The sequence below is a fragment of the Lactuca sativa genome, chromosome 5 (genome assembly GCF_002870075.4).
Source record: "Lactuca sativa cultivar Salinas chromosome 5, Lsat_Salinas_v11, whole genome shotgun sequence".
Classification (NCBI taxonomy): Eukaryota; Viridiplantae; Streptophyta; class Magnoliopsida; order Asterales; family Asteraceae; genus Lactuca; species Lactuca sativa.
The window spans coordinates 335,435,736-335,507,824 of NC_056627.2; the positions used below are offsets into that span (position 1 = coordinate 335,435,736).

General features: G+C 33.9%; 4 protein-coding genes across 4 annotated transcripts; 2 read left to right on the plus strand and 2 right to left on the minus strand.

Moving 5' to 3' along the window:
* Positions 1–21,014: 21,014 nt before the first annotated feature.
* On the minus strand, positions 21,015–23,438 carry LOC111921022 (F-box/kelch-repeat protein At1g57790). Its single transcript, XM_023916589.3, has 3 exons — positions 23,282–23,438; positions 21,466–22,584; positions 21,015–21,347 (listed from the first exon to the last, which is right to left on the minus strand). Exons 1-2 carry the CDS (start codon positions 23,311–23,313, stop codon positions 21,474–21,476), a joined length of 1,143 nt encoding a protein of 380 aa, XP_023772357.1. The 5' UTR covers positions 23,314–23,438; the 3' UTR covers positions 21,015–21,347; positions 21,466–21,473.
* A 9,674-nt stretch (positions 23,439–33,112) lies between these two features.
* On the plus strand, positions 33,113–33,922 carry LOC111921066 (uncharacterized). The gene has a single exon (XM_023916656.1). It carries the CDS (start codon positions 33,113–33,115, stop codon positions 33,920–33,922), a length of 810 nt encoding a protein of 269 aa, XP_023772424.1.
* A 6,527-nt stretch (positions 33,923–40,449) lies between these two features.
* On the plus strand, positions 40,450–41,476 carry LOC111921067 (uncharacterized). Its single transcript, XM_023916657.1, has 3 exons — positions 40,450–40,596; positions 40,675–40,804; positions 40,878–41,476. Exons 1-3 carry the CDS (start codon positions 40,450–40,452, stop codon positions 41,474–41,476), a joined length of 876 nt encoding a protein of 291 aa, XP_023772425.1.
* Positions 41,477–45,693: 4,217 nt separating this feature from the next.
* LOC111921023 (uncharacterized) lies at positions 45,694–48,849 on the minus strand. Its single transcript, XM_023916591.3, has 12 exons — positions 48,348–48,849; positions 48,172–48,236; positions 47,959–48,031; positions 47,804–47,822; positions 47,561–47,680; positions 47,396–47,465; positions 47,263–47,306; positions 47,100–47,141; positions 46,888–46,947; positions 46,708–46,775; positions 46,017–46,074; positions 45,694–45,909 (listed from the first exon to the last, which is right to left on the minus strand). The coding sequence occupies exons 1-12, from the start codon at positions 48,659–48,661 to the stop codon at positions 45,820–45,822; spliced, it is 1,023 nt and encodes a 340-aa protein (XP_023772359.1). The 5' UTR covers positions 48,662–48,849; the 3' UTR covers positions 45,694–45,819.
* Positions 48,850–72,089: the final 23,240 nt, after the last annotated feature.

Sequence of the window (72,089 nt, forward strand, 5' to 3'; positions counted from 1 at the left end):
CAGAGGTATATCCGGGATTTCTTGCTGTTTTTGCTTATGGATAGTTACCTTATCATGTTAGATCAATATTAATCCGATTATATGATATATTTGACTATAATTTTGATCAAATTGAAGATATTTATCAATTAATAAGATAATTGTTTCCTTATGTGATAATTGATTAATTATTTTGAATAAATTGATAAATTGTTTTGCAAGAAATCATTAAATAAATCAAATATGGATAATTATGTGATTAAATGTTAATTTGAATTATTTGTCATTTGATCCTTGTTGTTATGAAATGTTTCATATTTTTCCCTTTAGGTTTTATAGCTTAAATTTGAACCCAAAAGTTTTGTTGTTTTGAAATTTAAATAGTTGAAACCCTAATGTTTTGAAAAAGGTTTCAAAACTTGCCCTCAAGTTTTGGAATTTAAATTTTGATTAAATGGTTTAATTTTGATGTATATTTAAATTCTAAACCCTAATGTGTTGAAATGTTTCAAAACTTGCCCTCAAGTTTTGGAATTTAAAAGTTGATTAAAAGTTCAATTAGGAATGTTAAATTCTAAAACTCTAGTACTGTTTTGAAAAAGTTCAAATCACACCCTTATGGTTTTATTAATTAATTAAGGTGTATAATTAAAAGAGTTTAATAAATCCATAAAAGTTTAGGTTTACAATTTAATTGAATTAAAAGTATAATTGTTAAATTAGACCACCTAGTATTTTGAAAGTATAAATACACCCTATACTATTTATAACATTAAAAGTCTAACATTATATATATGTATGAGTAAAAGTCAGTCTTACCGTTAGTAGGCCTCATTCACGAAGCTAGTCTATAAGGGGTGTTTAAGGAAATTACCTATAAAATGGCGATTGAATGGGTATCCACTCTTACCCACCGTACTCTTGACTAGTGGAGGGTCGTTAGCCGAACGGGTAGGATAGGACGAAACATTCCATTATAAGTATAATAAAGTATAAAAGTAACTAAATGTTTTCATATATTCCCAATCTTAGTTACTTAGGCAAAAGTGAATTGATGCAATTCCATGAAATTACACTTTGTGCCCTTGCGAAGACGTTAGTGGAGCGTGTGTGGTTTACCGGCACACTAATTGGTTCTAAGCAAAGGTAGCAAAGGGTGACTCAATGTTTGTCATAGTTCGGTGGAGCGTGTGTGGTTTACCGGCACATCGAATAGGTGACTGTAACATGTGAGGGAACCATGTAAGTTTGCATGGTTATTCACACCCGCTTTGTGATCCTAGGCATCCCATTCACAAACAAGAGGGGCATATCGAGATTTAAACATGCCATTGATAGTTCAATGAATCTCAAAGGATCTAGGAGTTTTCATAGATTTAAAACTTAAATTTCTTTTTTTGTTTTTCGTGGTGGAAATTAGTGAATCGTCATTCACTTACCTTCAAATATTCTTCAATTAGGGTTACGGCATCCCTCTCCCGAGTTGTAGAATATTGTGTTGGGTCCTAGCCTTAGTATTTCATTTGGGTGATTTACTAAGGACTCAATCAATCAACTAACTTGAATTTGTTTTTCTCCCATTTTCTAGATGTCAAAGTTCGACAACTATGGTCTTCCCAAATCCCGTGGAACAAGCATTCCACATGAAGATGGTATTCCATGATTCAATCGAGGAACAAGAAATCATACTTCACTTCCTCCTTCTCCTCCTATTGTTCTCCCCAACCCACAAGATCGAAGAATTGAAAGGTTCAATATCACTAAAGCCCTATTGGAAATGAAACATGAAGATGGTAAACTCGTGTGTACCCACGTTCTAGGAATGAAATCACACATTGATAGGTTGATAATGTTGGGTGTGTCATTCCCAGATGAGTTGGCTGTAAATTGGGTTTTGCAGTCACTTCCTGAATCATATAATGAGTTCAAAAGAAAGTATTATATGATGGATCATGACGACAACCTCATTGACCTAACTTACATGCTCATTGCTGCTGAATCAGAAATGATTTGGCGAAGCAATGGAGCGTATTTGTTGGGAAAGTCAACCCACCATGCTTTCGAGGACGTTCTAGGAGAACCGACCTGCGTTTGCTGCCAAAAGAAAGGGCATTGGATACAAGTCTGCCCAAAGAGCCTGAAGAGTCCAGAAGATGGGAGAGTCAAAGAGTATGGCTACGCTTCAGGTAAAATCCACTATCTAACTCCATTAAGTTCCTATTCATTGACTCTTAATACATAATGTGATAAGATTGCATTTGAATGTTTTTGCAAGATCAATGAAAAGAAAGGAAGATTGGTGAAAGAGCAAGATGAATCTAATCACAAGGAATGGATCTTGATCGCATGGACTTGAAGATTAGATTTTGAGCTTAGATAGTTATGATAGAGTTGTTAGAAATTTTTCTTTTGAAATACATAGTTTTCAATGGATTTTGCATTGTAAGGACAAATGTTTTCCGCTGCTTTTATAAATAAAATAAATTTTCATTTGACTTATTTATTTATTTATTTCCTTGCAATGAAATCATTATGAAAAATTGGTGTTTGCATATTTCTACAACAAATGGATATGATTCTTATTTATTGTGTTTATGGAAAAGTCGAGAATTTACCAAATAGGGAGAGTTTCTCATCGCCCAAGTTTCAATTGGACAGAAACTTGGAATCATGCAACGTGAATGCACAATGAATGAGAAATTTCATATTTGGAAATTAGACTAATTCATTGACAAAGTGTCAAGTGAAGGACTAGGAGATCAAGTACACAAAGTTGTGTGTTGATCAAAGTCCACCATAAGAGTAACAAGATATTTGTCATGATTTACTAAAGGTTTAGTAAATATGATTATACTTATAAGATTAAGTGTAATTCTAAATTGATTGAAAAAGTTTAAATCAATAGTAGAACGAATAACAAGAATCAAGTAGGCAGAAAGATAAAAGTTTCTCCATTCTAAGAAGAAGAGAGAGTACCTTTTATGCTTTATGATAGGTCTTAATGATTAAGAACCATATTTCAATTGATCCTCTAAGTACAATTGTATGTTTAAGAAGAGGAATCAAGAATTGAAGAAATGGTTAAATCAAAAGGTCAATCATACTTCATTCCAAAACAAGTCTTAAAGTTAAGATTGTGACATTGAGTGAAAAAGTATTAAGAAGGTTTATAACATTCATTAAATGTGGTAAGTTGTGATAAGACAAAGACCAACTAGGACCAATTTATGAAGTGTTTTGATAAAAGCTACACTAACTCTTGAATATTTGTCAAGAAATGGTTATTGACAAGAGAATCTTATATGTCAAGGAGTCAGTGGGAGTCTTAATGGTCTTGAAAGGTTTCAAGAACAAATCAAATAAACCTTATCGATCATCACTAGCACATGAGTTAAGGTTTACAACCTATCGTGATGACATTATTTTGATTCTGTGCCAATCCAATCGAGTTAATTATGCATGAGAGTTCTATGAGTTCTCATTTTAAACGCATAAAAGGCAAAGCACCTTAATCAATGAAAGGTACATTGATAGGAAAGGGTGAGCTGCTTAACTACTTGGAAGACATGGTGGGCAGCTGTGCTACCATAAGGCAAGAAATCAAGATTAAGAAAGTTCGGTCCATATGAGTTTGAATTTGTCGTAAACTTTGGTTTCAACAAATTCACATGGATAGGAACACATACACCGTTTAAAATCTAAGTGTCATAAGATTTCCTCCTTCATGAAAATGATTGTGAGGAAATGCTTTCACTAAGAAAGATTTTAAGAAGATAGTGATTGTAAAATTGCATTCTCGAATTCAATTATGGTTACGGTATCCCTTTCCATAATTTTAATTGTGAGGCTTGGCAATTAGTCTTAAGTGTTTAGACACACATATGAACTATCGAAGGCAAAGGTGTATAAGTTCAAGAAGCCTTGATAAAAGATTATCAAAGCACTAAGTATTAGAAACATGGACTTAATAAATTCAATAGGTATTGTCTTTCTGGAAGTTAAGATGTTTATGAATACATGTCGAAGCTAGTCGGAGCATAAGTGTTATGTTTTATAATAAACATCATGATAGTGGGAGCATAAATGTTATGATTGTATGATTATTAAGGCACTTATTGCAAAGTTGGCAATATTAATTATAGAAAACAAGAGTTATACCTTGCAAAGTAGTAAGGGTTATAAAGTTGTTTTGCTATAATTAAGGGAGAGAATATTATGCTTCATTTCAAATCTAAAGGCTTAGGTTGAAAAATGTTAATAAATTTAGTCAAAGGTACATAGTGTGTTCTTAAAATTTCGATTATGATTACGGCATTCCTCTTCACAATTCGAATTTTGAGAACATAGCAAATAAAACATTATGCATTGTGTCCCATACGCTTCGGGTATAGGATCGATTGCAAATGCTTTAAATGTTTGACCATTCTAAAATTTCCAAATGTCTAGCGCATTTAAAGGGAAAAAGGACTAGAATCGGTTTTGACTAAAATGATTAAACAACTATCAAAGGACAATTCAAAATTCGACGAGGATTGGTCACTTGTGAGTAGTTGGAAGTATAGTATTGGAAAATATGGAAATGTTTTCATATTGGATGGACCATATCGACATCATTACGAATAGATAAGATTCTATTAAGAATGAGTTGTCATATGGAAAATATGGAAGCGTGTCCATATTGGGAATTGAATATTGAAAAATCTATGACTAGATTAGAAACCTTTATGCAAAAGGATGTTCGAAGGAATGTACTTTGAGTGAGAAACATCATATCTAAGGAATTGTCTTGCAACAATCTCCGATAGAAGACTTTATAATATCATTGGCAATAGTCTTTGTGACTTTGGTGCAGTGACATTATGAAAGGATAAGTTGCATAGAACGTTAGAATCTAGCATATTCTATAAGTAGCAAGAATTTGATATTCTTTCACTTATGTAAAAAGGATTTGGAGTTGTGAAATGAGAATGATTGGAAATGTGTGATCTATTTCACAAAGTAAGAACCATGAGTAAACATTGTGTGCATGCTAGGAGCATGGGACAAGTGTTGTGATTCAAGTAAAAAGTTGATTAACCGAAATGACAAATAATGAGTAATCAATATGGTGATAAATAAAAGGTGATTTATTTATACTCAAAGGTTTGAGGTCATATGGGATTAGTATTATTCTTGTGTTTCACCTTTGCATTTTTTGACTTCCAGAATAATTGAGTTTATTAAGAATAATCGAATTATTCAAATGGGCCACAGTCATTCATATGTTGGAAGTAGATATGAATGAAGACTGTCGTGAATTGGTGTGTGGATTGTCTAAAGAGCATTAGACATAAGCAAATGTTTGCTGCAACGTTCATGAGTGCTTATGGATATGAATTTGAGCATTGGATCAAACCCACGCTCACTTGGATCACTCCATGAATTGTATCACGAGTGATTAGTGAGACGATAACATCTTATATTTTTGAAACCGAGATGTGTGAGTTGTATCTTGTGAATCAGTTGCATATTGATAATATGTAAACGCACTAGTAACTTGGTGTTATAAAACATATTGTTGTGTGTGATTTGGTTAGTGAGTGCAAGCAAGCATTGTATCAAAGTTTATCCGTTCCTTTTATCCAAGGTAGGATAAAAGCGATATCTTTTGGGCCCCTCGATGATTTAGTGATGACAAACGTAAATGCTCGGTCGGGCTAGGGCTAATTTGATTTGTTCAATTAGTCAGTCGTCATAAATCGGAAATCAAGATATAGTACAAAGAGAATGATTTGAAATCATATCTCATACGATATCTAGAATGGAGGAATATATGATCCCTTATCTAAGGACACGCGTATCTTATAGGATCAGAGTTGACAGCGGCTTTGGAAAGCTACGATTGCAGATCAGGATCTGAAGTTATACACATAATAGTTATTAGACTTATCCAAGTGGGAGACTGTTGGATTAGTGTCTAAGTCCATAAGTATTTTGGTATGTACTTGACCCGATGGTGCATGGTCCTTTTGGGTTGCCTTCACCAAAGCAACTTGATTGGAGAAATAAATAAAGAGAGAGAGGTTATTATGATTTATTAATATGTTATAAGAATAATATATTAAAGGAGAAATCATATTTGTTTAATTAATATTGGTCAATAATTAATTAAGAATTAATTTTGTGATCAAATGTAATTAATTAAACTAGAGGGGCTGAATTGTAATTATGTGATAGTTGCAAAATAGGGCAATGGTTATCCTTGTTAAAGGATGGACGAATTCAAGGATAAGGATATCCTTAAAATCGTCCAAGGTCCAAGAGATAGGGTTTTTCAAGGCTTATCTTATGGTTGCTTGATGGGCAAGTAACTAGATAAGGATAAGGACTGAAACCCTAATCCCAACCCTATATAAAGACCCCTAAGGCCTTAGGATTTCGTGCACTTGATCCCTAGAGCATCTAAGGACGAATTCCTACCTCTCTCCTCTCTCTTTATACCTTCTCCACTTGCTTATGGTGTTTGTAAGCCATTGGAGGAGTGACACTTGTGACTCTAAGCCTTCCAAAGCTAATTCAAGGAGGAACTAGGATTGTTATTGCTACATAACAATCAAGGTAATATCTTAAACCTAATTATATGTTTATATCGATTTCCATATGTTAGAATTAGGGTTTATTGTCTTGGATTCAAAGTTGTACAATAGAGAAACCTAGATCCAAGCATTAGGGTTTGTATGAGCACATAGGATGTCTTATAACCAAAACCCATCAGATTTTACCTAGCTTAGGGACGAAGGAGGTTGTTTTAGAACCCTAAAATGAAGTCTATAAGGTTTAAATATGAAGGAAGCCCTAAAAGATCATGGGTTTGGGTTGCAATGCATCTCACGTAGTGAGCTCTTATTTCTCATGTTGTGAGCTCAATTTAAATCAAAAACTTTTATTTGATCACTACTCATGTCGTGACCTCTCCATGGTCATGTCGTGAGCCTCGGTTTTAGCCCAAAACCATACCATTGACTCCTCGAAGCCCTAAGTCGATTCGATCTTGATACCGGTTGTTATAAAAACCTTTAAAATAGTGAAATGGGGTCGTGAAATCACCCTTGACGCGTGCGACCGTTGGTGTAGGATTGAATCGGGCTCGGGTGTAACGTCCAAAAACTATGATCCACAAAATTCATTTTTGATTTAATTAAAATAGTATTCCAAAAACATTATCCATACAAACCAAATGAAGATAAGTGTATCAAACATCAAATCAATAAGAGTAACATCTCAAAAGCGGAATCCTTGTGGTGTGTGCGATGTTGTCATCCCGAGCTCTCCCCATTGGAACCAGAAGTACCTGAAACATAAACTAAAAACTATAAGCACAAAACTTAGTGAATTCCCCAAATTAACCCATACCATACATAATAAATAACATAATGGGCCCCCTCTTTCCATCGGGCCCCGCCCGATATCGAGTCTCACTCAACTTTGGGCCCTCTCCAGACTTTGAGCCCCTCTCGGTATATAGATCTGTTATTCTTAGGCCCCGCCTGACATCGGGCCCCGCCCACTATACACATAATCATACTAACACATGAAATGATCATAAACAATAGCATACGATACAGTAATCGGGCCTTACCCGACATTGAACCCCGCCCAGTATGCATAGCAACACATATCACATGCAAGGGTCACGCAGACTCCTAGCATCCTAACATAAATAACAAGGACCAACATTGGTGCCTTAGACCGGATAAACCCAGTGAGGAAACTCACCTCGACTACTGAATCTCACTGGTTGCTGGTCCGACGAATCCATGAGCTATCCATATACAAAATAACAACCAATTAACATTTGGGTCCCAATTCATGTCCAACAATCCATACTTGGGGTAAAAAGACCATTTTATCCCTCACCTAGTTTGGTCCAAGGCTAAGGCCCAAACTCAAAATCTAAAAGGCCCAAAACCAAATAATCATCCAAGTCCCACTTATGGCCCAATTTTCCAAATTGGGCCCAAACCCCTTCATTAGCATTACCCTAAAGCCCAACAATTTTTACTAGTCCAAAAGACTTGTACTCAGATGGACCAACAAGAACCCAAGCATCCAAGCCAATAAAATGGTGCAAACTTGAAGCCCAAAATGCTAACCCTAACAGCCCACGTACTCAGTTGTACGCTAAGCGTACTTGCTAAATGGCTTGTATGTTGTGTGTACAGAATTGTACGTCCAACGTACTCACCCAATAAGCCAAAATCTACATTAAGCACTTAATGCTTAAGACCAGAAGCCCAAACCACAAATCCAAGTCCTAATAAGCGTCTATAACCATAAACTCACTGACTTGGTTACTTTGCATGCCCCAAAAAGACCCCACTTCAAAATATAGCACCCTACTTTCATTAAATGGACATAAAATTATGCGTGGATGGATCTAAACCCTAAAGGTGCCAACTTTATGGACCTAGAACCTCAAAAACACCAAGTGTGGCAATTCAAAGCTCCTAGAGTGGTATCAAACCACTAGATCTCATTCATGGGGCCAAAAAGGGACCTAAAACTCATATAATTATATAAATATAATAAACAATAATATGATTTTTAGCTTCCAAATTTCATCAAAAAAACATGTTTTTAAGTTGTTAGTATAATATTTTTAAGATGCCATAATTTTTTTTTATTTTTAACATGTAAAATTCTAATATAAATAATTACTTGTTACCTAAAAATAGTTTCTTTTAGCCTAAATAAGAACTTCTTTTAGCCCAAAAAAGGCAGCCCAAAATCAATCGGGACGGGGGAACGGGAGCGGGGGTAATAAAGGGGATTCGGGGGCGGGGGCGGGGGTAGGAAAACATAACATTTTGGGGGCGGGGGCGGAGACAGGGGAACGGGAAAATTTTAGGGGCGGGGGCGGGGAATGCACTCCCCGTCCCGTTTGCCCCCATTGACATCCCTAATTTCTTTTCATCCTCATCCTCCCTTTCACTTTGTGAGTTACTACCCTTACTCCCACTATCATTAACATTATTGTCAAAGGCATGAATTTCAAAATCATCAGAACCAAGATCACGGACTGAAACCTTATCCTCAATAAAACCGGACAAAATAAAGGGCATACTAGTTCTATCTACAATGAGAAACCAATAAACGATTAACATTGCAATAAAAAATGATTAGTAAGGAAATAGATGAATACCTAGTCCTCGAACAAATAAAGAAGGAACCACACCCATGCACAACCAATAAGGGTTTATACCAGCTTGCCCTAACACAACCTCATGAAATTTCTTCGTCATAATGTTCAAATGGGATATCTTATTTATATCCTACCCTAAGTCGGGAGTCCTATCAGGTTTTTAATCGATAAAGTGTCAGGAAGATGAAACGTATTGTGACGGGGAAACTGAGATGCATTTAACCAAATAAACTCATTTTTCTAGTTCTTGATGGATTCTGGAAGACCCTTAATTAAAACTTCATCCCCTAGAGTGAAAATAATACCAATAACCATTGCTACAGATACGAAAGAAACATTGAATTACAGATTGACAATAGGAACAAAAAGGGTAGCATGACAAAGCAACTCGAAACAAATAACTCCCGAGATAGAGTTAGGTTTCAGTTTACATGTATGGATTTTCTACGACTAAAAAATGGAACCAAAGAAAGAGGAAGGGGGAACGTGAAGACCAACCTCAAAATAATAAAGGTAAAAACCAATCTTACTCGGAGGATGATGGTCGATAATCGTTATGGATCCAGGAAGAGCAACACCATCTTCCTCGATAAGATAATGTTTCAAAGAAATCTTATCAAGGCGCTCACGAGTAACGGAAGATCGGACCATAACCAATATCGGACGAGACATGTTTTGAATCTAGACAAAAAGAGAATCAAGATAAGGAAGAAACAAAAAGAACAAGAAAAGAGGGAATAAAAAGAAAATTGGTGAATGTGAAAATCATTTATGGGAGAATAGGCGGGAAAAGAAATCATTGTAGAGAAACGATGAAGTAGTTAAAGGCACGAACGCCTAGGCACGTGTAATATATTACCCAACGCTCGGTTAACCAAGCAAAACGGATAGCATAATTATTAAAAACAGTCTAACACCATTCACAATAATTAGTCTGTGGATCTTAATGTTGGATAAGGTGTCTAAGTCCATAACTATATTTGGTATGTACTTGACCCGACCCGGCATGGTCCATTTGGGTTGCATGGCATCATGCATTTCGATAGACTATAATGAGAGAAATAACACTTAAGGTTTATTAATATATTATAAGTTCTAATATATTAATAGTATTATTTAATTAGTATTAATCAAGAATTAATTAAGTGATCAAAAGATGACTAATTAAATATATGGGTTGATTATGTAAATCATCCATACTTATATAGTGGACTAGATGCTCCATGGATTATCAAGTTGGGCTAAGGTCCATAGGATGCTCCATGGGAGTTACAAACCTATGGGTCATGGAAATGAAGAGTCATGTCACATTAGGGTTTACATGGTGTAACCCTAGATGTGACACACTATATAAAGAACATGTTATCATCTAAAATAGGCTACACTAAGAAAAGAAGAGGGCTAGGCCGATTTTGAAGTGTTATACATTCTCTCAAAAGTTATTCCAAAGCACTTGGTGTTGTGTGAAACATTTAAGGCATCATACTTAGGGTGCTAGGCTCTCAAGGTTTTCAAGGAATCAAATCAACTACAAGGTATGTAATTATAGCAATCTTTTATGTTAAAAGTTCCCCATGTATGCTAGATAGGATTATGAACCTTGGAAATCATACTTTTCATGTATTTTAGACAAACATAGATCCAAGGTTTTCTAGGGTTGCATGTACACTTAGGGGTGTCAGAATGCTCATAACCCATCACTTAATGGGGTATGGGCGTCGTCCCATACAAAGACAAGCTAACCAGGGGAGTCGGTTTGATGAAAGCCCATAACCGTGAATAATAACAGGTCGGTATTTGGCCCGTCAGGATATACCGACCAAGGACAACCTAAAATGCCATATCTTTAGCATACAACCTATGAAACAACATGCCAGGAAACTCGGAAAAGGCAAGCTTATTTTTTTAAAAGGGTTCTACCCTTGCGACCTTAGAACCAAGGCAAGACCTGAAAGAAAAGATCATGAACTGGACAAAACCTCCACTATAAGAGAGAGCCCGATCCTTCTTAAACAAGTAGCAATCCTTTGCAATTCCATTTTTTACATGCGACCCAATATGACATCTAAGTTAGGCATCAGAGAGCAATATCGAGGTCTATCCCTCAGTAGGGATTTCTAACCTAGCGTTATCTATTCTTTGCAACGTGTTATCTAGAGTGCTTAGTGGATGAAGCCTCACAGGAGTGAGCAACCATGCACCTGGATTTCTACGTAGCAATACCTACCTCACCCATGTCTACAACCACTGACATGATCCCTTCCACCACCTCTATGTATCATATGACCACACGTACTAGGAACAATATTCTGAAAACCATTCAAAAATTAAATCCCAATGTTGAGTCTTCCTCCTATCTCACCCATAAATACTTATAGGCTTTTAATGATTTGATCTAATTTAATTCTATGAAGGATTAATTGATGGGTTTTGAGCAATACAACAATTCTATGGTGCACATGCAAAACCCTAAAGCTTTGGATCTAGGTTTCTCTATTGTACATGCAAGTTATCCAAAGCGTATGAGCCCTAATTCTAGCATATCAAAATTGAAATCAATAACTAAATAAGTTCAGATGATTACCTTTACATTATTGCAAGAATCTTCAAGCTTTGAGAGCCTAGTATCAAAAATATAATACCTCTAATCGATCACAAACACCAAGACAATAAGGATGGTCTTGGAAAGAGAGGATGGTGGCTAAAAATTGGCTCTAAGGACTCTAGGGTTCTTCTGGTTGCCGACTTTGGATGTCCTAGGGTTCCTTATATAGCTAAGCTGCTAGGGTTTCAGTCAAAACCCTAATTGGATAGCTTACGCCCTAAGCAGCCCCAAGAACCTTCTGGAATAAGGCCTTGGACGATTTCAAGGTGGGCTTACACCCTAATTTCATCCACCACTATAATCTATAAGATCCACAGCCCAAATTCAATTATCTTATAATTGCAATTCCAGTCCCCTAAGTTCAATTAATATCTTTTGATCACAAAATTAATTTCCTAATTAATTCTTGACCAATATTAATTAACTAATATGATTTCTCTTTTAATATATTATTCTTATAATATATTAATAAACCATAATAACCTCTTTCTCCATAAATCATCCAGTCAAGTTGCTTTGGTGAAGTCAACCCAAAAGGACCATGCTACAACCGGGTCAAGTACATACCAAATATAGTTATGGACTTAGACACTAATCCAACATGAATATCATGCCATTATCTCTCATCAAAGTTAGATTTTGGGGCCACTACCTGAGAACAATAATATTATTAATTGTATATGGTTACTTAAAAAGAAGCAGAATGAAGACGGATCCCTAGCAAGCTATAATGAAATGTTTGTGGCAAAAGGTCGTAGTCAATGACCCGATATTAATTGTGAAAAACTTTTATTCTCGTTGTCAATCCTATCACCATCTATAATTCTTATTCTCATTGTGTCACAAAAATTGCCCGTTAGACAACTCGACGTAAAAAATGCATTACTTCAAGGGCACCATCATGAGACCATCTACATGCAACAACCATTAGAATTTCAAGAAAAACTTTTATGAGACATTTTTTCCTCCTTCACGTTCTCTTTATGGACTCAAACAAGCTCCACGAGTTGGTACCATTTGTTTGCAACTTTTATCTCTCGGCCTTGTTAATAACAGATGTGATACTACTTGTTTATTTATAAACAGAGGTAACACACGACATATCTTATGTTATATGTCGACAACATCATCCTTACTTCTTAATCTACCGTTTTCTTGGATCAGGTCATTACTACTATAGGCATTAAGTTCTCTATGATTGAAGTTTGAGATCTTAATTTTTTTATTATCAACTATGTTACATGAGATGAGCATCATATCTTTCATCGTAGCAAAAAGTATGCCTTGGAAATTTTGGAGAAGGAAAATATTATTTATTGCAAGTTGACACCTCATCCGATACAGTCACTAAACTAGATGCCATTGGACACCCTGTCACGGATCCTACCTTCTATCGCAACCTAGCATTACAATATATTGCATTTAATCGACCATATATCTCTTATGTTGTTCAGTAAATTTGTTTATTTCTGCATTATTGGGAGCCTCATTTCAAGGATCCTTCATTACATTCATGGCACTACTGACAATGGTATGTAACTTTATGTATCCTCGTCTTGAGGGCTTATTGCCTTATATGAGGTTGATTGGGCGGGTTGCCCCAATGCAAGACGTTCCACATCTGATTATGGTGTGTACTTGCGGCACAACCTTCTATCTTAGTCCCTGAAATCACATGCACTATTTCTAGATCAAGTGTCAAGGTCGAATAGTGTGGGATTGCCAATGCGGAAACATGTTGGCTACGAAACCTCCTTCATGAATTACACCAACCCCTTGTCAAAGCTACAGTCACTTGTTGTGATAAAGTTAGTGTTGTATATGTTTTCAACAATAGGGTTTGTCATAAGCAACCCAAGCACATTAAGATTTACATTCACTTTGATTGAGAAAAAGTAGCCATGGGCCACGTACGTGTGTTGAAGGTTCCCTAACCATCTCAATATACAAACATCTTCACCGAAGGACTCCTCTTATCTGTATTTCTTGATATGCAACCCAAGCACATTAAAATTTACATTCACTTTGACCGAGACAAAGTAGCCATGGGCCACGTACGTGTGTTGCAGGTTCCCTAACCATCTCAATATACAAACATCTTCACCAAAGGACTCCTCCTATCTGTATTTCTTGATATTCAATACAGTCTAAATGTCCAAAATAGACCTCCCATCGATACCGTGAGATGTTATTAGTATATTATTTACTAGGTGTAAGACTCATGTATTACTTGGGTTAATTAAAAAAATATATAAAGTTCTAAATATTTAAGAACTTTTGATTTATAAGAAAATAAAAAAAATAATGAATTATTAAAATTGATTTTTTTTATCTTTTAAATTTAAATAAATAAACAAAATAAACTAATGAGCTTTAACTTAAGAATTTTGAAATAAGAAGGTAAATCCAAAATTGATATTCATTTATTACTATATTTATTCTAATTATTACTCCCTCCGTCCCAAAATAATAGTCCACAGACAAAAAAACACACGGTTTAAGAATATATTAATTATCATTAACTTTATTAAATGAAATTACAGTCTTACCCTTATGTTGCATTTAATTCTATGGTAGTTGTATTTATTTTTATGGTAATTTAACTAATAATGAGGGGCATTATGATAAAAGACATACTTATTTTTTGAAGTAGAGAAGGAAACATTGACTATTAATATGAGACGGAGAGAGTATTATACTAGGTTATAACCCGTGTACTACACGGGGTCACAATTTAAAATAAAAAAATAATACATAGTAAATGAATAATTCATAGAAATGACTTGGTATAAAATAACATACAACAAAATTCAATTCTATGTATATAAATAAAAACTAAGAAAAAACAAATAATATTTAAATTGTATCGACATTTTAGTGAGAGATCCAACTATTGACCATGGGACACCGAAAGAAATATAATGCCAATTAGATTATGGGTCTTCACAATTTGATATTGAACAACCAAAAAACATTCAAAATAAATATCATATCACAAAACTTACACAATATATTAAAGAACAAATTACTTAAATAGTCCCTGTGGTTTGGCTAAAGTTGCGCGTTTGGTCCCTATGTTTTTTTTTGCACTCAGACCATCCCCACGTTTTCTTTTTATTACCCGCCTGGTCCCTGGGTCCGTTAGTCGTCAATTCCAAACGTTAATTCCCTCACGTGCTTCGCACATGAGGGGTATTTTCGTCATTTTATACATGGTGCCTAAATGCAATGCCAATCGTTTCTTCATTCCGATTATTTTACGATCACCTCCCTCTCACACACTCTCTCTCTCACTTAATCTGTAACTCATCAAAATCGAGTAGAAACCCTAACTCCTCAAAATTTTGCAAGAATCACCGAAGCAACAATGGTGGGTTGGAGAATTAGAGCAAACATGGAAGAAATAGACGTTGAAAACCATTACGGTAACCCCATAATTTCAAAAGTTAAATTTATCACTTACAAATTTCAAGCTAATAAGTTGAAGCTTTCTCTTTTACAGCTGGTCATCCAACCATCTTCTCCATCAGATTATTCTATGGTGGAGAGTTTACGAAGTTTCCTGGAAGGAGGTACGTCAAGGGCAAAGAAAGATACGTTGATCTATTGGACATTGATGAGTTTTGTGTGCATGATATTGATGAGATGATGGAGACCCTAGGCTGTGTTGAGGAGGGTAAGTTGCTTTATTACCACTTCAAAAGACCCTTTTCAGATTTGGACTTTGGGTTGTTTGCATTGGCTAGTGACAGTGACATTAACCATTTGGGTACATACGTGGGTCAACATAAACTGATTGAAGTTTATGTTGAACATGGTAAAACAAAGTTGCATACATATACAATGTCATTTACCCCTAGTAAAGTTAGGATAGAAGAAATCGTTGATCAACCTTCGTGTAGTAGAAGGCTTTTTTTGGAATGGAAGGAAACTGAAACAGGGGATTGTGTTGGATCAAGTAAACCAAATGTTGTGCCAACAAAAGAAACTAAAAGTGCCCAAATTGATGCCCAATGTGAAACACAAGGTATATGTGATGAATTTGATGAATTTCTAAATGAAGAAACTGGAGGGATTACTCATGAAAGTGACAATAGAGATGATGTTGATGATAGTGGTGATAGTGATGATAGTGAGTTCTTAGTAGAGTTAGATAACCTCCTAGATGAACCTGAGATAGACATGAATGAGTTTTTGTTAAATATTGATGAAGATATAGAGTGGGTGGGTGATCTTGGAGGGTCAAATGTCAAGGAAACAGAAACAAGGGAAATTGATGATATTGAGGTTGTAAACAATGAGGTATTCTTATATGAGTCATCATCTGATGAAGGTGGGAGCAACAAGAGAAGAAAGTCAATTAAGGCAATCCGAAGGGCAATGGAAAACAGTGAAGCAAGAGTTAGTGATCCATTCTATGTGTACCAAAAATTCACCTCATCTGAAGAATTGAAAAATGCAATAAGACAACATGCTATGGAGACAAGGAGGGAACTAGACTTCATAAAAAATGACAAAAACAGAGTAAGAGCTATTTGTAAAGGTACTATCCCAGACCTTGGTCAACTTGACCCATGTGGGCCCAGTCAAAGCAATAAAGAAAGTGAAGAAAACAACTGTCCATGGGTACTTTATGCTAGCAAGTGGGAACAAGATGTTGACTGGGAGATCAAGACCTACGAAAAAGAGCATAGATGTCTAAAAACAAGAAATGTGAAAGCTTGTACCTACAAGTTCTTGGAAAAGAAAATTGTGCAACAGATTGAAAGCAACCCTACAGTCCCTACACGAGCTTTACAAGAACAACTTCAACGTGAATACCAGGTAGATATTTTGAAGATGAAGGTATTTAGGGCTAAAACAGAAGCATTGAATCAAGTAAGGGGCGATTATGCAGGGCAATATACTACACTACGAGACTATGTTCAAGAACTTCGCACTTGAAACCCAGGGACAACAGTTAAAATAGAGGTTGAAAGTGAGCCAAACCCATCTTCTGAGACTAGAACTTTCAAACGGATGTACATCTGTCTAGGGCCATTAAAGAAAGGTTTTTTAGCTGGTAAAAGAGATTACCTTGGTTTGGATGGGACTTTTATGAAAGGGCCTTATCCTGGAATGATACTCGCAGCAGTGGTAAGATGTAAACACATATCTTGTGTCATTTTATTCCATTTTATTTAAATTACTAACTCCTTCACTATGTTTAGGGTCTTGATGGAAATAACTGTACATATCCTTTGGCATATGCTGTCATGGAGGCTGAGAATATAAACTCATGGACTTGGTTCTTAAGGTGCTTGGATGATGACATTGATTTGCAAGCTAATTCCAACTTTACCTTTATATCTGACAGACAGAAGGTAAGTAACTTCAATGGACTTGGTTCTTATTGTACAATGTATACATTACATCTAATGTTGTTTACTTTTTGTACAGGGCTTGTTGCAAGCAATTGGTACATTGTATCCATGTGCAGAACACAAGTTTTGTCTGCGACACATTCATGAAAACATGAAGAAAATGTGGAGGGGAAAGGTGTTCCAAGACATGTTATGGAACTGTGCAAGTACAACAACAATACAAGAATTCAACCATGCTATGGAAGAGTTAAGAAAGCTAAACAATGACTGCTACGAATGGGTCAAAGCTATTCCACCTCAACATTGGTCTAGGGCACACTTCATAGGTTTGTTTTATTTTGTTGGGTTAATTGTTACCAAATGATTCACTTTCTTACATAATTTTTTATTTATATTGTAGAGAGGGCTCATTGTGATGGGCTTCTGAATACTTGTGTGAGACCATAAATAATCAAATTAAGAAAGCACACGACCAACCAATTATCACATGCCTTGAGTACACTAGAGAGTACCTTATGTTAAGGATTGTTAGTGTCCAAAAGGTAATTGATAAGGCTGTTGGACCATTAACTCCAACTGCAACAAGTGTGCTTGAAAAAAACAAATTTGATGCAGCTCAATGTGTGGGTAAGTTCTGTGGGAATGGAAAATATCAGGTGAGTGGTCCATGGATGGACCAATATGTGGTAGACATGGCTCAGCACACATGTTCTTGTAGAAAATGGGAACTCACTGGTATACCCTGTAAACATGCCCTTGTTGCTATATGGGACATGCGAAAAAATAAGCAGAATGTTGGCGTACCTGAAGAATGGGTTCATGCTACTTACTGGTTAAAAACTTGGAAGGAAATGTATTCTTTCAAGATTGAACCAATTAATGGAAGAAGAATGTGGGAAAAGTTTCCATGTCCAACCACTTTGCTTCCTCCTAATCATCATGTCCCCATTGGAAGACCAAGGAAGAAAAGAAGGAAATCAGCTGTTGAATTAGAAGATATGGTGAAGGGTGGTAGGGCATCAAGGAAGGACAAGAGTGTGACATGTTCAAAATGCAAAAAGCTTGGTCATAATAAAAGAAGTTGCAAAGGTCAAAGTGCATGTGATACTAGTTCAAGCAAGAAAGGGAAAGCTGGGAATAAAGCTAAAAGTGTAGGTGATGGTAGTTCAATCAAGAAAGGGAAGGATGGGAAGAAAGGTCAAAGTGCAGGTGATGGTAGTTCAAGCAAGAAAGGGAATGTTGGGAAGAAAGCTCAAAGTGTAGGTGGTGGTAGGCAAAGTGGAACTCAAAGTGCATGTGATGGAATTTCAAGCAGGACAAGGAAGGCTGGGAAGAAAGGGAAGAGTATTGCTTAAGTTATGATTGTGTTTTTATATGTTGTGTCTGTGTTATGAACCAATTATGGTGTTATGATCTTTTGTGTTTGTTATATTTGTCATTATGTTTTGTGTCTGTGTTATGAACAATTATGGTATGACTTTTGGGACTTGTTGTCTATATATGGTATGACTTTTAATGTATCTCTATTTTCAATTATGGTATGGACAATTAGTGCTATAATCTGTTGCTATATTTTTGTTTTAATTCAATTCCATTTAATTCTATTCAATCATTCAATTCAATTCCATTCCAATAGAAAACCAATTAATTGCATTTCAATTCTATCCAATTCTATTCAATTATTCAATTCATTCCATTCTAATTCAATACCATTCAATTCTATTCAATCATTCAATTCAATTCCATTCCAATAGAAAAACCAGTTAATTGCATTCCAATTCTATCCAATACATTCAATTCAATTCCATTCCAAGAGAAAACCAGTTAATTGCATTCCATTACAAACCACTCAATTCCATTCCATTGTAAAACAGTCAATTACATTCTAGTACAAACCACTCAATTCCATTCCATTACAAACCACTAAATCCCATCCCATTAGAAAACTGCCTTGATGAAACAAAAGATAAGTACATTGACAACATAAATTAAAGCTTGTAAATTAAAATTAACACAAAAAAACCCAACTGAACACTAATAACAGCCTCAAGGCCCTATTCTCATGTTGAAGCTCATCCAATGACTTCTGCAAATCAGGGGAGATACTTTTTTCAGTTTTTTCACCATTAAAGTTGTCCTCATTAACCCAATCTATGAAACCACATTTTGCTCCCTGCATTTTGAGTAATTTGGTGTGTGTTAAAGGTATGTGATATGTAGATATACTTAAGAAGAAATTGCCTTACCTTTCCAGTACAACAATAGAAATGTCTTCCAGGTTTTTTCTTGGTAGTCGATCTTCGTATCACACCAACTTCACCACACTTGCAGGTTTTTTCCATTAGGGTTGATCGACACTTCAAAGAAGACGAAATGAAGGAGAAGAAGAAAGGGTGTATTCGAAAATAGACAGAATCGGGGTTTAGGGGTGTTCTAATAGATTTTTTATATAAAATGATGAAAATACCCCTCATGTGCGAAGCACGTGAAGGACTTAACGTTTGGAATTGACGACCAACGGACCCAGGACCAGGCGGGTAATAAAAAGAAAACGTGGGGATGGTCCGAGTGCAAAACAAAACATAGGGACCAAACGCGCAACTTTAGCCAAACCACATGGACTATTTCAGTAATTTGTTCTATATTAAATTAGAGAACAACATCCTTGATGTAGAGAGGGAGAAAGATAAACAACAAAAGATTTCAATTGAAAGTTACTGAGATTAAGGTCAAAAATCTTTAAATCAATTATTTGCGAAGTTTATGAGATTGAATAAATTACATTAAATTATAATTTCCAATTTAAATTTAAAATGGAAATAAGAGAGGTAGGATAAGATTTTAGCAAATAAGCGGGAAAATATGTTTTAGTTTGTTATGAAGACGACACGTGGCAAACTGAAGGTTTAAAAAGATGACACATGTAATTTTATGGTTTCATTTATTAGAAAAGAAGAGAACATTAAAGTATTATGAAGAATTTATTAAAATAGAAAACCCATAAAATGAAATGTGGAAAAGAAATTAATTCAAAATAACCACAAAATAATATTTGGCAAATTGAATGAGAGTGTGACACATGGCAAAAAAAAAAAAACTCTTTATTTATTAGAGTATTATTAGAGTAGATTGCACTATTTGAAACTATTATTTTGGGCCAGTGTAGTGGATCCAACCCATTGGTTTTTAAATTTAATTTGTATATATTGCAAATTTGTTGTTAATGAGGGGATCATGAGAAAATACCCTTGATTACATTTATTTCCTTGATTTTAATACTTAGTTATTTCTTATATATAGTTGTTTCCTTATAATTTTATGAATATTTAATTTCATTATAAATGAGACTTAATCGTCATTGATTTTTTTAAAGTTAAAAGTTCATGGAGTTAAGAAAAATTAAAAGAACCAACATTATTAATTCTTAAAAGAGCAAGAAACTGTATCATAATTGTTCCCTTTGCATTAAGTTTCAATCCTACAAAAAACTTCATTCGTAGTTTGTGCATCACGAACGTTTTTTAGCATTTCAGAAATACCGATTAACGAAGTGGATTCAAAATGAAATTAGATCATCTGTATCGGTCGTACAAATGGCCTTGCATATTGATGTCTAATGACATGTAGGATTTAATATTGTAATTATTGAAAGGCTTACAATGTAGGACCCACCACATCAGATTGCCATGTTGGCACGAAAACCACAAACAGTTGCTACCATAGATAAAAATACTACAACTTCAAAACTTATCAACTACTTTCATTTCTTACTATTACAACAACAATAACAATGTACTTTCAGAATCAATTTTTTTTTTTTTATTTAGTTGTCATAGATTTATTTACTTTTACAATTATGGTATTAATAACATGATTGCAAAGAGAGTAGACACCATCATATTCTACTTCTAATCATTATGTTCTAGTTTAAAGTTTAAACAAGCAATTGCATGAATCATTAGGAAAATATTATTATTATTATTTTATCCTAACTTAATTAATTGCCTATTAGTAAGCCTGCAATATGTGCTTGGCTTTTTAAGTTTTAATTTAATCTCCTAATCATACATAAATTTAATTTCACGTTATTTCCACCATTAATATATTTCATTTTTATTCAGACTTAAATTCAGATACCCAACCCCACCTTCTGCTGCTTTTGCTTTTATGCTTTTTATTCAGAAGCAATCAATCCACTCCCATCATTTCTCTAATCACACTGCACCCAACAACAAACACACTTAAGTGTATTTGAGAAGAAAATGACAAGATTTGGAGAGCATGTTATTTGTTAAGTCGATTAAGTCAAAAAGAATTAAGTCAAAAAGAAACAGTACCTGATTGACTAATCTTCCCAGCTGAATTTTGAGACATCTTCAGGTGGTTCGACCCATATGCTCTCAAACGGATCTTGTTCACCCCAATCATGACACTGCTTACGGGGGTAATATCGACAATGATCCAAAGAATACGATATACACCGTTTCCCATAAAATCTCACTTTAGAAAAATAAACACTATTCCTCATCATCCCAACAAGATCTGTTCTCGCATGTGATGACAAAAAACTCGCAAACAATGTCACACCTTCAAGACTTTTCATTTCAATCCATTCTTTATTACCCTGATCCAACTTATAAATAATCGGGTTTTCACTATAACAAGTGTAGATAACAAAGATGTCACCTTTATGCTCTGCCATAAACTTCCCTTTCCACCAATTTTTCACAAAGAAATTATCCGGACACCGGGGCGGAGGGACAATACGGATAGTCCATGTCAACTCATGCGGGTCATACACCCCCAGCCACCCTGTTAAACTCAAACAATAGAACACCCCATTACAGAACACAAGTTTGTTCCAAATACTGCTGACAAATGGCAACCGGTTGTGGTAGTTGACCGTGGTCCACACGGTGGCGCCAGGGTGGCATGTGCTGATGGCCACCACGGTTGGGCTGACATGTTTGACTGTGAAGACTATGCAGTTTGGAGATTTTGGGGATGTGGAAAAGGCGACAATTTGGTATGTCATTTCGAATCTTGGGAGTTTGATCATTTCGCGTGTGAAGGGGTTGAAAAAGAGGACTCTTTGTGTTCTTGGTTTGTAGAGTAACAACCATCCATCTTTATTGTAGCAGATTCTGCATCCGTGTAATTCGGGTAATTCAAGAGAGTATGTTTTGCGTTGTGATGGATCATAGAATTCAAAACGGTGTCCGAGTTTTGGGAAGTACATCAGCCATGGTGGCTTGTTGACTACTCTCACAGATACAGCAACTGAGAGCCATCTTTTGCAAACTGCTGATGTGCGAATGTTGTCTTTTAGTGTTAATTGGGATATTATGAATTCAAGGAGTTCAACTGGAAGGAAAGACCATGCTTCTTCTTCTTCTTCTTGTTCAATATCTCCCTTTGTTGACACTTTTGTATCATTTTTAAATGTTACTGATAACCTATCAATACAACAAAGTTTCATTTTCATCACATTTACTTTTTGCATAACTTACAAAGACAAGATTGGAATAAGTCAATAAGATCATGATAAACATGTTATTAAAGCAATGAATCAAAGCCTGCAAATCTCAGGAATGAACAGAGTCAAAGTTTGAAGGTGCGATCCTGTTTATAGTTCATTTATCTCGTCACACACAAAAGATAACCTATGTAAGCCTAAAAATCCTTGAAATGTATTACTAAGCGAACCAACATCATATGAGAACAAGATCAAGTGTATCTAACTTCGAGTAACAGCCCAAAAAGCTAGACATTCTCGTACAAACCCTAAACCCTAAAACCCAAATTTGTATAAATTTCAATAACGAAGGAAAACAAATTATCTAACAAATGCATGTACAGCTAAATCCAATAAATAGTAGAGCGAAAGGCATCCAGCATGCAACAAATCAATTGGATTACGAAAAACCATCAGCTACCTACACACGGACGAAATTTTCAAATTCCGGTTAGTTTGGTCCAAATTCGTTTCAAAAACAGAGAAATCGTAGCTGAATTTGCAACGATAGACATCGATCTCATCTCTAAAACCCCAAAAACCCAAATTTGCGGAAGACCTAAAGTACAATTGGAAAGGAAAGCCAAATACACGATGAATCGGATTATGATTCAGTAGGATTCGTTCAGGAAACTTACAATTTGAGTCTCCTTCTCTTCCTTCCTGCCATAACCACAAGATGAAAGCTTTCTTTCACCACTGTGTGTGCTAGTGTGTGTGAGAGGGAGAGAGACGGGATGTGTTGAAATGATGATTGAGAAAGACGGTTGTCACAACGTGAATGCACCTTGGTGTGCCACCGTTACACGTGTAAATTACAGAGTGATCTGATGCGACGCAGAACACCAGTAGTCTGTGAGGTAGCCAATGAGATGCTAGTAGTAGGGTCAGATGTTGACGTGGCGAGTTTTGATTTGGTGGAAATTGTGGTAGTTGGAAGACATGCGAAGTAGCTTTTATGTGTGTCCGAAACTAGATCTGCGTGGGAATCATAGCGTTTTCGGTGGTTATATCGTGTGTTTAGTTTGCTTTTATTTTTGTTTCCTTTTTTTACTTTTTGATATCTGATTCTAAAGGGCTCGGAAATTTGTAATATTACTTAAATTAGCAATTGATTTATTTGGGGTTTTATTAAAAGATGAGCTGGTATATTAAATACTCGGATAGTAAATATTATAATTTAAAGGGACATGTTGCTATTTTTATGAATCATCCAATTCCAAATGATTATTGATTTTACAATCGGTTAATTTGTGAGTTGTAAAATACAGAAAATGTAGTCACCAATATTAGTTCCAACTTTCTTTGAATTTCATAATCTCTTAATTTGTCATTAACTTGTAAGACATGTAATTTGTTTTACTTGATGTACAAAAACACAAAAATACAACAAGATCGAATATCACAACATCAACAGATCTATTCATGAAAAATAAGATTCAGTTAGTTTTCAGATACTTACAACTGAAACCTCACATACAAATTCACTCATGTTCATAAACATAAACAAAAGATGAACTCAAAGTTCTATTACAAACTCAAAACTATCTATTTAAGATCGAAACAGATGAAACCCCCCTAATAGGCATACATAAATCAGGAAGACAAGTAAAACAAGAGAGAATAAACAAATAACATCAAGAGAGGAGTGAGTTATGTGTTGAATAAGCCTTCAACGAAACAATATATACATCGGGTTAATTCCCCGGTGCAAGTCTGGTGTAACCCAGACCAAACTCGTGACCATGCCTGATATGCAACCCGTGTTTCCATGTGAAAATACATAAAACGAGCTGCAGTCCCTAAAGAAGTAAACAGTAACAAAACAAACTGTGCACTAAAATTTACTCACAAATAAACTTTGACAAATTACCATTCTTACCCTGATAATGAGAAAGTATTTCAATGTTGATCTTGAATAAATAAATAATATTGTTTTTATATTATTTTTAACATTTGATATTCGTAATTTTAATATTATTCGTGATTTAAGTGTCATCGTACATTTACTTGTAATTAGAAGTAATATTAGTGTTAAAGCAATTACTAATTGTAGTTTTAGAAACCATTAAATATTGCATTAAATCCATTTATTAGCTACAAATAATTTAAGTGTAATCCTCATTTTCTCAAGATCTATATTGCCTTTCTAAAGGCAAGGAATATATGATTTTTGGAACAGTTTTAGTTGTCTTTGTCTCTGAACATTCCTCAATATATGTAATAATTTGGTTTTCTTTTATGTGTCTAGATTGAAAGGTGTCATTCTGGAGTATCCTATATTTAATTTCATGATACCTAGGGCATCAAGTCAATATATCAATTTGGAAAGTGGCCTTGCAGGATGCACCAGCAATCCACATTTTCATATTGACATTACGTATTTGTATGTGTATACCGGCTCTAACAGATATTTTCCATAACTGAATATTTCAAATGTTGGTTTTGAAATGAGTTATGAAGCTCTATTCTAATATGTTTTTTCTTAGATAGGTGTATAGATAGTACGTAATAATTACTATAATAACATACTAAATTCAATATACATTAGACTAGAATAGTGTATATAGTTTAAAATTTGAGTTTTAAAATTCGAATAATAAGTTCACAACTTGATAAAACTTTTCAAGGATTATTTTTCATTGATATTTTATTGTTTTTTAAATTGGTTTTTTTATATATTTTTTTTGTTTTTGAAGATTCCAGGTGTTATAAGTAAGCATGAGGTGATCATTTATAACATAATTTTTTCAGTCACAATAATACTCTCCCCCACCAACACTGTCGAAAACATCTTATGTAGCATGCATGAAGCGCATTTAACGAAAATTTGTTGACATTAAAGACCCTAATATTGATTTCATCCGTGGAGGACCACCAATTGTTAGTCGTTAATGTGTGTCTTGATCGTTGGAAAATGGGTTTACTTAATTAGGAAAAATGAATTTTGCCTGTCCAGCAACACAAATTTATTGTTTTTGTAACGACCATAAAATTTGAGCCAAATTAAAACATTTTATCTCATTTAAAAACCATTAAGTTCATACATCTTGTTTTCAAAATAGTTTAAACATCAGAGTATCTCCCAGAACCATATCACATAAATCATAAAACATGAGGAGCGGTACGATGACGCCTTCGCCTTGCCACGATCTCCTGAAGTACCTGAAACAATACACTGAACTGTAAGCCCGAAAGCTTAGTGAGTTACCCCCAAAATACCAACCAGACATAATATACTCATAACATATCAAAAATAGAACAGCCATGCACATCGAGTCTACTGTGTGACTGGTCCGCCCGCACCGGGCCTTCAGTCTACCTGGTCCACCCTCCGAGCCTAGCCATGTACATCGAGTCTACAGTGTGATTGGTCCGCCTGCACCGGGCCTTCAATCCACCTGGTCCACTCTCTAAGTCTACAATATGACTGGTCCGCCCACACCGGGCCTTCAGTCGGTTTGGTCCACTCTCCGAGCCTAGGCACGTCTGGTCCGCCCTCTTGGGGCCTTCAGCCTATCCGGACAGCTCGCTGGGCCTTCGGAATATTCGGTCCGCCCTAGGTATGTTGGTCTACAGCACAAAGCACGACCTGCCTCAACCCAACCCCCGTCAAACAACCATGTGCACATAAAACAATTAATCACATAACAAATCCTTAACCAGACAAATAGTCTAGCATATCACATAGCATATCAATCATCCTAACCAGGATTCCGACCTAACCGATCACTAGCATAACATTTCCCTATATATCGGGTACCGACCTTAACCAGGTCACTAACATAACACCATCCTAAATAATAGGATGCAGATCTAGCAAAGCAATAACATAACAAACAATACCCGGATTTCCATCCGATAAAGGGCCAACCTTGGTGCCGTAGACCCTGTCGATATAGTGAGGATAACTCACCTGCAATTGACGACTGAAGAGATAAGACCAAGCTGCTCCGACCACCGACACGAACTTCACCACAGAACACTACCAAAGAACCAATTCCATAAATACCAGAATTACCAAAATACGCTTGGAAGTCAAACTGGTCAACTCTTGGTCAAAGTCAAAGTCCTCAGTCAACGTCAACCTTCCTGGTTGATTCTACTCGCCGAGTCAACCAGTCGACTCACCGAGTTCCCATTCCTAGAAAACTCTCATAACACAACTTAACTCACCGAGTCCAACGATCTCTGAGTCCCATCCTGTCCAACTCACTGAGTCGCCGACCGAATCACTTAATCCAAGGCTTTAACCAAAAGAGGTTGGGGTTCTGCGACCTGACTCGCCGAGTCAAGGCAATCTTCAACAGACTCGCAGAGTTGTTCTTCCAACTCGCCGAGTCCTTGCACATGTTCATACAACTCGTCGAGTACACCCATGTGACTCGCGGAGTCTCTCTAGTTCTCAATCCATTCAGAGGCTTTTCGAGCCATGCAGGGGCTCCAATCCATAGATCCACCCTTCTACAATCTAACCCTCACATAAAGTTGCAAACTTTACGTGAAACCAAGGAGATATAGGCCCAAAACACACTAGGGCTTGGGTTTTAGACAAAGGGGCTTCACCAACAACTCAATGACTGAAACTTTATGACATTCTAGGTCATCATAAGTCTAGATCTGGAGTAGCAACCTCAGATCTAAACTCAAACTCAAAATAGATCTCAAACAAGCTAAGGAACTCCACATCAACCACCAAGGATGAACCAAAAAGGAAATTAGCTTAAGATTATGGCTTCTTACCTCTGAAATGTGCCCAAACAGATATAGATCCCAGATCCACACAAGTCCCTGGATGCTAGCCTCTAATTCGTCAAGCTCTTTCCAGAAAAATTCCTCTTCCAAGCTCCAATCTCCTCAACAATGAAGTGCCACGCAAAAATTAGGGTTTCTGGAACTCTCAGGGGGATTAGGAGGCTGGGAGAAGGACATAAAGTCCTTTAAATAGGGCACAACCCTCGGGATTAGGGTTTTCTCTCTTTAGCACCAACTCATCGAGTCCAAGCCGCTGACTCGGCGAGTTGGCCACTTAAACCGCGACAAAATCCCGCTCCGACTCGGCGAGTAAGCATACCTACTCGCCGAGTCCCTTTCCTAAATTTACACTTTTTGCCCTTCGCTGAACTTCTGATATTTGGGGCGTTACAGTTTTATCCAAAATCAAAACGGGAAGATGATTAAACACGGTCCTTTTCTCATGTTTGCACACAATGGGATCATTGGATTAAGATTAGAACCATGGAAACTATCCAATGGAGGTTAGAAAACCAATCTCTAGTCATCAATTGGAGTCAAAATCGACCTTGGGGTTTTACCCATTTCGTAAAAATGATTTCTAGGTTGAAATTATACCCTGTAAGCTTTTGTTCCTTCCTTTCTTTACTTGGTTACTTAATTCTCCACCTGAATCAACCCTAGATGGAAGAATGATAAAGAATTTCCATTAGAGGGTTTTCTTGCTTGCAAAACACGACCTGGAGAGAATGGAGAGGAGAGTGTGCATCTTATTTCCTAACTTTTTCACCTTTGATCCTGCTGAAAGATCTTTTATGCCCAAGAGTCATTATATTACTAATGACATATGATCCTATAGGGTCACATCATATAACAAGTAAGCACTAATTGATTATTTATTAAGTAATATGATTATTAATAAATTAAATCATTATTTGAAATAAATTTGGAGATTATTATTTCATGGAAATAATAATTATAAAGACTTTAACTAGCTACATTTTAATCATATGGCAAGGTTTAAATGTTACACATATTTTTGGACTTGTTACATACCATTTTGGACATGTTGTGTACAAGATTAATTAGTGATGAGGTGCAGTTCCACTCACCATCTCTCCTTTCTTTATAAACCGTCCACCACATGGAGTCAGATAGTTTGCTTTCTTTGACTTCCTTACACTTACATGCACTTACTTGCATGAGTTATCTTCATTAAATGGAAGTATGGTCATCCTTATGTATGTAAGAATATATAACAAGAGAGAGTGTGTAAACTAGCTAGCCTTTTCGTTCCCCTTTTTTTACGTAAAGTCGAGAGCTCCCTAGGGGATTCCCTCTCCACTCTTGCTTATTTTTTGTTTGCATTTTGTGCTTGGATTTGGTTCTCGTTTGAAATTTTATTTTATATATGACTTAAAGGCTTAAGAACATGTCCATACAAGTGAAGGACTAGCATCCATTGGTGGTTTGGTGATTTGTTTTGGTGGATACATTATAGAGAGCTCCTAGTTTGGATCTTGCCTTTCTTTATAAACTTCCAAGCCTCTCACTGAGGAATCAAAGGACCACAAAGGTTTTTCATCTTTGAACTCTATTTTGGTTGTTGTTTTCTTCCAACTCATGCAATATGATCCTTGGTGGGAATAAACTAGTCATGATGTTCAAATTTTAAGTCTTTCGATGCCAAATTTCTTGAATTTTTAAATCTATTTTTGAATAAAACCCAACAACATCAACCAAGCATATAAGACTTGGTTATTGTGAAAAATATCAATATAACCTTACTTCCTTGACTTATGATAATTTCCCAGCAAAATGTACGATTTTTCCTTATCTTTCCACCATCGTACCTTGGTCGTTCGAACTTCTATTTGGATAAAACTTATATCGTTGAAAAGTTTGTTAGGAGTACTACAAGTTCCAAATTATTTGTTTCATCAGAATGTATCCAAAACTACAGTTATTCAGTCGTGAACATGGCAAGTTAGAATATTACAATATTTCAAGTGCTTAATAAACAATTTTCAAACGGTCGTATCTCATTCATTAAACTTCCATTTTGTTTGATTCTTTTTCTTGTGTATTCTTTGTTTTATGGACTACAACTTTCCACAATAATGTTATTTCTAATTAGATATGGATATCGACTTATTAAGCTTCAAAGTTGGCACCTTGCAGCTGTCAAGTTTCCAAATCAGCTTTCTTTAACTTTTTGTCCAACTTTGCAACCTTGTAGATTCCTCGTATGAACTCCTTTTAAGTTGATTGTTGTTGCTATTGCTTCATTTTCAATTCCACTGCAAGTTATCTTTGTATCCTTTTCCTTACCTTTCCTCTAAGGTTAGCTTTTATGGTTTCAAAGTTGACATTTTATCAGTGAACTTCATACATTACATCATAAGCATATAAAACTCATATAACTTGTAAAATAACGATATATTTACTGTTATATACCTTGTTGGTTATGTAAAATAATCAGTTTACACTTTTTGACCATTTTGTCATTTATTACCATTTTTATCATTTTCCAACTTAATTCCATTTCTTTCTCATATTTCTAAACATCCAAATTTTGGATGTTACATTTTATCCTTCATTGCTTCAAGCTATTCCTTTTTCCTCACTTAGTTGGATTGAAATAAAGTTTTGTTATGTTAGACATATTGAAAGAGGGACAACAAGAAAAAAGAGTGAAAAACCAATTTAAACTATAGATGGCTCTTAAAACAACTCAAATATGAGGCGTTAAGTAATGTTTCACATAAATAATAGTTAATGTTTCTAATAATCGCATTCAATCAACTTGTTTACACTTTCAAAGCATGCAAATATCAAACGACTCATCCAAACCTAAAAATTCTAACTAACAATATTTATTAATAGTATATTAAATTTGTTCGGTTTCAGTTTTTTGGGTCAGTTTATAATAAATTTTATATATTTGATCGGTTTCGGTTTTGTGAGTCGGTTACAAAAGTCCAAACCGAATTTTACTGTTGTAAAAAATCCACACTCAAAGGTGACGGTTTGAATTTGGTTTGGATTTGGTCGATTTTTTGTTTTTTAATTCCGGTGTTTCTCACTTCTAAAAAAGACCATGTCATATTGCCATGTCCGTTCCTTCTAGTCTTACAATGAGTCTATGTTAACAGTTAAACACCTGAAATAAAAAAAAGTTATAAGAATCGTTATCCCAAATTTCCAATTTTGTCCTCATCCAGTTTATAATACATAAATTATTCTTAGCTGCGGTGCTAAATTGAAAAAGGTTCCCATTGGTTGGGGGTCGGTGACGTGAAAATTATTCTTTTAGCATTAAAAATACATCATAATGTTTTAGAAATCAGATCCATATCAACTTATAGAAAAAAGATTAAAACCGACGTCTATGGTTAATATTGATATCTTGCATGGATTAAATAATAAATATTAAATAGAAGAATTTCGAATATATTGGATTACGTATAATATTTATTATATAAAATATGAAAAGTAATTTTTTTATTATAGACTTATAGTACCCTAAAAAGTGTATTGTTGTTGTAAATAAAGCTTATTTTGATCGAATTTCGAATATATTGGATCAGTTCTACTTTTCAATAAAATTTTCTTTTGAACAAATGACAATAAAGATATAATGTGTTTTTAACTTTGTATGATTGTATCTACGCTTTTCAATATCTTTTTTAAGATATGTAATTTTATCAATACAACCGTGCCACTAATACTTAATTGTTTACATATATCTTTAAAGAAAAAAAATGTTCTTCAATCTCCTAAAACAAAATACCAAGAACTTATTTGATAAAATTATAAATATATTGTTGAGAATAGTGGTATTAGTTCAAACTTATTATTGGGTAATTGGTTACATATGCTTTCTAGTATCCTTTATCTGTTATTTTTTATATATTCACGGTTACATGTTGTATATATTAGAAATGTGTTTGGTAAATAATATTTGAATAATAAGGACTATTGTTGTTGCTTTGGAATACTTCTAGCCTGCGGCTCACTAAAGAAGATAGTTGTATTGTGACATGTGGGTTTTACCCGTTTATTTTTTGGGTGGTGTTTACCCATGTTTGAACCGGATTACTTACCTGAAGTATATATTTGTTGGTGTGTGTATTGTCATTTAAACACGATCATTTTACACACATACACACACTAAGAATTCTCTCTTAGCCGTCTTCTAGGGTTTTCTACCATTTTGGGTTTGTTCATCCGTATCATTTTGGGTTTGTTCATCCGTATAGTCTTTAGGTGTGAGTATACTTCCATTTTCAAAATTTTAGGCCTATTTGATAACATCTTAATAAAACCATTTAGATGTCAGAATCAATCAACATTTAACGAGTTTGATACATTTTTCTGAACAATCTCCGAACGAATTAAAAGCCTATAAATGGTTAAAAAAACTCTTCTTTTTCTAAACCATTAAGAGATGGAAACATTCTAAATGGTTCACCTTTATGGAACGATTTTTAGTTGTCATAAAAAGTTGGATAAAGCTATCAAAATTTTTAGTGATAAAAAGAAACATCAAATACGAAACACAAACATATATAATATAAAAGACCATTCATTTAACAACTTTACAACGATATTCTAAACTTTTAAGCATAGGCTTCAAATTAGTCTTGTTTAGAATTGATGTAGTTTATAGTGACCTGTGAAATAACTTTTTCTCTTCATTCAAAAAATATCATTAGTATCAAACAAAATTAATTTTAACTAATGTGGATATGGTGTGGTAGGGCGTAGGCTATTTTTATTTTTCTTTTCATAATATATTAATAAATTATTTATTTCAATATATTAATTAAATATATAAATCATTTTTTCTCTTTAAAAATATCATGTCCATTGTTAGGATTATACACAACTCAAAAGAACTATACTACTATCATTTCAAGTTTATACTAATTATAATTATAATTATAAGTTTAGACATTTAATCCAATAATATTTTCCATTAGTATCAAACAAAATTAATTTTACGTAAAAATCTTCAAATCTTTCCTTTTCCATATAAGTGGGACAAGTCTTAGATCAATAGGAATCTTTTCTAATTTTAAATTGAAATTTAGCATTAACTTTTTACATAAAACATTTCATTTTTTATCAACTGGTATAATATCAACAATATTTTATTATGACCAATGAAGAAACAAATAAACAATAATAAAACTAAATTTTGATAAGAAGTATGCTTTGTTTATTTGATACAGTTGTAATATTGTATTTAAGATTAAGAATGTATCAAGTATTAATTATAACCCAACAGAATCTCAGTGAAATGGATTTTTAGATTAAAAAAAAAAATAAACGTATTCAAATATAATCCAAATAAATTGTTGCAACATTATTAGAACTAAAAAAATAGTTACGAATAACGTTAGAAAATTTTATATTTATTTAAAAGAATCAATTTTGTTGTATGAATAATATATAACAAAAATTATATTAAAAATCAGATTTTTTTACTATTAATTCGAAAGTCCAAAGTTGAATAAAAAGTTGTTTACTAATAATATTTCTAAATTTGATCACTGCTGCTTTAACACTTGTTTGTTATGCATTAATACTTGTACGTAAGGAAGAGGGAGCGGAGACTCCTAAGTCCTAAAAGGCTGAAAGTCTGAAACCCTTCTTTATATTTTCTTCCTTTGGGATCTTCGTCCCTTGCACATATATTTTGCGAAACTCCCAAAATATCTTAACCCAAAATGCCTGATTCAGAAACAGTAGTTCCGGTAGACGGCGGTGGCGACGGAGATCTGGCGGAGGGAGGAGATCCTGATATTACTTACTGTGCTGAATTCGTCCCACCGGAATCATTCTGGCTATCAAAAGACTCCGAATTCGATTGGTTCGATCGTAATGCTTTCTTAGAGAGAAAGGAATCAAAGAAAGGAAACTCCAATTCGAAGAATCTGAATCCGAGTGTTAATCCAACCTATACGAATTCGAACTCAGCGCGCTTTTCTGTCAACATGAAATCAAAAGCTGCGATTCTCGGTTTGCCGAAGACGCAGAAGAACACACATATTGATTCAAAACGCAGACAGTGCAACCCGGCGAACGTACGGTTGTTCCCTAAACGGTCGAGTTCCGGCGGTAGGGCGCCAGGAGTGGTGCCAGTGACGGAGCCGTCTTCGCCGAAGGTCTCGTGTATTGGCAGAGTCAGATCGCATAGGCGTCGCAGCCGCAGGAGGACGTCTGCGATTGCATCAGCTACTCAACCACCGCCGAAACCAGTAAATCAACAAGAGAAAACTAGTAAAGTACAGAAAACCAGCATCGTCTCTCGTATAACGTCGTTATTCCGCTCTGAAGGTCACCGCCGGAGAAAAAACAACAAATCATCGATGAAAGGTACCGAACAATCAGAAAATTCGACCTCCAGAAAAAGCAGCGTAACAGTAAAACCGATCAACAGTGAACCATCGACGCTGTCTGATCCGCCAGCTTTAGGAGGCATGAATCGATTCGCTTCCGGCCGCCGATCTGGAAACTGGACCGATATATCAGCGTAGCACAGGTTGCCGGAGCCGCTTGATCGGCTGAAAGCTTTGTTGACGACGGGGAACAGGCTGTGACCCACCGTTGACCAAATCAAAAGTTGTTGAGCCTACGTGGCACATGCGTAAATGATTTTTTTTTTTTTTTTTTTGCAAACCGGTAAAAGCAACTGTTTTTACGGTTTGTTTTTCTCTTTTCTGTTAGGTTTGATTTTTGGGCTAATCCGTTTCCGGAGTTAATTTTCAAAATATGATTTCTTAGCAAAGGGTGAAGTAGATTAAAAAAAAGTTGTACTTTTTACTTGATGTTCATACAAAATAACATAATTTGTCATATCTAGATTGTGTGTTTTTTTTTTTTTTTTTTTTCTTTTTGTGAGATTGTATTATTATAAACAATTATTGTATCTTTAGGTTCGTGCCAAATTTATCTTTATTTTTCTCTCTCTCTCTCTATTATCGTTTGTACTCCAATTGTTGCTGTTGTTACCGAAAATAATTGAGTTTTTGTGCACTGCTGTGAACTTTTTATCGCATTAATTAAAATTTTTTAGATGTGTTTAGTTTGAGTTATGTAAATGCTTAAAATTTATTTGAGAATAAATAAATAACAATATTCTGAATGGAGCTGGAAATATCAAGATGGAGGGGCATTTAGCTTACTTGTAGGTTAAGGTAAAGAATTTGATTTTTTGTTTGTGTTTGTTTAATAGGCTAACAATGAATAAAATATTAAGCTTTATATTTTATAATAAAAAGTCCTGAACTAATTTTGAAGCCATCCACCCACTTAGAATTTTCATGTTAATCACGTCTAGACAGCTAATATATTAATTAAAAAACAAAATGGAAAATTGCATTTCAATAATACTTTTTTATCGAAGACTCTCTTTATTTGAAAAGCCAAAAAAAAAAACTATTAAAATGTGATGTTATATAGGTTTTGTTTTTGTGATTGAGTGCTTTGATTAATTATTTTAGAGGAATAAACTTCACTTCTAGCAGGTTTTCGTAGCATGAAGATTAGTGTCGTGTGTGTGAGCTCGGTAAGGGTGAGAGGAACAAGTTAATACTAAGCATTTCATGGAACTAATGCTTATAAGAACCAGTTTAGTACATTTACTATAGGATTAATGGGTGTCTTTAAAAATATACAAAGGGAAAATGACTTAAAAAGGGTAACGAAATTTTAAAAATATACAAAAAAGTTTTTTTTTTTTTTTATTTTTTTTTATTTTTTACACAAAATACCATTTACGGCTATTGTAGGTTACCCGGTTTCCAAATGTTCAAAAAATATCATTGTTGTTTTTTTAGTACAAAAAATATCATTGATGTTACTATTTGTACACAGAATACCAATGAAATATACATGTGTTCAACAAAAACATTGTGGTAACCAAGTACTTCAGGTAAATGGGAAAATAACTTAAAATGTAACGAAGTTTCCAAAATATTTAAAAAATACCACACTTTTTGTTAATTGTGTTGTTGTCGGATTATGTAGAACACAATCACCGGAAATCATGAACCGTTATATCAGTTCACAACAATTGTGCAAATCTCTTTCATTCTTTCACTTGATTGTTCTTATAGTAACAAGAGAAGTAAGTGGGTAATAACATTAGTTAAACATTCTTTCTTCCCGATCACATTATATGCCTCAAACCTAAAACATATATACGTTATATAGATGCACATATTATACATCAAGGTTAGCCGTTCATTAGTGTTGCGACACAAGAGAGACACAAAGGAGAAATTAGTGTAATGTTATGTCATGAGAATCCCTAAATATGGATTTAGATACAAACTGATCGAGTGATAGAATGAAAGATAATACACAACTGGTGTGAACTGGTACGACGGTGACTAATCTCCGATGACTGTGTTCTATATAATCCGGAAACAACGAAGTTAACAAAAGGTGCTCTGAAAAAATAACAACGGTTTTTTTTTTTTAACATTTTGGAAATTTCAATGGTATTTTTTATATTAAAAAAATAATGATATTTTTTGAACATTTTTGAAACTTTGTTACCTTTTTATGACATTTTCCCGTTACCTGCAGTAACAGGTTACACACAAGGTTTTATTTGAACACATGTGTACTTTATTTGTATTTTGTGTATAAAAAATATACTTTAATGGTATTTTGAGTACTAAAAATAAAACAATGATATTTTTTGTACATTTTTTAAACTTCATTACCTTTTTAAGTCATTTTCCCATATACAAAAGTCTATTGGATCCTTATAAGGAAGCAAATTCGTATCATCCACCAAGAGAAGTATTTCTGTTGTAATATGTAGCATCATCTTTACTAATATTTGTAGCATCATCTTTACCAACATAAATACCATCGTTGTCACATGTGTATGAATAACATTACCACATTTACAACATTATCATCACCAACGTACTTATAAGCATTTGGATCGGCATAATAATTTTGTGGTTATACTAGTATTCAATATACAACATATGTAGGGTCACTAGGATATTAAGGAACACTCTAAGAGACAAAAATATATGTATGATTGTTTCTTTTTCTCCTATTAGATAAGTTCTTATCGAAGCATTTTCCTCTTCCACTAGATTGAGTTTGATCGACTTTTTCTACTAGATCAGTTCCCACCAACTTTTGATTGAATCAGTGCATAGTCGGAGCCTCTTCCACCGGAGCACCACGATTATCTACCATATACAGTTATATACATGTGCGATAGTTAAGACTTTCTTAATAACATTTTCAAGTGTTTCATGTCATTCTTACTGATAATCTCTATAACATGTTGCAATATATGATGTTGGAAAAACAAACTAATATTAAGTAAGGTGTTGTTTGTTTTTTTTTTCTAAAAAAACACTTCTGACTACTTATTGTCGTGTCACGCAGCACATGCGCAACACTTGGTCATTTGCAGCTGTTTATTTTTTAGAAGACTTCTAACTTAAAAACTGTTGCGCGTGTGTTGCGTGGCGCATCACTAGACCATCTGTTTCAAACATCTTCACACCTTAATTTAATTTATTGTAGTAGTCTGCAGACATTAAAAAACAAACACACTTTTCATTACATGTTGCAGTCGTTTGGTCCATCTTTTCTGCTACAGAGGGGTCCAAAGGTGGTCCGTAGACATCAAACATTTTTGCTTCGAAAAAATAAGCAACACCTAAGTCTTTCATCCTGTCTTCAATTTTATTAACTTAGAAACATGTATATCTAACCGAAAATCTACACTATAGTTCTTAACAAATGCTTGAATGAGTTTCATGATTGGTTGACTACTATGAACCACTGGTTCAAGCAACAACAAAATTCTTATTCAGGTTTGAAGTCATTTTTTTTTTAGATGAACGATATCAGACAAATTTTTATTGAATTTTTAATGCTTCAAAAGTAGAACTTATATAAAAAAAATCATTGACTTATTTTTCTTAAATTCATTGCACGGATGTCAGATTCCGCAGTACTGATGACAACATTTATAGTATGGATGTCAAATCTCGCAATATAGATGACAAGATTTTATTAGAAAAACTGTAATTTTGTAATTACATCTGCAAAATCGCAAGTGTCATCTATGAATTTTCTTGTTTCATATAACATTTACGATCTGACGGATGTCATTTGAAAAATGAGATGCCACAAATGTTTTTAGGTACACCACACTACCTTTAAACAAACTACTTGACGGATGTTATTTGAAAAAAGAGATGCCACAAATGTTTTTTAGGTACACCACATTCCCTTTAAACAAACTACTTGGTTGCGCAAATAGCAAACATAATTTCAGAGACGATATCGAAATTAGTCACTATCATTGATAAACTCTCTAATTTTTTATTAACTCATAAAGAATTGATAAATAAAATTGATGATTTAGCTTTTTCTCTTTGTTAAATCTCTCGTTTTATAACGTGGTATACTTTGATTATCCCATGTTAATATCTATGTAGTCCTTCTTGTGTACCTAGTTTAGTCAAAAAGTTGCATTTTATTCCACAATATTGACCGTCTTTTTTGTCTTTGAATTGAAGGCCCGGGACTTTTGGATTTATATGGAAAGCACGATGACTCCTTTCTTTCTTTTCTTCTCCTTTATTTGGGTTTGGTTGGTTTTCGAGGTTTCCTCCAATTTGACCCACTTAAAGTTCATTATTTTTAATATTATTCCCATTACTTTTTTATTACGAAGTTTTAATATCGGATTAATTTTAATTTATTTATGTATTATGGAATTATTATTTTTTTCTATCACAATATTTATTTTGATTCTTTTTAAGATATTATATTTTAAACATTTAGTTAATTAGTAAAAAAAAAACTTTTTTAGGAGGATATTATTTTTAATTAACATTATTGAATTATTTTCTACCCAAGTTTGATTTATGATCGAAGATGAAAACAAATTATTGATTCTTCCATAATATAACCAGGCAAAAAGGGATCATACATTTCAACTAGGTAACTTTTTCTTTTTCCAGTCTTAACATTACACAATCTAGTCTTTGTTTCAAATATATTTATAGAAATAAATATTATCTCTAAAGCTTAAATTATGTTTATAAATTAATTATTTAAGTTGCTATTTTTTTTCTTTGTTGGTATAAAGACAAAGATGTATAGTTTATTAACGATAGGGGTGAGCAAAATCGAAACCGAACCAATTTATAAACTACAACTTATATATATATATATATATATATATATATATATATATATATATATATATATATATATATATATATATATATATATATATATATATATATATATATATATATATAGGTGAGATCCGTTGAGAACTCATAGTTTCCCGAAAACCAAAGAACTAAAGGTGGAACGTTTGATTTAAATTAATTCATTAAGGGCGTGATCGTCATCTTAACAATCTCATTTAATTTTTAATTTTTTGTGTTATTGAAAATATTAATAAAAATGTCTAAAAATTAACATAATAAATCAAAATTTCAGATTTTTTTATAAAAATAAAAAATTTCTAACTTTTTAAAAAATACAGATTTTTAGTTTTTTTTTTTTTTGGAAAACATGATTTTTTTTTATAAAAAACGTAAAATTAAAAAAAAATTAAAAAAAAATCTACAATTTTTTTAAAAACAGAAAATTTTTAAAAATCTGAATTTTTTTTTTAAAACTGAAATATTTAAAAAAAATACTATAATTTTTTAACCAAAAAATATAAATATTTCAAGTGCATATACGCATAAAAAACACATTTTTATTTACTAATCTATAAACACAAATAGTACAAGTATTTTATTCGATATAAAATACAATATAACAAATAAAAATGCTAAAAATTTTCAGTGCTTTCTTTTCTTCATGTTAAGATTGTCATATTTTATTCAATTTATCATTTTCACCTCTTCAATATTTTCCAGCCATTCTTCCAATTTTACAAGAAAATTCAAAAAAAAAAAAATTTGATTAATGCAAAAACACTCACAAAAATGCATATGAATAAATAATGTAAGATTCACATATAAATATATCATGTAAAATTCACATGTGATTATATAGTGTCATATTCACATGTGATTATATCATTTAAAATTCAAATGTGAAATTCACAAGAAAATTAAAAAAAATAACAAAAACACTCATACAAAATGCATGCACATATAAATTTAATTCATATGTGATTAACTTGTAATTTACATGTGAATTACATGTAATTCACACATGATTCACGTGTGATTTACATCTGAATTACATGTGATTTACATGGAATTCATATGTGATTAATTTGTGATTTACATGTGAATCACATGTAATTCATATGTGATTTACATGTGATTCATATGTGAATTACATGTGAATCACATGTAATTCATATGTGATTTTCACTTGTTGTTTACATCTGAATCACTACACATAATTCCAAGAAAAAAAGTTTTCAAAACATCAAGTCAAACTCTTAAATTTAATCATTAAAAACTCAATCCTGATAATAACATAGATTAGTGACAGAATTGGAGCAAAATAGAAGCAAAAAATTGTTTAAATCCATCTAATTTTACAAGGTTTTGATACTTGGAATAAAAAAAATCATTAAAAGATCATATGGGTGGTATTGATAGTTTTCATCACAAAGCAAGCAAAAATTATGAATTTTTATTGAAAGAAAAACAATCTATTAGTGCAACCTTCAAGAAGCAAACCAAAATTGAGGAGAGTAATTATAAACTTCATTTAGGTGCTTCAATTTAGTGTTGTAAAATTTTATTGAAAAATGGTTTACCATTTCGGGGTCATGATAAGTCAAGTGACTACCTTAATAAAGGGCTTTTCTTTGAGTTATTATCTTTCATGAGAGATCATAATGAAGGCATTCGTAATGTTATCTTAGAAAATGCTCCTTAACATAATCAAGTGACGTATCCGAGGACTCAAAAGCAAATTGTTAAAATGGTTTTCAAAAGAGATAATTTTAAGTGTGTACAAAGAAATTGGTAAAAATGTGTTTGTTTTATTGGTTGATGAATCTAATGATGTATATACAAAAAAAGAACAAATGGCTATAGTTTTGAGATATGTCGACAACCGTGGGGTGGTGAAGGAAAGATTCATTGGAGTTATGCACGTGAAGGATACATCCTTTTTGACTCTTAAAGTGGCCATAGATGAAGTTTTTACTCGTAACAAGTTGAGTATGTCCCAGGTAATTAAAACTTTTTTTCCTTATTATGAACTTTAATAGAATATTATTTGCATTAATCTTTAATATATTTTTTATCAGGTAAGAGGACAATGTTACGATGGGCAAAGTAATATGCGAGGTGCATTCAACGGTCTAAAAGCTTTGATTTTACAAGATAATGATTCAGCATTATGTGTATTGCTTTGCACACCAACTTCAGTTAGTTATTGTGGGTGTAGTAAAGAAGCATGATGGCGTTGAAGACTTCTTTGAACAACTTTCTTTGGTGGATAATGTGGTAGGTGGTTCATGTAAAAGACAAGACATGCTACGGGAAAGTCAAAGAGAAAAGGTGCAAAAGTCAATTGGAAATAGTGAACTTGAAACCGGAAGAGGTTTAAATCAAGAGAGCTCTCTTGTTCGAGTGGGAGATACAAGATGGGGTTCACATTTCAAAACAATCACAAGTTTGATGAACTTATTTCCAGAGGTTGTTAATGTTTTTGCTTATGTCGAAGAGGAAGGATCCACTTTAAGTAACCGAAATCAAGCATTTGGTATCTTAAGATATTTCAAGACACTTGATTTCGTGTTTTACTTAGATTTGATGTATGAAATTTTACACCTCACAAACGTATTGTCAAAGCATCTTAAAAAAAATGATCAAGACATTTTAGAAGCGGCTTCTTTGGTTGGAGGGACAATAGAGGCATTGAAGTCTTTAAGAGACATGGGGTTTGCTAAACTTTTATCGAATATATTTTCTTTTTGTCAAAAACATAATCTTAATATTGTGGAGATGATGGACGATTATGTCACATCGAGAGGCCGTAAGACTAAACTTACTAACCAATTTCATTTTGAAGTTCACGGTTATGGATATGCAAATCATAGAATTTGAGAACCGATTTAGTGAACTTAGCACCCAATTAATAGAATGCATGGGGGCTTTGAGTCATTGTGATTCATTTGCTAAGCTTGATAATACAAAGTTGTTAAAGTTGGGTAAGTTGTACAAAAAGATTTTGATGATGCGGAAATAATGCAACTTGATGGTGAACTTGAGATATATTATCACGCTTTGCATAAAGATGAGCGGTTCACTAGTTTACAAGGAATTTCTAACATTTCTCTTTTGATGATGGAAATGGAGAAACATCGGTCTTATCGTATTGTTTATAGGTTGTTGAAGTTGGTTTTGGTTTTACCCGTCACGACCGCAACAGTTGGAAGATGTTTTTTTTGCAATGAAGTATTTGAAGACAGACTTCTGTAAAAAAATAGATGATGATTTTTTGAATGATGCAATGATTTCTTATATTGAAAAAGACGTCCTTATAAAAGTGAAGATCGAAGATGTAATGGATCGGTTTCAAAAAATATATACTCGTAGATGTCAAATTTAAATATTAAGATGTAATGGATCTGTTTAATGTATTAATACTTTTAAATTTTTTTTTATGTTATTATATATAGGCAGAAAAAAAATTGTGTCACTGCTATCATAATTTCTACATCCGCGAGTGTGCATATGTTGATTTGTTATATCGTGTTAGTTACTGAAAACATGACATGACAAATTATACTGTGTTTGACGACTACTTGTATCAAAAAGTTGGAGCAAGGGTAACCTTTTAATTGGATCATCTTCAGGAATGAGATATCACGTATCTTTCATATCTATACTGTGATTCATATTGTAAATAATTGGTCATATACAGTTGTATTAACCTGTATCCTTTCCTAGTTTAGTACCTACAGTTGTGATTATATTATGGATATAAGAGGCTCTCATTTGTAATGTTACACACGCAATTGGTATACATAGATTCATTTTTCCATACCCTTCACATCCGATCACCACATCCGAATACGGTGGCCTAGATGAAATTGTTCTTGGGGATGGTACAGGACTACCCATCTCTAACCTTGGTAACACATATATCAACACTGTTCACAAACAACTGTTACTATCTAATGTTTTACATGTCCCACGATTACATCAAAATCTTGTTTCAGTTGGCCACTTATGTGATACTAACCATGTTTCGATGGAATTCTTTCCATCTCACTTTTTTGTGAAGGATCTATGCACGGGGCGCGTCTAATGTGAAGAGATAGAACTGAAGGGGTATACCACACTCGTCTGTCGCCTAGACTTCAAGTTCATGCCACCTTCAAGCACACTCATCTTAGTCTCCACCACAAACTTGGTCATCCAGCTGCTAAAGTTTTCAAGTCTGTTGTTTCAAAGTTAGGCTTAGGTTCAAAAATTGCACCAAATGTTCATTGTCTGTCTTGTTCTATTAATAAAAGCCATAAATTACCCTTTGGTCCATACTCCTTTAGTGCCACTCATCCGCTTCAACTTCTTTACTCTGATGTTTGGGACCAGTTCAAAAATCAATTGATGGTTTCACTTATTATGTTATTTTTGTCGACTATTTCATGAAATATGTTTGGATATACCCCATGAAACGCAAAAGTGATGTAGTCCAATTATTCCCTCAACTCAAACTTCTTGTCGAAAAATACTTCCAACAACCTATAGGTTCTCTGTTTAGTGACAATGGCGGTGAATATCTAGGTCTTCTCCCCATTCTTCAAGCTCATGGAATATCACACTACACCACCCCACCACATACCCCAGAACAAAATGGTATAGCTAAACGCAGACACAAACATATTATTTAGACTGGCCTAGCTCTCCTTCATTATGCCAATCTACCTCTCACCTACTGGTCTCATGCATTTCAAACTGCAGCTTACCTTATCAATCGCCTTCCTACTCCCATACTCAATGACAAATCCCCCTATGAATGCCTATTCCATCAGCCACCAAACTACACCAAGTTAAAACCTTTTGGATGTCTCTGCTATCCATGGTTAAAGCCCTACACCACATCCAAACTCCAACCCAAGTCTACACCATGCCTCTTTCTTGGTTACTCGTCTTCAAAGTCGGCATTCAAATGCTATGTCCTCGAAACAAAGCGCCTGTATCACTCTCTTCATGTGGAGTTTATTCCTGACCAATTTCCCTCTCATCAACTACAATCCGAAAATCCCCTACCAACACTAGACATATTCCTTACCCCATCACCACTAACTCCGGTTGTCACAAACACTCCACCTCCATCAATCACCTTCAACACATCAGCTATGCCACCTCCACCAATTATCCCGCAACTACAACCCGCCGAACCATTGTCCACATCATCCCATGACACCCAACACTCATCACCCTCCACACAATCTACCATCTCTTCAACTACACCATCGCCTTCCACCCCCCCCCCCCCCCACACACACAATCTCCACAATTACCGCAAGTTACACCCTCACCCTCACCGCCTCCACTCCCTCCAACTCGCCCACGCAAACAAAACCCCAAATACTACAACTCCTCATTTGTAAACACAACCACACTACATCCATTACCTCCCCCCATTGAACCAACAACTCACCATCAGGCTCTCAAAGACCGTCATTGGCATCAAGCAATGGACCAAGAATTCAATGCCTTACTCACTAATGGCACTTGGGAACTCATACCTAAGGCTACTCACTCACCCATTGGATGCAAATGGATCTTTCGCATCAAACGAAACCCTGATGGTACCATTGCCAAATATAAAGCTTGCCTGGTCGCAAAAGGCTTTCACCAACAATATGGAAAAGATTGCTTCGATACCTTCAGCCCTGTCACCAAGCCAGTCACCATTCGTATGGTATTAAGCATTGCTCTCTCTCAAAATTGGCCACTCCGTCAACTGGACGTCAACAATGCATTTCTCCATGGCACTCTTCATGAAGAAGTCTTTATGTCACAACCCCCGGGCTTTATCCATCCGCAATTCCCCAATCACATCTACAAACTCAAAAAATCATTGTATGGCCTCAAACAAGTGCCAAGAGCCTGATACAATGAACTCGCCACCTTTCTACTCTCTGTTGGCTATCGCAAATCTCAAGTAGACCCGTCCCTTTTTATCTACAATCACAATAAGATCCTCGGCTACCTTTTTGTGTATGTTGATGACTTTGTTCTTACGGGCAATAACTCCTCCTTTCTAGATACCTTTGTTACCAACCTAGCCAACCGGTTCTCTTTCAAAGACCTTGGTCCCCTCCACCATTTTCTTGGAGTCGAAGTCATACCAGGACCTCTTAACTCTATTTCACATGGATGGAGCAAAAGAAGTAGCCACCCCTCTCAACCCTTCAGTCTCTCTCAAGCTGCAAGACGGCTCTGCTGGTGTTGATCCCACACCATATCGAAGGTTAGTTGGCTCTCTGCAATACTTAGCGTTTACACGACCGGATATTTCCTTTGTGGTCAACAAATTGTCTCAATTCATGCATTCACCTTCTGAGATTCATTGGCAATCCCTAAAACGTGTTCTAAGGTACTTGAAAGGTACGATACACCATGGTTTGTTTCTCAAACGCAGGTCATCTATCTATCTCACTACATTCTCTTACTCTGGGGAGGTATTGAATTTGGAGGTCGATCAAAGACTGCCTATCTTCTCTACCTCGGTTCCAACATTATTTTATGGAGATCCGCTCGTCAAAAATCTGTCTCTCGTTCCTCCACCGAAGCAGAATACAAAGCTCTTGCTAATGCAGCCTCTGAGATTGCCTAGGTTCAAAATCTGCTATCCGAATTGGGTCTTCAGTCCAAGTGTTCGCCCACTCTATACTATGATAATACGGGCGCTACCTATACCTGTGCCAACCCGATTTATCACTCCCGTATGAAGCACGTAGCACTTGACTATCATTTTGTTCGAGAAAGAGTCACAGATGGATCCCTGCTTGTTCGCCACATCAACACCTTTGACCAACTGGCTGATGCTCTAACGAAACCACTCACTCATGTTCTTTTTCTAAGACTTCGTTCCAAGATTGGAGTCTCCGATTGATCCTCCATCTTGCGGGGGCGTATTAAGGAATGAGATATCACATATCTTTCATATATGTACTGTGATTCATATTGTAAATAATTGGTCATATATAGTTGTATTTTACCTCTATCCTTTCCTAGTTTAGTACCTACAGCTGTGATTATATTCTGGATATAAAAGGCTCTCATTTGTAATGTTACACACGCAATTGGTATACAGAGATTCCTTTTCCATACCTTTATAGATCATATATCTGTTGTAATACTTCCTTCTACAAGAAGGCGTTGTTTTACTTTTTTAAGGCGTAAGAACTATAATATACATAAAAAGGGGATCAAAGAGCGTAAGTTGCTCTTAAATATTCCACAATTTCAGCACTCTCAAACATTTTCACCCCCGTGTTTGGATCTTCCAAATAAGGTGCCTGTCAGTGAAAGCTAATTAATTCATCTTTTAAAAAAAAAATCATAAATTCATACAGTTTTTCAATGACACTGGAAATCCTTAAAACAAAAAACAAAAAGAAAATACCTGGAAGTGTCCAACCCGCTCAAATAATTCTTGTCGTTTTGGGCTTCCACGAGCACAACTGAAAGCAAAGGTTTATTATTTAATTGCATTTTTTGGGTGTAAATGTTACAACTTAATGGGAAAAGCCTCTTTTCCCTAACTTTCTCTATTAAGTCGTTTCCTCTGTATTAAGTAAATAAGAAAGAAACATGCTTACCATATTAAGTCCTTTAGAGTAGGGGTGTCAATTTATGACACGACACGACAAAAATACACGACACGAAACGAAATTGGGACGAAATCAAAATTCGAATTCGTTTTCGTGTCGTGTTCGTGTCAAATATAAAAAACACGATGTCGTATCGTGTCGTGTTCGTGTTTACAAATCCACACGAAATTGACACGATTGAGCATGTGTTTGTCGTGTTTGTCGTTTTTATCGTGTTATATATGATTAAATATGAATTAAATAAAATAATAGTTATGTAATATTATCTTTGTCGTGTCGTGTCGTGTTGTCGTTTTTTAATTGGTTCGTTTTCGTGTTAGTGAAAAAAAACACGACATCGTGTCGTGTCGTGTTCGTGTTACAAAAAACATTGTCGTGTCGTGTCGTGTCAGACAGAAACACGACACGATGACACGATTTGACAGGCCTACTTTAGAGTAGAAATAAACAGAAGCTTAACTCTCAAGTATAATATGAGTTTACCTGTGAAGAATATGAGGAAGCTCCAACTCTACAAGTACTTCACGCACAAGTTTGCTAAAAGGGGATGCCTAAAACAAATGGCTAATGATTATAATTTCACATCTTAAGAAACAAAGAATAATATCTCTAAAAACAAACCTTTCACCTTTCAGCATTGAATATTGATAGTATCTTTCTTACCTCATACGCCCATACTTCAAGAGGTTGTGCTGGCATCTTTGCCTTGGTATAGATGCTCCCCTACAGACAAGTATTAAAAAATTACTATGATGTCATCATTACTTTTTTTTGGGAGTTAAAGATTTTTGTCTCATTGACATCAGTTTTAATTTCAATCATAGTCCAATGCAAACCAAATACAGTACAAGACTGTCATATTGTAGAAATTGTACCTTCCCCATACGACCAATCATGGCAAAACCTGCGGTCAAAGTCTGTAATGGAATTAGTCAACAAGAATGATTTCGAAAACATATGATTTATTTATGCATTGATTGGTCTTTACATAAACATAATCTTGAAGATTTAAAATTGAATTTTTTTTTTATTACTTACTGTCAACAGACCAAGTGACAAAGATAATGGCACACTTCCATCTCCTGGATAAAGGAATCAACACCACATTTCAGAGATTATGTGTAACACAATAACAATTAAAAAAAAAAAGAAAAAAAGAAAGAGGGCTAACCATATTTCTGGACAAGATACTTTATAATATCATCTGATTCATACATTGCCACTCCTGTATTTGGATCTACCTGCACAAAAGGAAACAAAGATAATATAAAAAAATAAAAACTGAAATTTGTGTTTAATAATTGAGTTTTATATTTTTAAAGGAGTATTGGCATACCATATAAGGAAACATCTGTTTGCCACCCATCTGGCCAACTTTAGGGCGAAAAGTCGGGCCATTTCTTGGACAAGGGTAAAATAGTACATCAAGATCCAACACAGCAACGATTTCTCTCACCTGTTATAATTCCACAAACAGAAAATTTTAATTTTGATGCGTTAAAATATAGAATCAAACTTAATTATTATTACTTTTTTCCAAGGATAAAAAACTATGATTTCTAAATGTGGATGATCTTACCTTACGACAGAAAGGGCAGCTGAAAATCCACAATGAGGAGAAAGTTTGATACATGGATTCAGCCTCAATTCATTAGAGTATCAGAATCAAAACTTCAAAAAATGAACAACATAATAGATAAAAACTGAAATATCAAAAATCATCTCTTTTAGTACCCTTCAAATTCGTATATCTCAATAGGCTTTTCGGGTCTGGGGCCTAATTTTGAGCTCTCTTTTACTATGTATCCTGCAAGCATAGCATACCTTATATATTAGTTGTTAATAGTTATCATTTGAAGATACTAAGGTAGTGTTTCATGTTTGGGATTTTGCTTATTTAAAACAAGTTAATATAAAGCCATTAATGAGATGAGCAGATATTGTTACCAGAAACTTCAAGACCATACTGGCCAGATGGAAACTCGTTCTTGGGGACAAAAGAAACTGAATACCTGATAGATCACACATATGAACTTGAAGTACTTAAAATCAACTAACAGCATCATTGATTATTAATTATGAATACTAATAGTTTTCAATTGAAGAACGATGTAGAAACCTACCCAGAAACAAAAACACCAGTCCCAAATCGAAACAAGAGATTCAGACTAGCAGTAATGACGTCGGCAACCTTGTCCGGTCTAACGGCAAACCGCTTCGGCTCCGGAGGCTTGAAGTTAGGCGGAGGAGTGATTGAAGAAACCCCTGATTTTGGTTCCGCTTTAATTGAAGTAGAAGAAGTGGAAGTGGTATCGGAAATTTCTGTTGATGATCTTATCACAGAGACCCTATTGCTACTCGATGTTTTTGTTTTGAGATGACGCCTAATGGGCATAGAAATCGGTGGTGTTGACTTGAAGTTCAGAACGCCGGCCATGGTGTTCCGGCGAGTGACTGGTGTTGTGGGGTTGAAGGGTGGTCGACGTGAATGCGCTTAAGGAAACGGGTGGGAGTTTGTACTTTGTAGAATTGTGGAAAGCATGATGCTGAGGTTAATTAGCTAAACCATCTACAAGTTCTGTTATCATTCTACACCACAAAATAAGTGCATCCATGGACCATGTGTTTGTGTTTGTGTTTGTATTTGTATTTTTTATTTTCTACAAACTCAAATATGCATTCATTATATTATAGAGAAAAGGCCAAATTTGAGTAATTTCATAAACCGCTAGGGGAATGTCGGTATGAGCTCCTTAAACAGTAAAATTATGGTTAAAATATTAATAAATACATTATTAAAAGTACCTTATTTTTTTTTATTATTTCGTTATTATAATTATTTTTATATTGCGGATCTGTATACTACACAGGTGTTTATTAAAAATAAAAGTTTAATATCAATATTTAAATATTAAATATTTTATAAAAGAACACTTATGTATAACATAATGTAATCTTTTGGAACATTTATAAAAGAAATCAAATATTCTTTACAGCATTTATAAAACTTTATTATCGAATTAATAGAATGATTTTCCTTTCTTATAAAATTCGTTAGAATTTTGTGGAATTTTATTTTAAAAAATGGAAGTTCCTAAAAAAATAACAAGTGAAAAATAATAATTCTAAAACTCCCATAAAATTACGTGTGACAAAACTTTTAAGAATTTAATAAGTGGCAAAAAAAAGAAACATTTATTTATTATATAGGATTTGATATAAATTAATGATATAGTTTTAGTCCCTACGATAAAAAAAGACATTTGTTATTATTAGAACTTTGAAAGTTACAAATTTTAAAGCATTTTTATTAACGGAATAATCTTTATCCATGATTGAACGTGAATGATTTAGAAAACTACCATTTTAATCATTTTCAGTTATGATCAATAATTTTTCACTCCTCTGAAGGGTTGAGGTTCAAGTCTTGTAGTGGACAAAAAGAGTAATTTATGAGTAAATTTTAGTATGGTACGTGTTAGTCATTTTAAAAAAAAACTTAATTAGAACCGGTGATGATTTGAAGTATGAAAAAGATAATCTTGCATTGGAGCAGTACTATAATGCTCGAAACTGCATGTATTTAAAATCTTAACCCGCATCATCAACCCTACAACATCATTGAACAATTAGAACATCGCCAACTAATTAACATAGAAATTTCTTCATAATCAATATAATAATTTCTCCATAATCAATAAAACATCCTCAGAAAATGAAATTATTTTTTTTGACACAAAAGCCCGAATTACCGGCATTTATTGATCCAATTGACCTTTTCTGCCGGTGCATCCGGTTTACTTGGTGAAGTGGCACCAAATGCTTACATGGACCACTGATTTATTAAATGAGAGGCTTATGTGGAGTTGCCGACCTTACTTAAGCACCATACCGTCAATCCCCATGAACCCTGGCTTCGTATTTTTCAAAGGAAAAGACGAGAATGTCGTCTTCTTCATCTATTGGAAGCAAGGTTATGCGAAGGTTCAATCCCCCTCAAAGGACACATTGCGACTGCGGTGACTTAGTTGGAAGGTGGACTTCATGGAAGACAAGAAATCCTGGAAGAAGATTCATTGGATGCCCAAATTATAGGGTTAGTTGTTAATGTTGAAATTCTTCATCTTTTAGTTTTATTTTTCTTTCTTTAATCTTGGATTATCCAGGATTCGAGTAAAGATTGCAAATTCTTTGATTGGGTGGATCCTCCACTCCCTAATCAGTGGTACAAGGACTTGCTCTTACAATTGCACAATGGGTGGAATGGAGATGTTGTAGAACAAATGGAAGAAGCAGTAGTAGAAGTTGTTCCAACTCAAGTGCAAGGTGCAGGTGGTGTTGTTCCAAGGTGGTCAATGTTCTGGTTTATTTTGGGTTTATGTTTTGGTTTATATTTTAAGATAATGTATTGGGATATGTAGTCACTATGTACGATGTTGTTTCTTTTGCAATGTAATGAACATTTTACTTATGTTGTATTGAATTATGGTGAAATCAAAGTACCACAACTATGAACCACATATGAATAATAAAACTGTCAATAACCAAGGCTAACCTGCACAACCAAACTTGAAATAAAATATGACATTGATCAATTGTGACCATTGCTTAATGCCCTTGCTTAATTACCAGTAATTGTTTACAAAATATGAACCACAAAGTGGTATGCAAAATATGAACCAAAAGATGGTATGCATCAGTTTACATAGTACCACCTTTTACAAAATATGAACCAAAAGATGATAACCCTTATCACTAATCTATAACTAATGCCTTATCTTCACACATTCCTATACCAAGAGGGTCAACCACCTTCTTTTTCAGCTTCTGAAGAATGATCCTCTCTGAGGGTCTCCTTGTTCTTTGTTTCATATTATTCCCAAAATGCCCTTGTTGTACTGGATCATTCACTGGAACACCTTCTTCATCTTCTTCTTGTCCATCTCCTTCATCTCCTTCTCCATCTTCTTTTTCTCCATCTCTTTCTCCACCTCCTTCCACTCCATCTCCTTGTCCATGTCCTCCTTCTTCTTCATTACCCTGTCCATCTCCTTCTAGTCCACCTTCAACATTGGCAGCCTAAAACAGAAAAAAAATAGTAAAAAACACTTAATCATATACATAAACACTAAATGAAACCTTACCACATATCCAAACTCTTCTAAATGAGCTTTTGTAATTCCAAGGCATCTCATAATGTCTACATCAGTGTAACCTGATTTCCTCAACTCTGTAATTTGTTGTGTAATGTAGTCCATATCTGCCATATCCAGCCCATCTCCATCACTCATCACATCTACATCCACCATCTCTTCAGAATTATATTCTTCATTGACCCTTTTTTGGGGTGGTACTGTATTTGAGGTCCCATAAGTTTTCCATTGTTAAAATTCTTGACACATGTATGATGTGGATACATTTTCTTTATTTGGAATGACTTTTCAGTGCTCATCCAAGAGGCTTTAACATAATAAGGGCAACCGAATTTCTCATGATCACTAGCACACACACAGTGTAGTCTAACACTATCACATTTATTAAACCTAATTTGATAACCTTTAGATATGGCATGATTTGTTAAACAGAGTTTAAGTTGCTGTGGAGATTCATACCTTTCTCCCTCTTGAGGTTTCATTCTATTCCATTTCACATTTGGATCATGTGTGGAATATTTAAACTGAGCTTCACTATCATTTTCCTCTTCATCCACAACTTCATCTACATTTTCTTCCTCCTCCTGTTCGTCATCCAAAGGTTCTTCTTCCACGGGTGCTTCATCATCTTCAACATTCTCAAATAATGGGATAATGAAGTCTTCATCTTCATCGTCAAGAGACAGTGAGTTCAAGAACTCATCTCTACATCTCCTACTCTGTTTCTTTAAAAGGTCTTCATCTAGTTCCATGTCGATCGTGTCAAAGTCCAACACACCTTCCATCTTCAAGGCTCCAACTCGTATCTCCCTTGGACTCGAATTCGTATCTCCTTCACAGTAAAAACCCTAGAATTGTCGCAGTAGAAAGAGAGGTTTTTCCAGCTCGATTAACCCTTCTTCATTTAATGATGTCCTCGTCATCTTCCAAGTAAGCGTTAGTAGCCACATCATCTCGATTACCGGCTATTAAATGAGTTACCGGCAAAAAATGTCAATCGGGTCAATAAATGCCGGTAATTCGGGCTTTTGTGTCAAAAAAAATTAGTTTGGGACTTTCATGTCAATTGGATGAAAATATTGGGGCTTTACTGTATATATCTCCATAAAGCTGATATTTTAACCTATTTTTTGGCTCCTTAAATCTTAGTCCATAGATAACTTTTGTCTAGTAAAATGGCATATATCTTTTGTTGACTTCACAAATCTAACTTCACTAAGTAACAAAACATTAATTCTAAAAAAAATACCAAAAAAAAAACGTTAATTCAAACCGTTCAAAAACCAAAACACCAAATATGTATCAGCATTCTAAAACAAGATAAAAACAAATGTATGAAAGTAACAAAGTATCAAATGTAGCAACTTAATCCTTTCGTAGATATTTTCCGGGTTGTTCGTTTATTGCCACTTCATTCTCTATGGATAAAACAATAAACAAAGTTAAGATTAACATATTATATGCTACAAATAAACATGAAACTTATAGACTTATTAACTATGACAATGTCGTCCTCCTTTAGTTTATTATAATCGTCATCTACAATTGGCTTCCTCGATTTCCCCACCTAATCTTGTGTGCGAACTAAATCCTTAGCTATGAAAGTTAAAAATTTTATTCTATATGGGCAATGGGTCTCCTACACGACCGTCTGTACTAAACGACGATTCAAACCCCACGGTAGAAATTTGTATTGCCAAAATATTTAACAAAAATACAAAGTTCATAAACAACAATTATGTGATAGATAATCTTAAAAAACTATAAACTTAAAATAATTTACTTTTGGTCATTTGAGATACATATTTGAGGAATGAATAACATCTTGTTACCACCATATAAGCATGTCAAACCTGATAGTAAAAACAATTTTGGGTTCATATAGGTACATGTGTTTAGTTATTTTCTTCCACATGTAAGCTCTTAGAATGATGGACCCAAGTAGGTTTTACAAGCCTAACCTATATCTTTTTTCATGTATTTAAGGGTCCACATGTAAGCTGTTAAAACGGCCGACCTAATATTATTCACTAGGTTTCACAAGCCTAACATACATCTTTTGACATGTATTTAAGGGTGGAGGAAGAAGACTATAGAGGAGGGATTTGATATTTAGAATATCACAATTTATGTTGTGGTTATTTTTAGAACTGATGTTATGATATTATATTGACCACCTTCATACTCCATGCTTTTACAAAGTATATTAAAATTAAGTCTTTGAAACCATATTTCCGCAAGAGATGATCTTAAGATAGTTTAATGATTTTATAACATTTTAAACAATTAAACTAAATGTGGAGTGTTTCAGATTATTATTAAATCTACATAGATAATAAAAATAGCATATAGAGAATATTGACGTGGGGGGATGTTGGGGCACAGAACAATTTGGTTCGAGCAGAGTAGGTCGGGTGGTCTTCTTAATGTGTGGGATGACAGCTTGTTTCAATCCATTGAGGTGATCACGTCTAGACATTTCCTAATAAAAATAGGCAACTGGAGTGGCGTAAGTGAGCTGTTGATCTTTGCCAATGTCTATGAACCTTAGTCCAATACCGAAAAATCCAACCTTTGGGAGGAATTATTGAAAATAAAAAACTCAATAGAAGGTATGTGGATAATAATGGGGGATTTCAATGTTGTGAGAAGGAAAGAGGAAAGATTTAACTCAATTTTTTGTGCAAAAACTACAAGTGACTTCAACAACTTCATTCACGAGACTGTCCTTATTGATATGAAAATGGGTGGACATCAGTTCACTTGTTTACGTAACTCGGATCACAAATTAAGTAAATTTGATCGATTCATGGTTTTCCTTTCTTTTCTTAGCATCTTTCCTCATGCTTCTGTGACTGCTCTCCCTAAAGAAGTATCAGACTATTGCCCTATCCTCTTGTCCACATCACGAAAAGACTTCGGACCATCCCCATTCAGGTTCTTTAACTCCTGGATGCTTAGGGATGGGTTCGAAAAGGCTTTCATCTCCAGCTAGAATAACTTCGTGGGGTTTGGTACACCTAACTTGTACCTAGAGGCCAAATTCAAACACATAAAGAATGGCTTAAAAAATGGCACACAGCGGAATACCCTAGGGAGGAGGCTGAACCGTTAAGGCTTAAAAATTTGGTGTATCACTTGGACACTAAAGCCGAGTCAAGGCAATTGACTGAGCAAGAACTTGTTGACAGGAACCTGGGATACAAGTCGATTATTGAGATGGAAAAAACCAGGAGTCTGGATCTTAGACAGAAAACTAGGATCAAATGGGCTGTAGACAGGGACGAAAATACACGCTTTTTCCATGGATACATTTATAAAATTAACAGGAAAAATCTGATAGATGGTCTAAAGATAAGTGGAGAATGGTGCACTGATCTGACTAGCATAAAACAGGGGATATATTCATTCTTTGCTGATAAGTTCAATGAAAAATGGCCTATTAGGCCAAAACTTGTAAGCCGACATTTCAAGAAAATCTATCTTGCTGACTCGAAAGCCTTAGAAGTACCTATTTCATTACAGAAGATAAAGAACGCGGTGTGGGCATGCGGTAATGAGAAGGCCCCCGAGCCGGATGGATTTACTTTCAAATTCATTAAGAAGTATTGGGATGTCCTCCTTGGTGACATATCTGCTGTTGTCAAATATTTTGAGCTCCATGGCAAACTTGATTCATCGTGTAACTCCTCCTTCATCTCTCTAGTACCCAAAGTCAAGGACCCTCTTTTGATTAGCAACTATAAACCCATTAGTTTCATTGGATGCATCTATAAAATCATCTCAAAGATCCTCTTGATCATGATAAAAAAAAGTGATGGGGCAGTGTATTGATGAGGTGCAATTAGCATACGTCAAGGGGAGAAACATACTTGACGGGCCCCTTGTTGTGACAACCCGAAATTTCCATTTGTACGAACATTATCTATCCAATAGAAGCTAGTCCAGTTTCAAGTGATTTTCATACTTTTCCGAACAAGTTTGTATACATTAGGGTTTCTGTTTATGGAGTTATCAGGAGAGTGGATGCTCCTGGTTTTGTGAAATTTGAGCATTTCAAGTTTCATAATGTTACAGTCCTATATCAGGAATAAAAATATTTTCTGCCAAAATATTCCAGGACTATAAATAGTTTTCTGAATTAAATTAATTCATTATTCACAATTCCAAATAGAGAAAAGCCATATTCTCTCTGACGGATCTTCGGGTTTTCATCCCAGATTGTGAGTCTACTTTACTAAATGTGTTTCAATACTTGTTAGATGCTTTATAACATCAAATACATGTTTAGATTACAAGATCCGGGAGTTTACCGCCCAAGAACGTTCTTGGGGAGTAAACTCCAAAATGGAGCCTTAAGGCTTCCTAGACCCATTCCCATGTTAGGCATCTTATTAAGGACCTTGTGTATGATCTTTATAGACTAGAAATCATCCAAAATCATCAAGTAATAGGAGTTTACGGCCAAGAACTTCTCTTGGGCCGTAAACCCCTTTTCAAGGGCATTTAGTGCCCTAAACCACCCCTAATGCTTAAGGACTTTAACCCTCAATTGCTTGTGCCTATTTTGGACATCAAAACACTTCAAAATCATAAGTTTATAGGAGTTTACGGCCAAGAACCTCTCTTGGGCCGTAAACCCCTTTTCCAAAGGCTAAATGCACCACAAACACACCTTAGGCCTTAAGACAATTACCATTGAACACCTAGGACTTTAATGGGGAGGAAATGACATCAAGAACATCCCTTAAAGGGAGTTTACGGCCAAGGAACACCTCTTGGGCCGTAAACTCCAAGTGAAGGCACAAAAGTGTGCCTCTTGTCCCCATTAGCCTTGAATAAAATCATGGAAGCCATCCTTGATGTGCAAGTGCCTCAAAACAATTAAAAGCCATCACCCCATAGGAGTTTACGACCGTAAACTCTAGGGTAAATGGACTTTAGGCCGTAAACTCCCCTATGGAGCATTCTAGGGCCTTAAACTACTTCATGTGTTATTCCAACAAAGCTAGGAGTGTTCTAGGATCAAGATAACATTTTAAAACACCCAAAACCACCATGTGAGGAGTTCACGGCCATAAACCCATGAGTTTACGGCCGTAAACTCCAAAGGGTGGGGTTTTTTGGGTGGTGAACTCTTATGCAAGGCCATTTGATGTTTCAAACCCTTTTGCCTTGTCCCGTAGCAACTTAGATGCAACCATTAGGACCTTTAACACTTATGAAAAGTGTTTTACATGTTCCTAAGTGTTTTAACTTATTTATTAAGTTCTTATTTTTCTAATTAGTTATATATATGCTTATTATATGATAACTAGGCTCGTGCGTGTAAACAAGTCTCCGTTTGCCACCTAGCACGGTACCCGATACAACAATTCATACAACTCACCACAAGTGAGTTCATACCCCTTAAATCAACCTTTGAAATGACTTTAAATGTTTTAAATACTTTATGGGGGGGAATACAAGTCAAATACTTATAGTTATTGCTTCAATCACATGTGATTGCATTTAATCATGTGTGATTAATAACTAGGAAAACAACGATTTTTACCACTGTTCAAACTGTTTATCAAACTACTTTACTTTGAAATGTTTTACAAACTCTTTTACTATCCAAACTTAATTATAGACTGTGATTCAAACAAATGCTTCTTATACTTAAATTGTTTTATCAACTTATGCCTTCAAATTGTTTTATAGATCGACATCAAGTCGATCTTCTCTTGAAATTATATTTATGCTTCAAATGTCTTATGAAAACTTATTTATGCTTTTATATATTCAATTGCATGCCCATATATGTATAGATATATAAATAATGTTTAAAGGGCTTAGGAAGGCCATCCGCCCTATTTCCTTTTTCTCGATTTGGATGTGGTCTGGTGGGATTTCGGGTGACCATCCGAAGGTCGTTTCCATATTACTTATATATCATATATACATGTATAGACATAAAAGTACTTCCATATTCATACTTATCAGTACATCAATAGTTAGTTACCATCGGGGTAACACAGGAACATATACAGCTATACTAGAAACAAGTACATATACAGCTATACTAGAAACAAGTACATATACAACTATACTAGAAACAAGTACATATACAGCTATACTAGAAACAAGTACATATACAGCTATACTAGAAACGAGTACATATACAGCTATACCAGAACCATGTACATATATAGTTATACTAGAAACATGAACATACACAACTATACTAGAAACATGTACATATACATCTATACTAGAAACAGGACATATACAACTATACTAGAACAAGAAACATTACATATACATGAATACGTTAACAATTGTGATCCACTGTGTCGGAGCATGCCTTAAATGTCATGGCCCGAGTTGTAGCCAGAATTCTCTTGGAGGGAGAGCGTGAGTTTGCGTATAGATCTATACTGGATTGACTATCCTACACCTTGCTGCTAGCTACAGCCGGACCTGCAGGTCTGCGGGTGCCAAATGTCATTTCTTTTTTTTATTACGACCATTCATTATGTCGTTGTTACCAGTCGATAGCATGGTGAAATTTATCACATAATACCTTAATATAAATCCGGTTTAAGGTAGTAGTAATTAGTACAGCAGTAGTTCTTATTATACAAAGCTACAGTAATACAATGATTTACCCATTACATATTTTAGTGATAATCAAACTTAAGCATTAATGTACAAACTATATTTTATCAAATGATAGTTATACCTGGGGTAATTACACACTTTTACAACAGACGAGTTTACAAAACAGTTACGCCTTGGTAGAAGGTTACTTTAATAGAAAATATAGGATTTTCTGAGGGATTCAAACTTTTACAAACACTTTCAAACACTTACTTACATTTTTACAAACTTATACATAGAGACAGGTTCAAACGTTTTGACGACAAACATTGACACTAAAATATTTACGAACTCACCAGCTTAATGCTGATAAACTCTTTCAAAATAACTTGTATTCTCAGGTCATCAGTAGACAGGTACCAAGGCCAGCTTTTGAGAAGATGGAGTGCATTCAAGACTCATCTCATATTATTTTGTGTTACATTATTTTTGGTGTCTATAACTGTACAGAACACACTTGTATTAAAGTTATATATTTAATGCAATGGATGATGTTGTTTGCTTATTTACATTATAGTGTTGTGATAATATCCCTGACGTCCTCCGCCCCAGAACGTTTCCGCCGTTCTTGGTTTTGGGGTGTGACACTTGTGGTTAATGAGATCTTTTCATGGGCAAAAAAAATCAAACAAGAAAATTCTCCTATTCAAGGTAGACTTTGAGAAGGCATTTGATTCAATAAATTGGGACTTCCTTGATACGAACCTGATGCACATGGGTTTTGGGTATAAAATGAGAATGTGGCTTAGAGGATGCATTGGATCTGCAAGATCCTCTATTCTAGTCAATGGAAGCTCGACTGAGGAGTTCCCACTATCTAAAGGTGTCTGGTAGGGTGATCTGCTCTCCCCATTCCTCTTTATTGTAGCTATAGAGGGCCTCAGTGTTGCGATGCGTTCAGCTTGTGAACTAGGTATCTATCAGGGTGTTAAAATTCCAAATGGAGGCCCGGTGATCTCTCATTTGTTATACGCAGATGATGCATTATTTCTAGGCGAGTGGTCGAGGAAAAACATAAATAACCTAGCTCGTATCCTTCATTGCTTTCATGTCGCATCAGGGCTAAAATTAAACTTTAACAAATCAAAAGTCTTTGGTGTTGGATCATAAATGCAAAAAGTCTCAAATTGTGCCAATGCCCTTGGATGCGAACCATCCTCATTACCTTTCACATACCTAGGAGTTCCCGTTGGAGCCAACATGAACTTAAAGAAGAGCTGGGAGTCGATCATAGAGAGATTTCAAGCCAAACTTTCAAAATGGAAATCAAAAACACTCTCGTTTGGAGGTAGATTGACCCTTATCCAATCAGTCCTTGGTAACCTTCCAACTTATTTCTTGTCATGGTTTGTAGCACCTGATGGGGTAATCCAAACTCTCGAAAAACCGACGAGCAGATTCCTATGGGGTGCTACGGATGATAAGAAGAAAATACATTGGATCTCGTGGGACAAAGTGGTTGCACCCAAGGAATCAGGAGGTTTAGGTGTTGGTACAATAAAAAGCCTTAACATGTCTCTATTAATGAAATGGTGGTGGAAGTTGAGAACAAGACTGTATCATCTTTGGGTGGAAGTCATATCCAGCCTACACAACCTTAAGTCGAAATCTGATGACATCTACTCAAAGAGAACATTAACTGGGGTGTGGAATAACATTGTTGGGATAAGAAAGGCTCTTGTAAAAAAATACCTACCTGTCAGTTATGTGTTATCTAAACAACCCACAGACAATGGAGTAACATGAAGATGTGGACTTACCTCGATGGGAACATATATAGTGCGTGCTCTTAGACAGAGATGGGATTACATGCCCATCGTTACTGATGGACTTTCTATCGGCTCAAAGAAGTTCCATTGAAAGTTAATTGTTTTATATGGCGGGCGAAAATAGGGAGGATCCTAGTCGCTTTGGAGCTATCAAAGAGAGGGGTATTTCTTGAAGTTTTGAAGAAAGTGTTGACCATGTTCTGGTGTACTGCACTTATGCCAGGAATGTCTTTGAAGGGGTATCAAGATGGTGTAACACAAATATGGAATCGCTCCACATGTTAAAGGATGTAGTGAATTCTGTTTCTCGTTGGGGGACGTGTAAAAACAGGAGAAATATTATCTTGGCAATCTATTATGGAACAATATGGAGTATTTGGAAAGCACGAAATGAAAAGGTATTCAAGAAAAAACGGCTACCACCATATAAGGTCATTGATATAATCAAATTAGTGGCTTGTCTCTGGGTGAAAAACAGGGGGAAAATTGATAGGCTGAACTGGGCATGATGGTCTCAATGCCCTTTGTCTTACTAAACATTCCAAGTTACATCTTAGTTTTTTTTTTTTTTTTTTGGACTTTTTTATGCCACTGACTGTGGCAGGTTTTCTATTCTCCTTTTATATATATATATATATATATATATATATATATATATATATATATATATATATATATATATATATATATATATATATATATATATATATGGAAAACAAAAAACCCTAAAAATCATAAAAATGCATAAAAAATACCTAAACATCACAAAGCTTTTTTTTTTTTACTTTACACATAAAAAATCGTAGCTTTTTATAAATTTTCGCTGAAGAAAAAAATAAAAAATCAAAACTTTTTTTTAATAATTTTCTTTTCAAAAAAAAATTTCAGCGATTTTGTGTTAAAATATGCGATTTTTTCAAAAAAAAATTAAAAAAAAAAAAAAGTTTTGTAATCTCCAAGTATTTTTTTATGCATTTTTATGATTTTTAGGGTTTTTTGTTTTCCGAACCTCTATATATATATATTATGAAGGTTTTTTGTCACATGTCACGTTATCGTTCAATTTGCCAAATATCATTTTTTGGTTATTTTTAATTATTTTTTTTTTCATATGCCATTTTATGAGTTTTTTCTTTTATTAAATTTCATATAATATTTTAATGTAATAATTACAATAAATAAATCCTCCTTAATAAATGAAGATAATTTTGCCACATGTCATTCCCCCATTAAATTGGACACATGTCATTTTTTGGTATTTTTGAATAAATGTTTTTTTTTCATTTGTCATTTTCTCATTTTTTTTAATCTTTTCTTAATTAACACATCTTATTTCCACCTCAATTAATAATTGCTTTAATTAAAAGCAACCAATAAATTACTCATACTATATTTAATATGTTTCCTTTTAAATCCAAATTTCAAATTTAAATAATTTTTTGTTTAACCCAACATATTTAATTTTATTGTTTATCCAACCCGTATAACATACGGGTCTCACAACTAGTGTAGTAATAAATAAATATAAATTTTATTAATGGAGTTACCTTCTAATTTCAAAATTCTCAAATTAAAACTTATTAATTAATTTTGTTTATTTATTTAAATTATTTGTTTAAATTTAAAATATAAAAGAACAACATTTCAAAGAGTATATTAAAATATAAAAAAATTTGTAAAAAATTGAAAACAAGTTTTAAAAAAAGCTATAAAAGAAGTTTTAAAAAGGTATAAAAAATTGGAAAATAAGTTTAATGATGTATTTTTGAATAGAAATGTTATTTTAATGGCAGTTTTGAATATAAAAAGTCCGAAATATATACAATGACAATAATATGTTACCATATATAGTCATTAACTCATATACAGTCATTGACTCACCAGCAAAATCATCAGAAAACAGCTATACTGCACTAGCTATTGTAAATTAAAATGATATATTTTGAAGGCTAGAAACTAGTATAATAATTAACCATGTATAAAAAATACAATGATACTCACATCATAGTTTGTTACCGAATTAAGTCATTATCATTTAAAAAACTTAGAACATTATCCATTGTTTTTTTCTCTTCCGATGCTCTTTGGAAAAACAATATTTACTAAAAATGACAAAGTCCTTCAAGAAATAAATATAAAAACTTAACTTTTCTTATATTTCCATTAATTTATTCGTTAAATGTTAATTAAAAAATAGTTATTCGTAACTTATCGATTAAGTCATATATACTTATTAAGTCCATAAAATTAAAAAAAATGATATATATATATATATATATATATATATATATATATATATATATATATATATATATATATATATATATATATATATATATATATATATATATATATATATGCAATGGCTAATTTACATATATACTAATTCTAAACTACACCATGAACAGGAGTTGTTTCTGATTGGACCACTTTGATTTTTATTTTAATTTGTTTTTTTAAAACGTCCGTGTAGGCCAATAAGAATAAGATCGGTGTCCATACATGTGGTAAGCAGCGCTTTTTTCATCGATTTTTGAGTCGGCTTTTTATCCCCATTCAATTTAGATCAGTGTCCTCTCCACCGCTTCATTTTCTTCCGGATCCTCTACCGCCTCATCTCCGCTTCTGACTTCTTATCGGCCTTTGCTGGCGATTTCCCCTAAACCAAGAAAACCGACAAGCCAAGAGTGTCGATTCATGCTCTGCGTCTAACCGAAGATCCAATCCCAGGTATTTGTCCTTCGCTACCATCAACAAAAGGGGAAGGACGGTCACAAGCCGACTGCTGACTTCAGCCGACACCCAGTTCATCGCTTACCGCTCCATCATCCGCCCACAATCGCCGCCCAACTACTTCTTCCATATTCACATCGTCTTCTCCTCCAATGGCATCCATATAATTTTGTCAGATGAATCTTCTTTGCAAGGTCAGTTATGCTTGGGTACTAAATTTGAAAACTTTGTTTATGTTTTCTTTGTATCCTTCAATGAAGAGATTTCTAGCAATGGTTGCAGTATTTGTTTATTTTTGGTTTTATTTGATGTAATTTACCGATCAAGTTTTTCCAAATTGGTTGTTGTCAAATTCATTTTTTTTTTTTTTGTAATTTACTGATAAAATTTATGTAGTTTCCTGTTTTCTGAGTTCATATAATTGTTTTTAATTATTTTTTTTAAAATTTGGTTCAACCCCTCAATTCGTCGTTATTTGGTTCAAAACAAAATATCTGGTGATTCTATCATATTCATGATTTTCCTTGATTTTTCTTACTCAGCTAACGGAAATGTAATTGCTATCGTATGCTAATCATTTCAGGTTATCTAAAGTCAACAAACTCATATTTTTGTCAACGTAAATCATGGAAATTTCCGAAATTGAAGAGAATATGTTTGCGCTGGGTGAACCGAAGGTAAATCTATCGTTATTCTTTTTAATTTAATTACAATTATTATTCATGAACTTATTCATTAGTTGTTTATGTTCCTCCAATTCTGGGCAATCTGCTGAAATTTTCTCAAATATACTTTAGATATAATTTATTGGTTAATATGTTTGTTTTATTATGGCTACATGGAGGAATGTTTAAGACGCTCTCTTTGATCTACATCAAGGTGTTGACCGTTTTCCCCGACTTAGAACCAGATCAAAACGAGAAGGCAGAAGAATTCCAATAACTAGATCAAAGATAGAAACTATACCGGCCGATGATTACTCTTTTTCGCTTTCCCTCTAATTTTCCACTTGAAATTGACTCTCTCTCTCTCTCACACACACACACACATACATACATAAACGTACAGGCATGTAGTAATTTTAATAGTTGCATATGGGTTGTTTTGCAGGTTTACAAAGGATGGAGTGTTAGCTTCCATTTCATCACCAAGTAAGAAAAACATAATCATCTCTTCCATGTTTGGCAAAAAAACTCTTTTTTTTTTATTTCTTTGACTATATTTTGTTGATATTTTGCAATGAACTTACCTAAGTGACAGTAAACCTGACAACAAACATTGGTTAGCAGCTCAATAATTTCCATCACTTCAAGCAATTTAAGTTTGTTAATTACACAATCGAAATGTTGCGCATATTATTGTATAAATATATTCAACTATAGTGAGTTTCTGGTGTGGGATTGGTACCTTTTCACTCAATTAATTTCTGATTTTGTTGCAGGTTTACAATTTTGATGAAACAACACAAAAGGTACATTTTTTTTTGTTTACTTATATCTGATTCATCCATCATCTATAATCATCATATTAGTTTTTTAAATCAACTTATGTTACTAGACCTTGGGTAACCATATTAAAAATCATTTTAGGTTATTAGACATCAGCAATTTAATGATTTCTTATTACTTGATCAGATTTCATTGATTGTTTGTAGTTTTGGTGAATTATAGTGTTGTTGGTTGATTCCATACGAGTAAGTGACTGTTTCTTTTTTATTTTATTGGCTAAGCACTTGATATTGACCCCATTAAAGGTTTTTTTCATGAAAAACACCCTCACTTTTACACCAGTCATGATAGGCATCAACTATCAAAGAAGCATCGAACTCTTAATGTTTTCTTGGTAGTTGGTGATTGTATCTTAGTTGGATTACAGGTGATTCTTCCTTCTTCATTTCTTCTCTTCCAATCATACCATGTATATTCGTTCCATTGAAGCTGTTCAAGTTGCTCATTAGCTTACATACCTTTTTTTTCCCACAGCCAATTTTGGTGTACATATGTAAGATGGATGGGAAGTTGAGCTTTAATGCTATTAGTGTGAATTTTTTGACAGAAGTTGCAAAGGTTATCTTTGCACTTATTATGCTTCTAATACAAGTACACAAGTTATTGTGCTTTAGGTTTAGTTTTTCCCTATTACAATTTACACATGATTGTGCAAATTGAAGAATTTTTGGTTTTACAGGTTACAAATTAGAAGGCTGGAGGCAAGCCACTTCTTTCAGTCCCCGATTTTATACAGGTAATCAAATCTAGCTTTTCCAGACATTTTCTCATGAGGGTAGTTCAGTCATTTGACATTTTTACCTACATTCCTTGTACAAGCATCTCGCAACAATTTGGTTTCTTGAATGACAGAAATATAAAGTGTTCAGATTTATAAACCGTTTGCTGACCATGTTCTTAGGTTGAATCCTCCGAGGTGTAATGCCAACCCATCAAAACCAATTATAAATGTATTTAAGGTGATTAGGGGTGATTATTGTTGCTTTCTTCCATGTTTCTCATTTTTGATTGTTTGAACCTACTTTTGAATCAAATGGCCTGTTTCTTGCATGTTTGAAGATTTTTGGATATTTATACTGATATTTTTGTTTGTGTATTCTTGAGTCATTCAAATGTTTTCTACTTTTATAACTTGAATCTTTATTTTACTTATTTTTCCATTCAAAATAAAGGTTCAACTTTTCATTGTGTTGGTTCTTGACAATGCTCATTGGAGTATGCTGGTTAAAATTTTCAGTTGTTATTTTCCTATTTCTTTTGGCTCTTTTGTAAATGATGAAACATCAAAAAAAAAAACATCAAGCTTCTATAATAATCGACGGCCTCCGATCCTCGCAGCGTGGGGTTTCATCACTAGTTCCAAACTAAAACACTGATATAAACGTTGTTTTTGACAAAATTAACTAGTAGTGGATAGGATAGGAGATAGTTTCTAGCTGGAAGCTGTAACTTTTATTTGTTATACGAGTGTTTGATAAAAATAATTGATAACTTTTGAAATATATAAAATTACATAAAAAATAACTGTTTAAAAAAGATAAATATATAAATATATTTTTAAAGGCAATTATAGAAATGAATTACAAAAAACCTCAATATCTTTTTCTTAAACGTTATGTAACTTCATGAATTTAAAGTTTTTTTTGGTTAAACTAAAAGATCAAACTAGTTTCAAAACATTTTTTATTTACGTCCCACTTTTTGTTAAAAATTAGAAGCTTCGAAACATCCGGCGCCAAACATACCCAAAGTATAAACAGTTAGTACTAAATATTTTTTATAAACAATAAAAATCAAACATATTGATAGATAAATATATAAACAACATGTTTATTTTCTTCAGGAAGTCTTAATTATTGAAAGCTTCTAAAAATAATAAATAAATAACCGTCAGAAAAAGACCCCGCAACCGAAATATTGAAGAGGAAAACCTATAGAGGAATTACAACATCTTAAGTACAAAAAACCCCTTACAGAGATCTTGATGATTCTTGGATTAAATTCATGGCAGTGCATCTCCTACGAATGATGGCGTTATTTGGGTCTCCGGGGGCGGAGTTACAGGGATCGCTCTGAGCCTCCGGCAGGTGTTTGGGTCTGTTGAGAGCGGGACGTTTGAATTTTGAAACACGAATATATTATGCGCAAACACCGACCCAACCTTTTCGTTTGTGTTTAAGTAGTTGCACCAGTTCCATTGTCACTTAAAAAAGAAGGAAACTACATGTTTTTTCTGTAGTTTTTTCATCTTTTCGTTGGAGGTTTTCTTCTTTATCTGTTCATTAGGGTTTTGTTGTAAAACCGAAGATGGAGTATCCGGTGTGTTTAGATGGTTTTTTTGATCGTTTGACAATGTCTTGTGTGTTTGGATGGTTTTGAGAATGCATTTCAGTAGTCTTATGAATAACTAATTTTATCATATGGAGATTTTCTTTTTGTGGGTATGTGACTAATAAAATAATTTTGATCAAAGTCTTGGATCTAGACATCTAGTCATGGTGGGAATATATGTTCCGTTTACCATATATATTGTAGTTTATTGGTTTGTTTATGAGGTTAAAACAAGTATTGATTGTTTGTTAACGTATTTTTAATTATTTCAATCTTATTGCAAATTAATAATAGCTAACAACATCATTGCATTGTTGGTTATTGTTATGCTCATATAATTTGCTACATTTATGTATTTCTACCTTTTTTCAGATATTATCAATTTAACATCTCACAAATCCTCTTTTTGTGGCTATTTGATAGAAATCTAGGGCACTTGAGAGCACCTAGAAATCTAAAGAAAAGCCAATGGTGCTTTTGGTTGTGAAAAATTATTTTCGTTTTTTAAGAAAATGTTTTCAGAAAATAGAGTTGAGTTTTCATTTTCAATTTTCAATGACAATTTTAGAAAATGCGTTTGGTTGAAACTGGGAAAGTTTCATTTTCCATCTTAGAAATTTGGAAAACTTTGAAAAGCTGTAAAAATCACTTTTCTAATTTATATACAATTTGGAAAACTGAAAACTTTCATTTTCTTGGAAAATTTTGGAAGACTGAACGAACCAAACGCGTTTCAAAATTTTCCGTTTTTCTTGGAAAATTTTCCTAGAAAACTGAAAAATTTTCGGGAGCGTTTGGTTGTGGAAAATTGTTTTCATTTTCTAAGAAAATGTTTTTAGAAAATTGAGTTGAGTTTCCATTTTCAATTTTTAATGACAATTTTAGAAAACGCGTTTGGTTGAAACCGGAGGAGTTTTCATTTTCCATCTTAGTAATTTGGAAAACTGTAAAAATCACTTTTCTAATTGACATACAATTTGGAAAACTGAAAATTTTCATTTTCTTGGAAAATTTTGCAAAACTGAACGAATCAAATGCGTTTTCAAAATTTCTGTTTTTCTTGAAAAAATTTTCTAGAAAACTGGAAAATTTTCTACAACCAAACGCACCCTAAATGACTGAACATTATATGGGTAAAAAATAATGTTACATTGCAAATATTGGTAAAGAAAATAAAGTGTGTTGCTATTTTCTGTAATTTCCCAAACTTGATATATGTATCAGTTCAATACCATTCATTTATATCTTATGCAGGTGTTACACTATGTTCTGAACAGAATATCAATTAATTTAAATCAACAGTAATTACATTTTTAGTCCCTTAATATAGCTGTTTTTGTTAATTTTTGTCCCAAAAAAATTTCCTTGCAGTTTTGGTCCTTATTTGAGTTCTTTGTAATATTTTTGGTCCATGTCCCAAGAATAATGAGAATAGTTTTGGGACCAACATTGCAAAGTTTATTTCTACTTGGGGACTAAAATTAGGCATTTTACTTGGAACATAGACCAAAAATATTACGTGAACCTCTAACCAATCATAGATTATAACTTGCGTAACAAGATTATATTTTCAAACTCTAAGACTTTGTAAATCTAATCATGTTTTGAAAATATAAACTTGTTTGATTTTGTTTACCATTTATGGCAGTATATTTCTATTTTTTCATATTAAGATTAATTTTTTTTCCTATTATACATGGACTTTGAAATTAAAAAATTGCTTTTGTTTACCGATTATAACATTATACTTTCCTTTTTATTTTCCTATTAACACATTGCAAATTTATTATTTTTTCCTATAAAGACTTTGTAGTTTGAACTTTCAACTTTATTTTGATTAAGACATTGCACTTTGAAAATCTAATCTTGTTTGGCTATAAGTATCCAATTATACATTCATTTTATCTACCTATTAAGATATTCTAATTTTCCTTTTTTTTTTCTTATTTACCTATTAAGACATTTTACTTTATAAATTTATTACCTTATATTTTCAGAATGTAACCAATATGATATCGCGCTTTTATTTTATTTTTCCTATTAATACCCCTTCAAAATCTAACCTATCTAAGATTTAAGACATTGTACTTTTTTCTATTAAGACCTTGTTCTCTGAAAAATCGGACATGCTTGATTCTTCTTTTCATTTTGAAAATGCAACTCAGTAAGACATCATACTTCGAATGTCTTTTATTTTTCTATTAAGACAACTTATCTCTAATTTCTTTATTTTTAAGACATATTTTTTGAATATGGAACTACTTATAACATTATACTTTCAATAATCAACCTATTAAGAAATTGTATTTTTTTCCTACTAATCTGAAGTCTAAACTTAGTTTATTTTTATTACTAATTATAGAAATATACTTTCAGTTACTTTTAATTATAACATTAAAGTTTCAACATCAAACATAATATAAGATATTGTATCTTCAGTTTGTTATTATTTACTGTACTTTGGATTACTAAATTGGTTTATTTTGGTTTCCAAATATAACATTATAAGTATCAAAACATTGTACTTTAAAATTTTACCAGTTATGGCAATATGGTTTCATTTAGAGCATTATACTTTCAAAATCTTTCTTATTGAGATGTACTGTATTGTTTTTCCTTTAAAGACACTACTTCCCAAAATATATCTTATTTTAGCACATTTGTACATTGTGAAGAATACAAAGAAGCGAATTAAGCTTGCCACAATTGTATTTCATTTTGAAATAATGATATTGACCAATGAACTTTATAAATCATAACTAAAACCATCAAATTATTAATTTGGACTTTGGAAAGTAAAACGCTTTTAGTAATGATTTTTAAGTCCGTTACCAAATTAAAAATGAAGTGAAATTTTAGTTTTTATCTTATGTTTAATTGACTATTTAATTATACTACTTGATGATTCTTCTAGTTTGACTAATTTGGGTACAATTATTATTTTGCCAACTAGATCACTAAATTAACACTTTTATATATGCCAATGCCACTACATTTTGCAATTATTCGGTATTGAAGATACATAGGTAAGTGGTTACGTAATAAGTAATAAGTAATTACTTGGTACTATTTTTATGTGACGTGCGTATCTAGTCACCATAGCATGTAAAATCATTATGTTAAAAATGTCATTAAACTAACATATTTATTCCAATTAAGATAATAAAATAATATTTTATGTTATTAAACAACCACATCAAAACTTCGTTGTTGGATTAAAAAAGGGTTGCCAAATGACCTATGACCGATTTTCTTAAGATTATGGACCTAATCGGCATAGAAAATAGTGTCATTCATATTATAAAACTAGATTTATTTCAATTTGTTTTTCTTTTAAGGGTTATTATTATAAAATATCTATATTTGGATTTCTTTTTAAAAAAATCCATTTCTTTTGTTTTCGCTTTTTAACTTTTTGCTAAGACCAAAATTTCCGTACCAAAATTTTCGTCTTCAATCATAATTCTCTTGTTGTTCTGGTTGTGATGTGTGCTTACTAATTTGGAACTTGAATGTTTTGCATCTCCTAACTTGGATGAAATTATATAACAAATAACAATACATGTGCTAATTTGGAGACTAAATGCTCCCTATTTTGCTAACTTGGACAAATCCTATCACAAATGGCCATGCATTTGATAACTTAAATAATTAAGTTTTTACGTCTGATAATTTAGAGACTGATTCTACTAGGGATGAGAATTTGGCCCGAAAAACCCGAACCGAACCGAATTAGACCCGAATAAGTAATTCGATTCGGTTTTCGGGTTATTCAGTCTGGGTTACCCGAATAAGAGCTTATTCGGTCCAAAATACCCGAACCGAATATGAAAACTGAAAAGTCACGTTTTTTTTTTTGCCCTTCACGATTCTTTATTCGGTTTCAATGTGATCTGTCGACTCGATCAAAACATACGATCGCTACCCCAAAAAACCCACATAATACACGAAAACAAAATCAAGGAAATCGGATTCCATATTGCACCAAATCGAGTCTGAGTAGTCGACGTCGTCTCCTTGGCATTACTCCTTGCTTGCGATATTAGTTTTTGATCGACAAAGTTGCGGACTTGCGGCTGCTACCTTGCTACTTGCGATAACCTGGTCCCTGGAGGTCCTGGACTCATTGATCGATCATCAATACTCCATTCAAGTCATGGAAAATTGGGTTCCAAATCAAGAAACTCAAGTAAGTTTTTGTATCTTAATCTGCTACTCAATCTTTCAATGTGTTATTATGAATGTTATCAATTGAAATTTGAGTGTGTTATGTTAACAGTTAGCATTTTCTCTATGTATGTTATCCTTGAATGAGAACCTTGAATGAGAGAATTTAATGTAGAAAACAACCATATTTGTTCTTTTACTTGTTTCATTCCATTATATTAAAATGATTTTGTTATTGTGCTTTAGATTGATGATGAAGATGTGTTTGTTGATAACACTCAAGTTGAAGGAACAAGTCAAGTAACAAAGCCGAAGAAAAGGAAATATGCCCAAAGGGCGGCTTTTTGGGTTGATTATGATGTAATTCATATTGACAAAGTTAGATATAGCAAATGCAAAAAGTGTGGAACTTTGCTCAAAACCGAATCCGGCAGAAACGGTACTTCTAGTATGATTAGACATATGGAAAGATGTAGAATGAACCCAAAAAATTTAGAAAAAAAAAAGTAGAAAACCAAACCACTTTAAATTTAAAAAAAAAATGAAAATAGGGAGAATAGTATTGGGACTTGGAAACATGATGAGAAAAGAATAAAAAAAGCTTTGTTAAACTTATTTGTAGTTGGAGAATTACCGTTCAAGTTTGTAGAATATGAATCATTTATTGAGTATACAAATGCATTGAACGGAAAAGTAGTTTTGCCATGTAGAACCACAATTTCAAATAGAGTCACCGATTACTATCTTGAAGAAAAGGCTAAGTTGTTTAAGTTCTTTAGTAATCCCTTAAGTAATGTGCATTTGACCACCGATTGTTGGACAAGCTCATGTCAAAGGTCAAACTATATGGTGGTCACGACCCACTTTATTGATGAAGATTGAGTCATGCACAAAAGAATTATGAACTTAAATCTCTAGATAGTCATAAGGGAGAAGACATTGGGCGCACGTTGTTGACTTGTCTTCAAGAGTGGGGTATCACTAACGTAATGACCATAACCGTAGACAATGCTAGTTCGAATGATAAAGCAATTGAAATTCTAAAGAAAAAACTACCAAACGTGTATGATTGTAACGACCCAATTTTCACATCTAAAAATTTCATTTATAAAACATAACATAGAAAACATTAACAGTTAAAACATTGTTTAGTTGAACCACTTCACATTGAAAACCAAAGTGAAAACCACAACATTTGATCAACCAAAATATCAGAGTATCAATCCCAGAATAAACTCGTAACTGCGGAAACAAGAGAGTGTGTGTGACATGCTACTACCGCGCCGACTCCTTTCCCCTGGCTGAGGAGGTACCTGAAACCAAAACTGAAAACTGTAAGCACAAAGCTTAGTGAGTTCCCCCATAATACCTCATACCATGCAAGCATATAACAAACAACATTCAGCTAGGAGTTACGGGCCTCGCCCACACTCGGGAAGATACGGGCCCTGCCCACACTTCGCTAGCCCGGAGATACGGGCCTCGCCCACACTTGTGAAGATACGGGCCCTGCCCACACTTCGCTAGCCGGGAGGTATGGGCCTCGCCCACACTCTACTATC

Coding starts and splice junctions, on each gene's coding strand:
- LOC111921022 (XM_023916589.3), bottom strand. CDS start 23,313: ATGGCAGGAAGGAAGAGAAGGAGACTCAAATT. Junction 22,585..23,281: donor AAGAGAAGGAGACTCAAATT/GTAAGTTTCCTG, acceptor TTGTATTGATAG/GTTATCAGTAACATTTAAAA.
- LOC111921066 (XM_023916656.1), top strand. CDS start 33,113: ATGCCTGATTCAGAAACAGTAGTTCCGGTAGACGGCGGTGGCGACGGA.
- LOC111921067 (XM_023916657.1), top strand. CDS start 40,450: ATGGCTATAGTTTTGAGATATGTCGACAACCGTGGGGTGGTGAAGGAA. Junction 40,597..40,674: donor ACAAGTTGAGTATGTCCCAG/GTAATTAAAACT, acceptor ATTTTTTATCAG/GTAAGAGGACAATGTTACGA. Junction 40,805..40,877: donor ACCAACTTCAGTTAGTTATT/GTGGGTGTAGTA, acceptor ATAATGTGGTAG/GTGGTTCATGTAAAAGACAA.
- LOC111921023 (XM_023916591.3), bottom strand. CDS start 48,661: ATGGCCGGCGTTCTGAACTTCAAGTCAACACCACCGATTTCTATGCCC. Junction 47,466..47,560: donor AACAGATGTTTCCTTATATG/GTATGCCAATAC, acceptor CCTTTTGTGCAG/GTAGATCCAAATACAGGAGT. Junction 45,910..46,016: donor AGCGGGTTGGACACTTCCAG/GTATTTTCTTTT, acceptor TTTCACTGACAG/GCACCTTATTTGGAAGATCC.